We start from the raw sequence: 72,089 nt of genomic DNA, 5'->3' as shown, positions 1-72,089 counted from the left end.
TATTCTGTGTGCTTTTCGTTAAATATGTTTCATATAAATCTTAAAAAAAAAATTACAGATATTAAAATTGGGGTCGCCGAGTGCTGCGTAGTTTATCAGATTACAGACAGTTTATTAAAAATATTACAACGGAACAGCTATGGCCCTTTGCCTATATTCTTAAAGGTTCGAGACTCAAATCGAATCAAAATTACTTTTCACAAAAATATGATTTTAGGTTTGGGTTCGGAACCATCATAGGGATAAAAAAGATCTTCTAGGTCACGGTCTAACTATCTACAACACCCAAAACATTAACATTACATTTCATTGACATCGTATTTGTGCAAAGCAATTTCGGAAAAAAAAAATTGTTTTCCGAACATTTTTCCATATTTTGGTGACACCTACATATGTACACTCAGCAATACAACTTTTTTTTTTAAATAGTTCTACTGGAATAATTAAAGTACTTCCTGGGCCAAAGATTAATAATTTTTAGTGAGCTTTACTTTTCATTAGGGTAGTAAGAACTGAGATTTAGTGGGTGAGTACTAGAACGCGGTATTGGAGGCTAATGAACTTTGAAACAAAAAAAAAAATGTTCGCTCATCGATATATCATAATTTCCGATCCGACGGTAGATGCCGAAAATATGACGAAAAATCTAAAAAAAAAAATGCTTCCAAATTGCCTTGCAAAAATATTTTAGATTCAGGGGTGTGATACTCTAAATACGATTTTTACAAATTCATCGATTTTTACAAATTTATGTCCAACTTTCAAAACGCCACAAATTTTTGTCTAACTTTGAAAAGGCTAAAAGTTTATTTAAATTTCTTTAAAGGCCAAGTTTTAAACATCCAAAATCTATGTCCAACTTTTAAGTTATCAAAAGTGTATGTCCACTTTGTTAAAAACATTAAAAAAATTGCGTTATACTAAACATTTGTTTTCAACTTTTGAAAGAACAAAAATTTATTCCCAATTTTGATAGGACAATACAATTACAATATGAAAAATGTATGATTATCTTTGAAAAGGGCAAAAGTTGGTATCGAATTTTTAAAAGATTAAAACCGAAATTCATAAAAATTAAAGAAGACTTTAACTGTCGTATAAATGGAAAAGTTGTATGGAAATGTCACTTTAAAAAGCTCATTAAATCTGTTTTTATGAATGGGGCCATAAATGTTTGTGTCCTACTTTTTGAAGGCAAAACATATCTGTGCGATTTTTAAAAGGTCAAAAGTTTATATCCAATTTTTATATATACTGAAGTAGACGAAAAATTAACATCAATGGATATAAAGGTTTTGAAAGAACAAAACTGTATGTCTAAGTTTTGAAAGATCAAAAATTTATGTGCATCTTTTCAAACACCAAAAATGAATTCCAATTTTTAAAAGACCAAAAACTTATATCAAATGCCCAAAATTTATGTCCAACTTTTTATAGACCAAAAATGTATGTCTAAGTTTTGAAAAAATGTATGTGCACTCTATAAAAGCCCAAAAATTTATTTCCAACTTTTGAAAGATCCAAAATTAAAGTCTAACCTTTAAAAGACCAGAAATCGATGTCCAACTCTTAAAATTTTTGTTACTTCTTTAATTATGTCTAACTTTTAGGTCAAAAATGTATACCCTACTTTTAAAAGCCCAAAAATTTATGTACATCTTTGAAAATACCAAAACTTTATGTCCAAAAATATTTGTCTAATTTGTAAAAGACCACAAATTCATATAAATTTGCAGGGTCCAGAAATCATTTTCAAACTTTTAAAAGTTTAATCATTTATACTCAACTTTTGAAAAGCCCAAAAATGTGTACCCAACTTTTAGATGGCTCTTAAAAAGATAAAAATTCATATCATAATCAAAAGTGTATACTAAATTTTTAAAATATCGAATATTAATAGCCGACTTTAAATGGCTAAAATTTATGTCCAACTTTAAAAAGACCTAAAATTGATCTCAGTTTTTTTAAATGCCAAGAATTTAAATTATACTTGAAAACCCCCAAATATTTATGTCTACTTTTCTAAAACCAAAAACTGAACTTTAACTTTCAGAAGGCACAAATATATGTCTAGCATTCAAAACACCAAAACTTTATGTACAGCGACAAAAGGGCCAACAATTTACGTCGAGCTTTCTAAAGACCAGAATTCATATCTAGCTTTTAAAAGTCTACGATTCTAAGATTCTTTTTGCATTTAATTCAATCAATGGAGTTTCAGGAATAAGTAGGGATAAATCGATACCATTAAGGTATTACTCAAATCAGTACTTGTACTTGTATCAAACAATGTATCGATACCTACTCAGTATCGGAAAGGTATCGAGGCCCATCGCCCAATTGCAAAAACCGCCTATCTTACGGCACTCAAATTTAGATTTAACAATTGGATAAATTTCGATGCCTGGATTTCAGAAATAGGCGGTTTTGCAACTGGTCGATGGTCGGCGATATAGTTTTTTCATATAAAATAAGTTTAAGGAAAGAATTCCTTTTTTGTTATATTTCGCAAAAACATTAACTCTTCCAAGTGTTTTCCTAAAAAGCGGTTTCGAGATTTTGATATAGTTATACATGTTCTTGAGAAAAGCCTTTACACAAGGGACAGACGACCCAACAACCGTTATGTATAGACGGACTGGCTTATATAGCTGCAGAAATGTAGTGCGCATATCTTCCCACTCCTCTAATGGGTTGCTTTTCAAAGAAGATAGTGAAGCATAATAACTTAGGGTCTACACCGGACAATACTGTCATGACAATAGCAATACATCCCTGCAGTACGGGGGCGCAACCACAGAACTGATGAATCGGTAGCTACCTGATAAACTCCGTTAATTACCGACCGACTACTTGCTGTGTATTTCGGCGATTACTTTTACAAGGCAATGTCCTAGGCGGTAGTCACCATCGCCTCTCTCTGCGCTACTTGCGTGATTTATGGGCGCCCCCTGTCGTATCTAGTTTTTCACTATTCTGCTTCCGACTGGTTCGACTCTGCACTACCATGTGCACTACCACGGGTTGAAATAGAGTAGCGACTTACCTAGGAGTCGGTGCAGTAGCGGTTCAAAAGTAGAGATTGACTCCAGCAGTACTGGAGGGATGCACACTTTTTCACTAATACATGCATACATTTCCATACATTGCGTTTCTGACAACTAATACGTATTTCTTTATTGTCTTGACAGCATTGTCCAATGTAAACGCGCTGTAAATTTTGTGCTTCCGATACAAGTACTTTTTCTTCGCTACTTATTTGGATCGCAGTAAAAAGTATCGAGTACAGAAATACTTGGTAAATTGAGAAAAGTATCGAGTGGATTTACTTGTATCGTTTCATCCCTAGAAAAAAGTACAATAAAAAAATAAATCAAGTATTTGAACAATTTTAGCCTTAAAACATTTATTTAGGCAAATAATACTGAAATTACTAATTTTTTCAGAAAAATCATAATTGTTTTTTTTTTAATAACTTTGGGAAGTTTTCAAATAGAATGTTCTTATTACAGGCAATGAAAGCTCGCATCAAATACAGCACATCTGTTAAGTTTCAAGAGTGTGCTACTAAATTAAAAAAATAAATTAAACATGCAGAATATCTGTCGCAGCTATTTCGTAATTTTTGAAATTTACAGATTTTCTCAATTTAAGATACTTCAAAATGTCAACATTAAACGGTGAAAATGTTCTTCTTGTTAAAACGAACTAATCTAGAGTACTAAAACTAGTGTGCCACCAAATGAAAAAAATTACATTGATTATAAGTTGAAAATGATTTGAGAAACTAAAATTTCAATTTTACAATTTTTACTCCGCCCGAACTTAGAGTTTCTTACTTGTTTACTATATCTTTTTTAAGTTTTAATTTAAATACAATTTCGCGATGGAATCTTTTTCTGTTTGCAAAACTGAAGATATTGCATTGTCTAAGATAAGCGTGCCACCATTTTCGACGAAAAACACGTGAGATTTGCTAACATACAGCTTTTACTGTCAAGCGCTCAAATAGCTTGAGTGGGTTTTCTGGACAAAATACAGATGACACAGCGTCACTTCAATTTCCCTCACACATAGTTGAAATATTGTTATTGTTCCTCCTTCAGCAAAATGTATTGTTTGATGCCGTATTTTGCATTTCATTTGCAGCTGGTAAAATTTAATATTTTTATCGACTCCTTAGGTTGTTTCAAGGCCTTAGCTCCTTGAACAATTTCTTATTTTGGTACGACGAAATGTGAAAAGCGATTTCGATTCCTTTTTAATTTATTCTACGAACAGCCGTGCGCTCATATTCCTGCTTTGGCTATAAAATTTTTTTCTCCCTGCTACATACCCAGGTACATATGTATATGTTTGTATACTCAGCGCGCAGACCAGCCACACTCAGTTGCATTTTACTTTTGCTTTCCATCTTCATTATCGCTTCACCATTAAATCAATTTGTTTTTCTTCCAACTCTACATACACTCCATATATTCGAGCTGAATACTATTTACAAGTATTTATAACATTTTTCATCTTTTTTTATTTCTTCATTTCCACTTTTCCTTGCTTTACGCTTGCTTTTAATTCCCTCGAAAAAAAAAAAACCACGCCATCCACCCTTCGTTCTGCTGCCCGCTGCACAGCTATTTTAATTCGTTCCACAACAATTGTTTTCCGTTCTTCGTTTATGCAAATTAAGTTTAACACCTCACACACACCACACGGACACCCACCGCTATGCTAAAGTGGCGTTTTACATGCAAACGTACGAGTACATGAACACAAATTTTTATTTGCCTTCGCTTAAGCGTTTTTTACTTTATTTTCACACTCAATTTTCATATTTTTACTTGTTTTTCCCCCCTCTCGACATGTTTTTGCTTTTTGCTGTCTTTTTTTCTCTTTTATACTTTTTTCTTATTTTTTCATTGGCGAGCTGGCAACCCTACTGCGCTTGACCCAGTCGGGTGCACATTAGTTTTACGGGCAATGCGCGCTTTTTCATCGTTATTGTTCTGATTATTATTATTGCTATGCATAAACGTTATTGTTGTTTCAACTTTTTTTTTTTTTACTTACGAACACATACATACATATGCAGAACCATAGATATGCATGTACATACATATGTACATAAATACATACAATCATGTAATTAGTAGAATTTTTGTAACTACACTTTTGTAACGGTATATTGCAATTGTGTTTTTTATGCTATTTCTTCTTTATTACTACTATTTCGTTTGTTAACAAGTTGCTGCGATTTGTTTTCATTTGGCGCACTTTTAAATTTCTTTACAGATTTCAAATGATTCTCTGTTATATGGACTTTTCATTTTTTCATTTTCTCACAAACGCAATTTGGTAAATTGTTTTCGTACGCTTACTATGTAGCATTTCCCTTATAGTACTATTTTTTGCATTTATGTGAAAAGTTAAAAAAAATAACGCTCGAATTAGATTTGAAGCATGAAATATGCTCGAGATATACGACTAATGGTCGTTTGAGAAAATCACAATTTTTAGTAATTTACAGCGGAAATTATATTTTTTGCCGTTACGTTTTGTAAAGTGTAATATTTACCCGTACTCGTATTTCATAGTTGTAATTGAGCAACGGAATTGGTTATCTTGTTGTTAGTGAAGAGAAAAGAAATTAATTGAAGAAATTTATTTCCTAAAAGAAACGTTGTTACTTTAACCGGAGGGTGCATGCGGAAAAATTTGGGCCAATGGCGTGGTGCCTCCCAGATATACAGAAACTTTTACCTATTTTTTGTATGCACATACATATGTATATATAATTCTTCTGTACATGTGTTTCTGAGTGAACTCATACTACTATGGATGTCAGCGATTAATCATTTTGGCCAATTTATGATTTAGTTTTATCGAAGTTTGTTGTTTCATTAATCGATTAATTGTAAAATAATCGTCAAAATATTTTCAATCATCAATTGCATCAAATTTACTTGACCCGAGGTTCAAAAAAATTAATTTCAAAAATTCGTTACCATTGGTCTCAGTAATGAAGTTCTTGCGGAATATATATATATATTTTTGCCCTCTTGGCAGTTTTAACAATTTATTGTTAACTATGAAATTATCATACGCTTTATCGCAATCAAAATTTAAATTAATATAAATAAAAAGTTAATTTTTAAAATACACTGCTTTTTTGTTTGAAAATTGGTAGGGTCATTTTTGGTATATACAATATGTAGTTTGTTCGCCACTTTTGCACAGAATTAATCGTAAGATTTGAATTTGCTATACACTTTCTTCGAAAATTTTTCTCCGAACAAATTACGCCGCCCTAATGTATACTTATATAGCGTTTTTACTTTCTCTTGTAAATAAAATACTATATGTATATATTTGAAATGAACCTACTATATTTTTTCAGATTGTTTTGAAAGAGTACTATAAATATTTTGGAAAATGTTGGCAATCCTAGTGCCTTTTTTCAAAAACTGGTGCTACAGTCACCGAGAAACGCAACTGCTTAACAACACAACGCTTATCAAAACTTTTGTGTTTGCAAACTTGGTTAAATAATAAATAATTATCGCCGCTAAAAATACTCGTTTTATTTTATTTAAGGCTAATTAACAAGAGAATTCGAAATTTTTTAAGGAAAAATGTTTTCGTGAATACTCACTGTAAAAAAAAAGCCTTAAAAAATTAATTTATCGATTTTTTCTCAATAATTGCAATTAATTTTTTTATGCAGTGATTAATCATATGATTATTTAGTTAATCGATTATTTAATTTTTCTATCCATCCCTACCTACTACCGATTTTAACGAAATTTTTTGTATGTACTTGAGTTGGTCTCTGGATAGTTTACGTTTGACCCGCCTTATTTATGATCCGATTTGGCTTATATTCGAAATATGTATTGGTATCGGAAAGATAAATATTTCTGCAAAAAAAATTTGCCCGCCAAGTGGCGCTGGATTCGAGTTTTTACTAAAAATCTTATTTATGATCCGAATTTACTCATATTCGGAATATGTATTGGTAACGGTAAGGGCAATACTATTGCAAAAAAACAGGCGCCAGCTGGTGGAGATATTACTAAAAATCATCAAGTGCGAAAAAGTGTCGTAAATGTCTGTTTACAGCGGCGTATTAGACCACTGAATATGTATGCATTGCGCTCCATAAAAAGACATTTGAGGTACATTGTCTGAAATAAGACTATGTATGTATATTGGATTTCAGTAGAACAACGATACTCACCCGCCACCGTACTATAAAGTTTCTAGGACAGATTCACCAACTACCGGATTATTGTTGCCGCCAGCGAGTGAAGAGGAAACATTTCTTCACATTTATTTCGCTGTGCGATTAGCCGAGCTGTGAAATGCCAGATCATTGAAGAAATTCAAGAACTTCTTCACGGACATAAAAGTTTCGTTATGCTATTTAAGACGGCAATAGAAATATGGCTTCTGACGTCCACCAAGCCATAGTCTTAGGAGATAAATGTTCCACTAAGAATCGTGAACCTGAATTGTTTGTGAATATGTTGGACCAAAATGTTTCACTTCTAAAAATTAATTTTTCGTAGGCCGAAATTCGCCGGGTCTGCTAGTATTATAAAGATTTGCAAATATTGGATTGAAATATTTACGATTTGAGTGACTTTCTCTATTCGAAGAGCAAGTCTCTTCACGTAAACTTTTTTTTAATTATTACATTTTTGATCTGAGGGCATCGATAACTAGATCTCAGACTCTCTTTCACGTGAGACCGTTGCCAAAATTTGCATTGTTTATTACTTTTCCCAATAGAGATACTATGACAACAAACATGGAAGGGCATTTATTGAGAAGTTTATGGAAAAATTTTTCATTACAAAACTAACAAAAATTACTACATTTTGCCAGCAAAAACGTCTTTAGTTAAGAATTCTGTTTAATAGTAATATTAAAAAATCCGTGCGCGGGAATCCACTGAATTCAAAATTGGTGCATTTTCCACAGCTGTCAGCTGGCCAGGGATTGGAAGTGTTGCCTACTAAGCAACAGAGTTCCTGGGCTCGCTCTCAGATAAAAATTAGAGAGTCTCAGATCTAGTTATGCATGCTTTGTATAAAATTGATCAATTCATAAAGAAACTAGTATCTATTGTTAAGCTCGTAAAATTTTAACTTGGTTAACCACGTAAACTTTTTTTTAATAACAGCCAATTTCACGAAAGCAATTTAAGTGAAAAATGATTTTAATTTTTTTTAATTTTATATGGAAATTGACAGAAAAAAATCATTTTCCATTTAAATTGCCGGTGAAGCCGGTTGTAAGTGTCTCTGGATAGACATCTGGCATATTTTTTACGTATTTTTATTGACAATTTTTGAATAAAAAACAACCTTGATGCCAAAAAAGTATTTATTGTGTATTGAGTCACGTATTCACCAATTTTTTAATGCATAAATGCTATTGTCGAAAATACTATTGTTCAAATTTTTTATATAAATATTAAGAATTTCGAAGGCGCGTAAATTTTTCGGGGTTACTGATAAAATTGCATGCGAAAAAAATGCCGGAAAAATTAGACAAAGTCCTAAATTTATTATTCCATTTACATTTCATTTCATAAAATATTTCAGTCAGCAAGGTGTGCGAGAAAGATAGAGAAAAACATTTCATTTCAGAAAGATTTCTTTTTTTTATTGTGGCATTTCTCAAGGAACGTTTTTCGAAAGGTATTTCTAAAGAACTTTTAGACAATGACACACCATAGGCTCTACACAAAATGCCATAAGCAACTTTTAAATTTATTAAAAGCCACATGTTGTAGCCCACATACTAAAACTAAGATCCCTCTAAAACTTTCAACACACAATTTATAAACTAACAAAAAAGCAATATTTTGTATTATGAAGTCCCGCCTCTTGCGGTCCTTTTGGTCCTATAAGAGTTTTGTGGACTATTTTACAGATCAAAACAAAAGAGTATTGTTTCCTCAATTTTGCATAAGTAAACCACTATAAAACTCTTACTTTACTTTTTGCTTTATCCGAGTATTTTCAGACCGTCTGAATTCGGCTTTTTATTGACCGGAAAAGGTAGGAAGTAGAATTTGACCTCAGCAGTTTCAAATCGAAAAAAATTCTATATTACTTCGTCCAACACTCACACAACTTTTGTTGGAATCTTTTTTCTCGGAGGTGCCTTTTTCAACCTCGTCGAATTTTAACTCGCCATCAGATCTGCACCGCTCGTTCGATTTTCAAAATTAAAGGTTTAAAATTAAAGGCTCTGGCCTGTAGATGTGCTATAAGCTTTAATTTTTACATATATAAAATACTTAAATAAGGACGTGAAACGAAAGACTGCTTAGAGATCTTTGAATAATTAAAATAATTTTGAGGTGTTTGAAGAGGGTTGCCACCTAAAAAATAAATTGAAGTTATTAATAATCAATCAAAGAGGGATTGAAAAGGCTTTATTTCCAAGCCATTTGAAAGAGGGTTAGCAATGGTATGAAAAGTCTAACTCAAATAAATTCATCAGTTAATTGAAATAGATATAGAAAAATACTTTACGATAGAGCTTTAAGAAAATGTTTTAGCTTGAAAATCTTTTTGACTAAGGTTGCCGCTTATTCGAAAAGTCATATCTGTGCTACTAAATCAAAAATAAAAAATAGTATTTGATGAAGGGGGTGGATCCATCCCCCAATCCCACATCCTTCCCCCACCATGGCTACGCCACTGGTGAGCAGGAATTGAGGAGTGTACTGAGTCGCCCGTTCCGTCTAGGTAGCCAATATGAACTCTGACCTCTCACGCGCAAAGTATTTAAATTGTTTCTTACTTTTCAATTACATGACATATTGGTAGCACTGCAAATAATATATTTTTAATAAATGTCACTACCACTTGGTATAATAGTTAATGGTAAAGTTACATAAAGCATCCGTGTATAACGACAAACACCATAGGGTCTTTCGAAGAAAAAATATGTAATCAACAAAACATCAGGGCACACAAACGCATCCTACATATGTACATATATCACTAAAAGTCAAACAAATAAATACCTACAACTGTACACAGCAGATATAAAAGTAAACATGACCTATCCACAAGATGAGTGGTTGAAAGCAAAGCACAACGGCAACGCTAAGTGCCACAACAGGATGCAAGGAAAGTCGAGATGTCTGCTGGCGTACGCTACACAGAAGAACTGCGCAAAGCAAAATAAATAAATGCAAATAAAAAAAAGTGTGTTAGGAAAACATGCCGCAATAAAGAAGCAAAAAATCGTGCGCGCAGAATGAGCTGGGGGCGGGGGAAAACAAAAACTTTGGCACATCAATCAGTAAAACGCAGCAGTAAGTGCGATAGCAGCAACAGCAGCAGTTGCGAAAAAATGACAACTTCAATAAAAATGTTGATGCTGATGATGGCAGAGGTAGAAAATGAGCAAAAGAGATATATAAACAGAAAACGGATGCGCAGTGTGGTGATAAAACACGCAACATTGTAGCAGGATATGACTATAAGGATATACAAAAGTGTGTGAATAAAGCTATGTATATTCAACAAAAAAAACAAAAAAACACGCCGCGGATTCAAGTGATAATTAAGAGAAAAACTTTTGGGAAGCACAAATAAATCAATTTGGCATGAAAAATGTCAAACTGAGCACCTGTTTGCTGATGGACTCCACGCGAGTGCAGCAACATTAATGGTTAAAGCGCGAGCATGCAATTTCGCGCACAACTTAATACTGTTTTCTTCTTTTTTTTTAATTTTTATAGAACAAAAAAAAATCCAACAACTTTGCCGAATGCTTAAACACATTCTTAACCCACATAGCGCTCGGGCGACAACAGCAACAACAGCATCCGTAGGAAGTCAAACAACTGCAAACTAAAACACTGAATACACTCAATCAAACATAAATATGCGCTCTCAGTTTGCAAATAACGTGCAGCTTGCAAGCAAATAACAGAGAACATATAAGAACGAGAAGGTACAAACTACTCAGTGGATATCGTGTAGTATGGAATTTAACATTTTTGTAATGTCATAGTATGGAATTTAACAGAGGCATTTGGAACGCAAATAATTCTGTTAAATTCCGTGGTAGAAATAGAAAAAATAATGTTTAGCAACAGAAAATATGTGTTTTGCCGGCAACTTCTTGCAACATGTGTGTATGAAGAAGTTGCATGCTTATAAAAACCAAAAACCTGCCAAACCTTCGTTTCAAAATGACTTTTTTTATGTTTAATTTATTTTTATATGATTATATTAATAAATGACTAAAATTATAAATAAATGTATTGCCTTGTACAAAGTTGATATTCTGGTGATTTTTTGTTTGTTTTATGTTAGATGTGCGTTATCTTAATTCACAAAGGCCCTAATCAGAAAATTGTATTATTTAAGGGAGAAGTAAAAAACTTTATACAAAAAAAATCAAAAACTGCAAATACCTAGGTACATACCTATGTACGTTTTTTAAAAAAGTAGCATACCTAACTCCGCTGTTTTTGGTACTAACACGTGCAAATTGTTAGTGCAAGTGTATTTTAATATACATATCTTATCAAAATCTGTAAAGAAAAAACACAGTTTCGAAAAAAATTGTGGATTAGGGGCCTTTGTGAATTAAGGTATCGACCCTGCAAACTAAAGTTCCCGAAATCTTAACGAAAGCTTTAGCAGTATCTCATTTCTGTAATGATTTTTTTTACGAATCTTCAAAGAAATTGATATAAAGTGGTTGACACGAACTCGTAAAGAAATTTCTGTACGAAAAATAGAGAAAATTTTGAAAAAATTCTGCAAGAAATTNCAAATAACAGTAAAAAGTTTTTTTCATGCATTTTGAGTAAATATAAAAATTTCCCTACACAAGGGAAATTTCTCAACTTGCAGTAATTTAAACGCTATTGAGCGTAAACGAGAGCTGTTGTTCTCTCAAACTGTTGTGTGCTCTAAAACGTAGAATTTCCCATATTTAGTTTTCTGCAAAAGCGCTGCAAATTTAAATTTCCCGACTTTTCTGCACTATGTGATTTGTTCATGCCATAGAAGCCAGTTTATATTGTAAATTCATTTACCGGTGCATTTTTTGATTCGAATTGAGCAATGCTTAAGCTTTTCTTCGACGAGTGATTTTTTTTTTTACAAAAAATGCCACCGAAAGGAGCAAATTTTTTCTTTAATTTTTTTGCTCACACCATGTAAATATAAAAACATTTATTTTTTCAAATAGTCTAATTATTGTGCACAGGAAGCAGACGCAAGCTTAAAAAATGCCGAAAAATCAATATCAAACGGCGGNTTTTTTTGCTCACACCATGTAAATATAAAAACATTTATTTTTTCAAATAGTCTAATTATTGTGCACAAGAAGCAGACGCAAGCTTAAAAAATGCCGAAAAATCAATATCAAACGGCGGCAGAAGTCTTTAAGTTTTTTTTTTTTTTTATTAGCAACAAGCGGTCTATTTTGATTTGACCTTTTTATTGGCCTTCACACTGGCAAGTGCATGCCAATTTTAGTTGACAAAAGATTATTGCTTGAAAACCTATTTCAGCACGATAGAATAGACAAAAGTTTGGCAAAACACCCCTGGGTCTAAAATCCTTTTCCAAGGTACTTAAAATTTTTTTTTTTTGCCAAACGTCGCTTTTTTAAGTCGGATCTTAAAGTGTGCTATGTATATCGATGTTTTTTTATAGTAAAAACATTTTTTTATTCCTAACTTCATTGCCCTCAAGTACCCCGTTATAGTACTTACTCACCAGAGCTTAGTTCTTATCTCCTCAACTCGCCATCCTAATATTAGTAAATTAACATGGCAATTCTGGCCGCTGTCTTTTAACTTCGCAAGGCAACTTTCAATTCTGGGAACTATCTTGGATGCTCTTTACTGTCTTTCGAAACACTAATTGAATGATCTGGAGGAGTTCTTAGCATTATGCTGTTGGCCTTCAGCAATACATTTTTTTTTAATTAAAATTATTTAAAAAANTAACGAGGAGTTCTGTTGGCCTTCAGCAATACATTTTTTTTTAATTAAAATTATTTAAAAAATAGATAGATATATCTCTTTAAAACAACAAAATATGCAAATTGAAAGAAAATTGGAAAAGGCGAAAATTAAATCGAAATGAAAAGATATTATCTACTTAAAGTTTGAATGAAAAAGAAAAAATTAATTTATTTAAAAAAGTCTAAAATTTAAATATCTTCTTGTATGATTTTTCTTTTTAAAATAATAGTATCTAAAAATTTAAAGAAAATTAAAGTGGAAAAGGTAGCAAATTAAATTTAAAAAAATAGACTACTTAAAATTTAAATGAAAATAAAAAAACAAATANAAATTTATTTAAAAAAGTCTAACATTTAAATGAAATACAACATGAAGATTTCTCTTTTTAAAATAATAGTATCTAAAAATTTAAAGAAAATTAAAGTGGAAAAGGTAGCAAATTAAATTTAAAAAAATAGACTACTTAAAATTTAAATGAAAATAAAAAAACAAATAATTGTATTAAAAAAATATAAAAATTAAATGAAAAAAGAAAAAAATTAATTTTAAATAAATACAATTAGACCCAAAGAATTATTTTAAATGAAAAATACATATTTTTCTTTTTTAAACAATAAAATCTAAAACCAAAAAGAAAATTAAATTTTAAATATATAAAATATTTAATTAAAAAATTTAAAAATAAAAAAATAAAAAAGTACATTTCTAAAAATAAATAAAATTAAAACATATATTTTTCTTTTTTAAACAATAATATCTTAAAAAATTAATAAAACCAGTACTTTGCTCACTCGGCCATTGCGATTGTTCCAGCGATGCGAGCTAAATGATTTACAAGTGCTTTCTCTCGCAATAGCTTTTCACCAAAAGCGGTGAATGAGAGTGCCTTTTTCTAAGACTTGCTTGTGCTAGAATAACAAAAGTCTTTCGAAGTATCTCGCCATCTGTCTTTCATTTGCCTTATTATCTTAGCCAGAATTGCCTTGTAAAGCTCTTCAAAACATTATACTTTTGCTAAGATTTTTTATTATTCCAGTTGAACTATTTTAAAATACTTTTTTATTGAAGAAGGTGCGACTGAAAAATGTAAAAAGGCAACGCCTAGGTTCGGTCAAAGAAGAAATTTTAAATTGCCTTGCAAAAATACTTTAGACTCAGGGGTATAAGGCGAACTGTTTTTTTGTTTGCTTGTAAAAGGGTGCGGTAGAGGTTACGTATACCACCTGTAGTCTTTGCTGTAAAAACTATGTACAACATTTTCAGTTGTTTTTTTTTTTGGGGAATTGATGAAACCAAGTTTTTCTGAATGTGTGAATTGTATATAGAAAAATAATTTCTCAGTTTTCCCAGGTTAGCGATTTTAAGCGTTTTTTTTTGCAATTTGAAAATTTAAAACAATTAAAAGTGATTTAAATGTAAATATTTATACACTCAAAAGGCCTGTCTGGGGGTTTCGGGTTCCCAGAAATCTGAATTTGCACTTTATTTTTACCAAAAATGGCCGCTAGGGTGCGCTTTGAAGCAAAAAATATGCAGGAAAAGTGAAAAGTGTTTCTCAACAAAGTTGCTAAACAATGTTTCTTCATGTTTTCTTGCATCAAGGCGCATCCAAGATATCAGAATCTATAAGCGATTAGATGAAATACATACCGAAAAAAGCTTAAGGGAAGGAAATCAAATAATCAAGTAAACAATCCACCAGAATCCCGGGTACATAGAGCCGTTAAGGTGATTGTCGGTCGGAATAATACTCTCAAGGCTCAAATATTTTTTACTTTATTTGATTTAGTATTTAGGTAGTAAAAAACAATGTTACACTGCACTACTTTAAATTTATTCTACCCTTTAACTTCTCAAGTGGTCTTCTTTAACAGCTCTAGCCTTTAATTTTTCTATGCATGTGACAACTTGATATCAAGTTTCTTAATTTAATACTTTGAAAAGTTTAAATCACTTTCATGTGTAGTTAGCTTAACAACGTGTAACTAAAACCTTTAAAATATTTAATAAGATACACTCAACCATTCCTTATCACCTCTTTAGTATACTTGTGACCAACTTTCCTATTTGTCTAGGCTGCAATGGAAAATTAAATTCATTTCACTTTCACAAAGTACCAATTTAGCAAAACTTTTGTACTTTGTATAAAACTTAAGCATGTGAAATTAAAATAGTTAAGCCACAATGTGATCGGTGTAAGAATGCATTCAAAAAGGCAAAATAAAAGAATAAAGGGTGCCTCAAAAAGTTAACATATTTGATAGATTTCTACATGCTATGAAACTTGGAAATGAAAATGAAAACATCAAATTTAGTGAAAATTTTAGTTTTTTACTTTACCATTCCTTTTATTATTTTAACCCCTTCAGTACGAAAAATCAACCGTTGAGGCTAAAAATCTGAAAATTTGTATGCCAGCTATTTTTGGGTCGTTTATATCAAAACTACAATAAAAAAATTTTATAAAACTGTTAGTTTTACCGTCATGTTATTCAGTGTCTTTTATATTGGGCTGTGGTATCCCAGGTTTGTAAAATGGAAAGTGATTTCATTTTTTTCTTTTGCGAAATATATTTCAAAACTAATAATCATACTCAAGCAGTAGAGCAGCTGATTTGATTTTTTCAAATTATTTGGTCTCTGAAATGTCAAATCCTTCTAATTTCTTTTTACAAAAATTCTAATTTCCCAAAACCTGGTTGCATGTCAAACCTTTGTTCATACAAAAGAAGCGATTGAAAATCAGGTTTTGGTACGTTCGCCTAATTGAGGAGCCCAAACGCTGATTACTAGTCCTAAATCGGTGCCTAAGGAAGTAAAAAAATTTACCGAAAATGAAAGCTGCAGCAATTTTAATTTTTTTTTAATTTAAAATTGTCTATTTTAATTTTTTTGTTAGTATTTCACATGGCACACTTTGATGTTTAAAAAAAAAATAACGAAAATACGTTTTTGCCACTTTAGAGACCAGAAGCAAATCTGACTAGAGATATTGCACTGTTCGCTATGGACTTTTGTGACACTTTTCACTTTTGTAACGCGGTAAACTGCATCCAGAAAATACAATTGAAGAACAAGTGTACTTTGTTTTACGAAAAAAAGAGCTTTGAGCACAAAAAAAATTGTGTCAATATAATTTATATTTTATTTTATTTTTTTTTCATTAGAGACTAACAGAATTAGGAAATGCTTCGTGATTGGTCCACCTCACTTTTTGTGAGTTATTCGGAATTTTTCGTGTTTTATTTTTCGCAATTATTTTTGGGAACTTTGCGAATTTTTTCGGGACTTTTTCTTTATTTTATAGAAATCTCGTGATTCTTTGTGTTATATTTTTCGGTATTTTTGCGGACAATTTCGGGATTTTCGGGACTATTTCGGGAATACTCGGAAAATATTCGCATAAAATATTGCTTTACATACATTCTCACGAAACACCCTTTCGGAAATTGTTGTCAGAGCGATGCAACAATGCATTGTTATATTGCAGTATTGTAAATAAGAAGAAAACTTGAAAACAGCAAAAACTTTTGCAAATTACAGGCGCATGAAGACCGGGACAAAATGACACACACACACACTCTTACTTGCATACATACACTGCACGGAAAGCTATTAGTTGTGAACTAAAATGCAACCAGTTTGCGTTTCAGCCCAACTATTTCACGTTCTATACATTTTCAATGTTAGCGACTGGTATTGAGATGCCAATTGTCAGGCTATGCATCAGCTTCTACCAGTAGAATACTAGTAGCAACAAACCAGTTGATGAGAAAGTCCGCCAATTCATCCCCCGTAAAAAGCATGAGCATGCCCCTTTGCTCGCAGTGCTCCAACAGTCGCAATGACCGACAGAGCAAAGCACTGGCGTGGTATTTCAGAGGTCCAAGGTTCAAGTCCTGCCGCAAGGAGATTTTTTATTATTTTTTAAATTTATTTTAATTCTGTGTATATATTTTTTTTATTAAATTTACAACAAAAACCTAAATAAAACATATAAATTTAAAAAAAATAAAATTAAAAAAAATTTTCCTGCGCCTGACATGAACTATGTTTTTGGACAAGCATTTATTTCCACATGTATGTTTTCTCTGCAATGAAATTAGATTTTCAAATTTGTAATTTATATTTTTAAATTGAAAAAATTATATTAACTTATTTATTTTTGGCTTTGGCAATTCAAAGGCAGATGTCGCTGAACGCTTAAGTTCTCCGAAATTGTCGAACTGGTAGGCCGTCGCTTAAGCACATACTAGTTAATGAAATTAGATTTTCAAATTTGTAATTTATATTTAAATTGAAGTCAGAGACCCAGAATAATAACTATTACATGGTGGAGTTTTAAAAAAGTCATCAAAATTCTCGTAAGAATTATAAGTCTTTTGATAATAATGTTTGAAACAAATTTTTTAAGTTGTCATGACTTGTATAATAAAAGTCTTGTGATAATAATTATCATTGAGATGAATATTTTTAAGTCTTTAAAGACTTTTATTTTGAGACTTTTATTATAAAAGTCTTTTCATAATAATTATGAGTGCGAAAATTTTTTTTCAGTCTTAAAGGACGGGGCTTGTGCAGGACAATTTCGGGATTAGTTCGGGACCATTTTGGAATTAGATCGGTCTAGTTGGGGGCCAGTTTGGGACTAGTTGGACATCAGATCGGAAACAGTTTGAAACTAAGCGTAGTTTGGGACCAGCCGGGGACTAGATTGGAACTATATTATATATATAGTCTCGGGCTGGACCCAAACTACTCCCCAAATAGTCCCGAACTGGTCGCCAACTAATCTCAAAATGGTCCTGAACAAGCCCCGTCTTTTACGACTTAAAAATTTTTTCGCACTCATAATTATTATGAAACGACTTTTATAATATAAGTCTCAAAATAAAAGTCTTTGAAGACTTAAAAATATTTATTTTGTCTGATAATTATTATTAAAGGACTTGTATAATATAAGTCCTTGAATAATAATTATAGATGACGTGAAAAATTTTTATCTCAATATAATAATTGTTTATTGACTTTTATTTTTGTCTCTTAAAATAGTTATATCTCTGATTGAAATAATTATATTAACATACATTAATTTAATTTGAATAATCTTAACCACCTCTAAGCATACTCGAATCCGCGATCTCAGCACCAGAACCGGTATTCACACGACGCCACAGCCGACATTCGTGAGAAAAGAAATCAATTGCGTTTTATTTTGACTTTGGCACTTCAAAGGCAGATGCCGCGGAAGTTCTTCGAAATTGCCGAACCAGTTAATGAACTAGTATTTTTACTGACTGGTTTGGCTTTTCACTGCAGGGTTATTTTAACTTTTCTATGTAGCAGTGCATACATTCATATATAAGTACATAGTCTTATGTAAAGTTGCACTATTCACGATTTCTTGTAAGAACAAAATACAAGCAAATAAAAAATACATAAACGAAGCCGTTGAACTTCAAGAAAAACTTTTGTTGTATTAGTAGCCATGCTGCATGTACGAACACATGCATAGATACATATCGATGGTCCTCTGGAATAACGACACAACTCAAAACTGAAAAAAAAAAATCTCTTACTACTGTAAAGAGCCTCATGTCTATAATCCTTGTCTAACCCATGTCTAATCCTTACTAGTTACTTTAGTAATCCTTACTTCATACTTTAGTAATCCTTAATACTTACTTTAGAAATCCTTACTACCTACCTTAGTACGGATTAGACAAGGCTTAGAGACATGGGACACTACGTAGTAAGGGTTTTTTCACGAGTTTCGAGTTGTGTCGTTATCGCAGATGACATGAAAACATTAAAGCACAGTCACACATACTTTTATATATAAAGTTGCGTCTGAGTCAATACGTCTTTGAACTTCTGACTTTGCCAATAATATAACAATTGCCAGACATTAGTTTCATTGCGGTATCCAAATACAGGCATCAAGGCATAGAGCAATAGACTCATGCCGATGCCGTCTGCTCCTGCAGCTATGTTGTTTACAACGGCAAAATTACTATTCATGCCTCGCCATTGTCGGGTGGCAGTACCTCTACCCCGCCGTTTTCGACTAGGTGATCAGGTTCATCTTCCCTACTAGTGTCATATTCAGTAGAGTGGGTGGACATCGGTTACTATGTTGCCGGGCTTAGGTTACGTTAGGTTGAAGTGATTTCCGGTGGGCACACTAGCACACTTAGTTTCTTAATCGGGCCAGTTGTGATGACCCCAAGGCATCTCATTACCCCCCTCAACTATAAAAACTAGTATCTACAGTTGACAAATTTGCCCAATCACCTTATCTTACTTCCCAAAGGTCCAAGAACCTCAGCCTACTCCTTCCTAATGCGTGACATTCGCAAAGCAAGTGCCTTATTGATTCAGTCTCCTTCTCGACTCCACAGCTCATACAGATGTCATTGAACGGAACTCCAAGTCTCTCCGTCTGTGTGTTGTGGTGACTGATAATTTGGTTAAAATAGGCCACCAATACTCGTAAAAGTATTGGCCTGACTAAAACAGCAAGGCACTGTAATGGGGAGACAAGCCTCATTTACATCCAATTGCACCTTTCCAAGTGTATATTGCTGCTGTAGCTTCCCGCACACTCCCAGACGTGTTCTATGCTCAGTTTAGTCTCTTATCCCGTATGGGTCCCAGATACTTATATGTCGCCGTGTTTGTTCTTGCATGAAGTTGCGCTGATCTTGAAACCATCCGTAAGTCATCTGACTCTCTTAACTTAACTCTTCGCACTTACTGGTTTTGACCACTATCTTACTGTTGAAGACACGTCTCGCTTTGCTCTTCAGCTCCCTAAATTGATCCCATAGAGCTCGCCATGCGTACGAACGCAGCATGGTCGTGATATTCATCGTCACACCAGTGGAAACTTGTCTTCCGTCTATTACAACATGGACGATTCAGTATCTCGTTTTTCGATTCATAGCTAATCATATAACCTGATGAATATCCTTTTATTTGCTAGCTAGTGCTGCATATTACCATATTCCGGACCCTCCGAAGCCTATCAGTCTGTTATCAGACGTTTCATCACATGGCATTTTCTTCACAGGATGGCAGCTGTACTGGACATCGCAAAGGCCTCATGCTTTGTCTACCTTGCTTCGTCCATGGGCGGTGCGGTCATCCTTAGTATTGCTGAGCTCATAGGGTCCCACTTTTTTAAATCCCCTATGTGGTGAAATGGTCACGTGGTTTAAACGAAGCGTTAAAGGTCAGAGGTGCCGAGAGATCCCAAGTCATTTAAACACTGAACGAATGGTTTGTTTAAGATTTGAAGTAGTAATTCTGTCTAGGCGGAACAGTCTGCCACCTCGACAGAAGTAATCCAGAATACCCTCCGCCATACTAACTAAAAGGAGAGAGTGAAGGGAGGCAGAAATCTTAAATCTTTACATGACAAATGTGGCACACCCGCATTCCCACATTCCCAGAGCCAAATTGGTTCATCCTTAGCTCGTCTGCTGCATAGTTCTCAGCCCTCTCAGTCTCTATACCCGGTACCACAGGTCATCTCGTCATTCTATAAAATATTACTACCTTTGAAGAAGTATTTTTGCACTTTAAAGCTCGGATTGCAACTTTGCTGACACAATAGATTGTGATAGACCGTGGCGAGTCTTATTGAGAGGGATAACGCGCCTTATTGGTTTTGGCTCAGCTTGAAAAACACTGCAATGGGCAGTAAGATGGAAGCGTTGATTCGATGAGACCTCTGTTGAGTTCATAACACTGCCTACTTTGTTTTCACCTCTGAACCACTAATAAAACTAGCAGAAAACCTTGAATCTAGGCCCCCGTGGTTTTCCATTCACTCCTGTAAGATATGCTTGAACGCAGAATATTTAAGTGTCCAAATCTGGGGTCTCAATCTGGTTGCGTCGCAGCTAACCTGCAGCTTGACTTATAGAAAGACGATTCAGTAGAATTTCATCAGTTATAATAGGTCAGGAGGTTTTAGCGCCCGTTATTAGCCGATATTTACATCCAATATGCTATACTCGGTTTCAAGCCCATATCTTTTTCCACGACTGCCTTAGAGGCATATAGGGCGCTTATAACTTTCTTGGTATGGTCGTCAATGTTCCGGTTTAAGTCCAGCCTTCTAACAAAATATTTTACCTTTGCAAAGAATAGTTGGATGAAAAGATGGTACCTTGTATTTCCTAGTGGGCAGTGCTATTTTGGTCTTAGTGGAATTTACGCTGAGTTTACATTCCTGAAGCTTATTCGGAAGACAAAGGCAAAAGCTCGCCTAAAGCCTGGATATGTTTTCTCAGCATTTCAAGGGTCATTTTACGGATATGACGGCAAGGCTGGTAGAAGACTCCTTGACACACTGAAGATGATTTTTTAAGTGCAAATAATAAAAAGAAAAACTTTTTGTATACTAATTCTAGCCTCACGCAGTGCATGCGTTTGATACCTAGAGTTTCATACAAGAGAAGTGATGCTGAACGGAAAACGGAAGAATATATATTTGCCTTTGTTTTATGTCTGAAGCGGTCATTCAATCAGAAATTTTCGCAATACATTGCAAATTGATGGAATGGGATGTGACATTAAAACACACAGCGTAGCCTTAGATATCTGCCTAAAAAATTTGCACAGTAAATATATGTACATAAGTTGATGTAAGCATTTTTGTCAATAAATTATACCGACACCCACAACGCTTATACATAAATTCTATGTATGTAATTGAATTCAATTGTGAGCCCACGCTGCTCGACCGCCAACATTTCCCTACAGTCATTCGACCAACATCAATCTCACTTTAAAACCAATAAAGCTGTGCAATCGGTTCTCTGAATAGGTTTTGATATGCGAAGTGAAAAACATAAAACCCTTATCAAACTGACTGGCTGTCAATTTAACTGTCAAAATGTTTAAATTTCCACAATAACAACAATTCTTGTAAATCCTCAAATGAGAAGAGACTAATGAAAAGATTTGAAACACACGAAAATTCGCACAAATATCCTCAACTCTTCCAAGCAAAAAAAAAGGCAAAGAGTGCCAAAAATTTACGACCATTGCAGGCCATCTATCCTAGCCTTACGCATTCATCTTGCTTTAACTCATTGAACAATATCGAATAATGTGCCATTTTTATTACATACACATGTCAGTATGTTTGATTTTTTTTTTCCGAATTTCGTCTGTCATCTTTTGCGTCCACTTTTTACTGCCATCTGTGTGTCTGCCGAGTGTCTGTTTACTTGTTAGTCATTTGTTTTAGCTGAAATTAATCGTGTGCACTGCAGTCTCAGTTGACACTTAGTTGGTGAGTTGGTAGAGTTTAGCAAAGGCAAATGAAAAAATGTTTATTTGTAAAAAAAGAAAATCCATCGAATCGAAATTCGATTGCACTTTACTCCACACAAACTAATAGCAGCCGCGGACAACTTCAACTACGCGCGTAAAATCCGCAGGCAAAAGCATCAACTGGCCAACCAACGCTTATGCCAGCTGAAGTTACCTCGGGTTGCAGTTGGCTAGCGTTGATTCTGATTGAGGCGCAGCGGAGTTGTATGTCGAATGTTGAGCGTAGAGAGCTTTGCGGTACACCGTCATTAGTGGTCCCATGTGTCACTTCAATGCCCCCCCCCCCGCACTTTTTTTTATTATCCTCGATTTCCTTTTTTGTGTTCCTCAAATGAAAATGTGTTGAGTTTTGTGTCGTGTCGCGTTACGTGCGTCTTTCGTAGGAAATTTGAAACTGTGAGCTCTGCAATCAAGTTCGCAATTTTTTCCTACGCTGATATTTGATCCGTGTAAATCGTTAATTTTTTTGTTCGCTTGGGGCTTTTGTGATTGAATAAAATCACTCGAAGTAATCTATGACTTTGGAAGTTTTGGTAAAAGCTTTTGCAAATTTTTTTTTTTCGAAGCGTGCATGGCAAAGTGATTTTCTTATGGAACAAGAATGCAGCAGTCAAGAGGCAAGGAGAAGTGTGTTCTTTTCTAGCTTGGGCATGTTGTAGAATTTCTACATTTGACACAAAGTCTTTGAACATAATAAGGCCGAAATATTTTTATTGAGTAACTCTACCAAGACCAGATAAGAATCGTTGTCAGTAGTCTCAACGAACTGCAGATGAAATATGATGGTTTCATTTAAACATGTTGTAAGTCTCTAGGTCATCGGGAAGTTGGTTAAATATTTAATGCAAAATTTGCCCCTAACAAACATACTTACATACATAAAAGTAGAGCAAGTTAAATAAATGCTTGTAAAAATACCTCATAATTCTAAACAACGTATAAAGTAGTAGTGTAAAGTAGCAAATTAAAATGAGCTTTCGGTTTTAATTTAATAAGTTATATAAATATTTTCCATTAAAAATTAGGTGGCAAACTTATCTATGTAGATAACCTTAAAATGCAAAACATTATATGAACACAAAATTTCATTAGACTCGTTAGAGCCGATCCCGAGAAACCTATGGATATATATAAAGGGTTCAAGGCACCTGGAGCAGATGGCATTTTCAGAGAGGATCTACTATCCACGCTCTTCAGAATCTAACAAGGTAAATTGAGAAGTCTTTGGAGGACAAAGAGCTGGCTGTGGGTTGTTTCTTGGATATGGAGGGCGATTTCGACAACATGGAACACTCTCTAATAGACAATTGCGTCCGGCGCAAAGGAGTTGATCAAACCACATGTCGTTGGATAGCAAACGTCCTTAAATCCAGAACCATTACATCCAATCAAGGAGAGGAAAGGGTCAGATTCTTAACTACGAAAGATTGCCCGCAGAGGGGAGTGATCTCTCCTGTGTTATGGTCGATCGTAGTAGATAAACTACTCTGCCCTCTTAGCGAAAAAGGGAATCGACGTTCAGGGCTATGCGGCTGACATTGTCATCCTAATCAGAGGTAGGCTCGAAGATACCCTCTAACCGCCTACAGAATGCTCTGGACATAGTCGCCAATTGGTTTAGAAATAATGGGTTCAATGTTAACCCGAAGAAGACTAGCATAGACATTTTCTCCTGGAAATGTAAAAGGCACAAATCAGTAGAACCATTCCTGCAAGGTTAAAAATTACATTTCTCCAAAGAAGTCAAATATCTAGGAGTTATCCTTGATGACAAGTTCTCATGGCATCCGCATCTAGATAAAACTATTCGAAAGGCCAGGGCCTTTATCTGGACCTATCGGAAACTTATGAGACGGAGCTGGGGTATCAGACCTAAACTTGCTAAGTAGGTGGATGTATGATGCCATCTCCAAACCCATTCTCACCTATGCTGTACCCGTCTGGTGGAAGAAGGCAGATTTGAAATCCACGCAGGCCAAGCTCAGTAAGCTGCAACGACTATCCTGCGTGGGCATCACTGGCGCGCTGAGAACAACACCAACTGCGGCTCTCGAGGTGCTTCTTGACCGGCCTACCCTACATATTGTAATAAAGAAAGAGGATCCACTGTTTACAGCAAGGCTCATCTCAGGGAACAGTATAGAGGTCAAGAAGAATGTACACCCTTCCATCCTCAGGGTTATAGAACAAGATGGGCTGCGCATAAGCTTTGTGGGCCGGTGTCTTCCGGTGTCACCAAACTTCAAGGTCTTTTTCCCCCGACAGTAATAACTGGGGCAACGAATGACCTAAACCCCGGAAGGACAGCCACATCTGGTATATTGACGGCTCAAAAACTGACCACGACGTCGGCGCAGGAGGCTACGGCATACAACCCAAACTGCTCCTTTTCGTCAGCATTGGGCCAGGTAACTCTGATTTCAGGCCGATGTTCACGCCATTGAACTTTGTCTGAGGCAGTATGTAGAAAGTGGGGAAACCAAAAAACACATTTACATACACTCGGACAGCAAAACGGCGCTCCTCGCTCTTAAAGCTCACGAGGTCACCTCATAGGTGTGGGACTGTCTTCAAATTTTATTACTGATCGCCTCCAGGAACCGGGTATACATCATATGGGTAGCGGGTTCCGGGCAATGAATTGACAGATATTCCCGCCAGAAAGGGGGCTACACAGTGATTCATAGGCCCAGGACCCTCTACCGATCTGCCATGGAACTCCGTTAGGCGAAACTGCTATATCTGGATGAAGAACGAAGCACAACGTTACTGGAAAAATACGGAAGATAACCGACAGGCCAAGTCTTTCATTCCAGATATATAAACAAGGAGAATAGAAGAACACCTTCATCTCAGTAGGCATGAAGTAAGAATTGTTACAGGCTTTCTTTCTGGCCACTGAAGGCTAATGAAACACTTGTCAAACATAGGAGTTGACAACTCTGACTAGTGTAGATTAAGTAACGAAGAACAGGAAACAGCAGAGCACATTATGTGCCACTGTGAAGCTCTTACCAGGACCAGACTTCGCTTCGTACTTAGAAGCACACGACCTAGAAGCACAGGACCTCGCGAGTTTTCTTAGCAGTATGTGCGTGGACATGGAGGAAAATGCTTTTCATTGGAAAACGCAAAAATATGACTTACCAAATCGTGCATCCTTTGGTCGTATAACCGGCTACCGCCTTCGACCGGGAATGGGTTAAACTGACCGGAAGTCCATTTTTTTAAGGGACACACATATGTACATGCTTTTACCACAGATTCGGATTCTGCGCACAAAAATACATACCTTTTGTTTGAAACTTGACTCAATCGTTTCAGAATTAAAAACCAAGCAGAACACTAAAACATGGTAAAATGTACATTAGGGAGCACAGCGGGATCGCATTGCTAAAAATTTTGTTAAAACGGCAATTTTTTGCTTTTATCCTTACATTAAGCAGATCCAATGCATGTATTCTCATTCCCAAATATTTTTTAAATAACAATTTTTTCCATACACTTATTTCGGCGAGTCAATTTCTTTTCCTAGTTGTTTTTTGCTCAGTATCACGGTGATCGATAAAATAATGGCGCTTATTTGAACCGATGTTTGAAATTCTTTTAACTCAGTTGCGACCTCTAATGCATCAATGCATTTCAAAAACGAAGAAGATTATTTCTCTAATGATTCTTGTAGCAATATCCGCCGCTTTTGATGTGTTAAAAAAAATCATACACTGCTCTTAATGTGCCGAACACATTACCATCGCAAGTTCTTGATATATGTACATACATAGCTAAATTTAAGGAATGTGTAGCATAAAGCACATACATACATATGTAGCCAACGGAAATTTTTGCTATGAGTGAGCTTGTGTTCCTTGCAAGTAGCCACTAATGCTTGCTGTACAACTTTTATTTTGCTCATATGTGAAAAGGGTAATAGGGGCCGGGGGTTAACAACCAAATCCCCTCTTCGTTACGCCCCTGATGAGAAATCATCTTAATCTTAACTCTGGCCTTAATCTTATCTTTAACCTTAAGATCAAACCTAATCTTAACCTTAATTTTAATCTTTGCCTCTGCCTTTGGTTACATGGCATACGCAAGTAAATGAGGAAATTTAATTAAGTACCAATTAATAGATTAATTGAAAAGCTACAACAAAACTATCACACTTCACATAGTTTTGGGATTACAAAAAATGGAGCAAAGGTTGTGGTTTGAAATATTTTGAACAGGATTTGCCACCTGTTTACGGACTTAAATTCAGTGTATACAATAGGTTAAATAAATTACTAAAATTTGGATATGAATCCAAATGACTTTGAAACACACTGTATTTCTAAACTGCATGTAGAAGGGATGCCACCTGTTTTAGGAACGAAATTCAACTTGTAATTAAGAGAATTAGTTAATTGGAATATGTATGAAATAACACTGTACAGCACTCGGCTGGGTATTGGACCGAACCAATTTTTTTAAGAGATTGAGTCATAAGTAAAAAAAAAGTCAGTTCCCCGTTTTTCGAAGTTAGCCTCCGAAATCGAGATATGGGCCTTCGAAGTTCGAAATTGGACCTTTGGTAAAAAATTATTTTTAATTATTACATGCAAAAAGCAAAAAAAGTAAAAATACAGACGTGGTCCGCCTTTTTCTCTTATTTATATTGTATATAACTTTTTTTGTGAAAACTTATATTACAGGTGCTATAACGGGTCAAAAGTCAGATCTTCGAAAAATTAAAAACCTAATATTTCAGAAAAGTTTGAACTGATTTTTAAAAGATTCATATCGTTGTAAAGGTGATTTAATTTTTTTTTCTTGTGATATGCATATTTGTATACCTCTTGAATACAAATTTTAGAAAAAACACATTTAAAGGGAAAAATACCTTCTTTTGTATAAACAAAATATTTTAAACAAAAAAACTACAAATCGATTTTTTTTTTAAATTGGTATCGTTGTAAAGGCGATTAATCCCTCTTCTTCTTCGTTTGTGTATAAAAATTGGAGAAAATAACACGTAAAAGGAAAAAATACAAATTTTTTCATATAAAAAAAAAATTTACAAAAAAATTACTAATTAGTAATACAATTGAATACCGTATTTAAATAAAACAAATGATGTATAGTGTTTTAAGCGTTCATTTGTTCTTGTTCACCCACAGCCCTGTTAAAAATAAAGCAAAAGTATATGTAACAGAAGTCTAAGTCATATAAAAATATAAAAACACCATGGTTTTTCAATTTTTACATAACAGGTTATATATAAAAATTAAAGATAATTTTCTGTTTTACTTAAATAAAGTATTCAATAATATCACGAATTAGTAATTTTTTGTTTAAAATATTTTGTATAAGAAAAAATTGGTATTTTTCCTTTTAAGTGTTTTTCTCAAATCCTTATATACGAAGTATACAAACATGCATATTAGAAGAAAGGGGATTTAATCGCCTTTACAACGGTGTTTCAAAATCGGTTATTAATTTTTTTGTATAAATATTTTTTTATAAAAAAAAGGTATTTTTTCATTTAAATGTGTTTTTTTCAAAAATTTTTATATACAAAGTATACAAATATGCATATCAGAAGAAAGAGGATTTAATCGTCTTTACAGCAATCCCAATCTTTTAAAAATCGGTGAGTAATTTTATTGTTTAAAATATTTTTTTTTTTTTATAAAAAGATATTTTTCTTTTAAATGTGTTTTTTCTAAAAATTTTATATACTAGGTATACAAATATTCATATCGAAAAAGTAAACCACCTTTTCAACGATATACATTTTTTAAAAATCAGTTCAAAATTGTTTGAAATATTAAGTTTTTAATTTTTCGAAGATCTGACCTTTGACCCGTTATAGCACAAAAAAAGTTATATACTATATAAATAAGAGAAAAAGGCGAACCACATCGGTATTTTTTACTTTTTTTTAACTATTAAAGGAATTATTTAAAGATGGGTATCCAATGGCACGAGTTTAAAAAGGTTTTATTTCTGAAACTATATTAAGGAGGGTGGCCACGTATTTAAAAAATCTTATTCAAATTGATTCATCAGGTAATTGAAATTTGTGTCACAAGGTTAGACAAAAGATATTTACTTATTTCTTAACTACATATATTAAGGACGTTTGAAAAGTCGAAATTAGTTAGCTTATATACAAGTCCAAATACGAAGGCAATGCGAAGATAAGCACGAACACGGAGACGAATAGTAATGTTAGAAGTAATACAAATTTCTATAGTACGAAACGAAATAAAAATTAATTAATTATTCATACTCGTCATGGCATATATTTATTAGCTGATGGCACGTATGTTTGAATTTATGGTGGGGTTATTCATTTAATTAAATTCAATACAATAAAAAATCCCCACAGCCCGCAGGTCAAGACGAAGGCGCTTTGTATTTAATCATGTGCTTATTATTCAATTTACCCGTACTTACAAGTACATACTATAATATACACGCACTTGCATACCTGCATAATTTTGTCTACATACTTAACAATTTAGTCCATGCAAGTATTTCAGTTTCATTTGCCCTTCAGTGAAATTAAAAGCAAAAATGTCTCGAATCCTTACTATGTCCTTGTCATCATGTCAGCATGCTTCCACAGCATACAGGCATAGCATAAAAATACTTTGACGGTAGAGACATTAAATACCTTTGTAAGTTGAAGGACGCCAAACCAAACCCATACAGAATTTCTCACAGAATTCTTGGCAAAATAAAACATTAGCGTATTTTTAAAAGTATATGAAAATATGAACATAACTGCATTTATTTAAGAAAAATCATTTGATAATTTTCTTAGCTAATTTGAATTTCATAGGTATCTAGGAATTAATTAGACCTGAGCCAAAATACTGGATCTAACAATACAAATAGGATATCAGGGGCCTCAGCGAACGTAAGTAGATATCCCTTTCTTCTTGGAATGTGCCGTAAGCAGCCACTACAACCTGGCCAAAGCCTATCGACCAGGCCATCAATCGTTGGCGTCTAGCTCAACCAACGGGAGACCCAGGAAGTATGCTACTGCGCAGGGTTAGTCCATTGGGATAGGGATGCTAGTTGGGTGGGGTTTATGGGGAATGCGAAGAAGTGTCGCGCTCAAGTAGGAATTTATCCTGCTGCAATAGTCAGACCGAAGTGCTAGCTATGGTGGTGCGAGTCTCCCGAGGCAGACGAAGCTCTGTTTCGTCCACGCCAGGTCGTTGTGTTTAGTTTTCACAGATCGCGAGTCGGTGTAAATCTAGACCGGCTCTCTGTGAACGTCGTTATATATCGGGTCTAGACGTGGATTTATGAATCTCTAGACTTCGTCTGTCAGTTCGTATAGATGCCTTTTGACATGCTTAGGCGAGGGCCCTGCTGCAAGCAAGTGTCTTGTCGGGTGCCCGCGTTTGTGTTACCGTACTAAGAACTGCTCTTAGAGCATCACATTACGCTGCTTAACTGGGAGCATTTGTGCCTCGTCGTGAAAGTGGTACTGCGACGACATCAGAAGACATCGGGTTGCGGTCCGGAGTGCCGTGTTCTGGCATGTCTGTAGCTTCGTCCACTGCATCCTGCTAGTCCCCAGCTACCACACGGGCACTGAATAGTTTAGGACCGGCCTGTTAATTGCCTTTTATGTTGCCAACAAAGTTTCTCTGCTTTGCCCCAGGTGCTGTCGGCTAGCGACTTGAGGACCTTCTTGCCGTTCTGCACTTTATTTACAAATGCGGTTGTATGTGCCAAGAATTGTTGGGTTATTCACCGTTGGAATTGATTCGCCATCGACGTATATTTCCAGCTTTAGTCAGACTCCTTCGGCCAGGCAGTTTAATTTTCCTGGGTTTGCTGGTTTTGCCTCTGAAAATTACTGACGAATGTCGCCCACTCAGATAATTCGCCGACAACCGTTTGAGCCCTTGTGGGAGAGAGGAAGCCTCAATATCTTCTTGTAGTGTGGAGTAGTTGACGTTGTCAAACGCCGTTGGCAAATCCAGCGCTACTGGGATTTTTCTCTCAAAGAGGGGTCTCGGTTAAGGCCAAGAGTTATGTGGATATTTATAGCGTTAGGTGCTGTTACTGTGCTTTAAACTTTACGGAACGCATGCTGATGCGTCGATGGTGTCGGGTGGTACGTATAGTTCGGGAGTAGCAAGGCCTCAAGTGTCTTCGGTACCGGGAAAAGGAGTGTTATCGTGTAATGAGACTCTCCATTTTTGCCGGTTTCCAGATATCTGAAATGATGAGACTGGCCATGAATTTTTTTCCAGCATCTGCATGCGTCTGTTCCAACGGCTTTGGAGGCTTTCGTCTTCCCGAAGGCTACCTGAACCTCACCGCTGGTAAAAGCAGGAGACCCACTTGGTATTGACAGTTTGCGCAGCCTTCTGGTCACTCGACGTTTGGCTTTGTCCACCGGAGGATCCGACGAAGCATGGTCAACGAAAAATATTTCCACTCTGTCGTCGCGCTTCGTCGGGTTGGACAGTGTCCTCATGGTCGACTAAAGGTTACTTACACCAGAGGTGAAGTTAGAAGTCCTCAGATGCTCCTCTCACTTCTTACGCTTTTGTACGCCTGCGGAACTTACGTTCACCTACATGAAAGTCGGTTGTTGTGGGAGGGGCAGAGAAGGTGCTATCAGTAACTTCCGCGAAGTGTGGTGTTGTCTACCGGCCATTTGTTGTGTGTGCTCCTGTTGGGGGCTGCCTTGTGGTGGTAGTGGGCGGCGTCGGAAAAGCGGTTGTTACGGTATATTCTGGACCGACACACCGAGCAGACTGTTGGAGGAACTAGGGGCTGTTGGCGGCTGCGTGTAGGTGATGGTGTGGTTGTGTTTGATCTGTGCAATGTCTTTCTATAGCTGTGTTGTTTTGGCGGGTGGTGCAGTAAATTTTATGTTGCTCAGTTTGACTCTAGTCTGCCGTGGAGGCGGTTCGGTTTGTGCAGCATGGGGCCACGAATGACGCGGGCCACTGCCGGTGAATCCGGACACCTGAGCATATTCTGAGATGGTTCCACCCGTTGCAAGTATTGCGCCTGCAGGTATTGCACCTGACTGAGGTGGACTTTGGTTGTAATCGTTTCTAGAATATGCAGCAGATATATGTTTCTGGTCCAAGGTTTGACTCGATGCCAACCCTGAGCAGAAGAATGCGGAGGAGATGTCGCCCCATGTAATAACAACGTTTGAGAGATTTCGCCGACCTAAACTGGGCTAGATCGCCGAAACAACAGCCCCTGGGCTAGAACAACCTGGGTCATTCTGGTACGTAGAGCCGGCTGTCGTGTGAATGGTCCTGACACGTCATTTATTACAGGTGGTGAAGGCGTGTGCTAAGAAGGAAAAGTAAAAAATGGCTACAAGGTGCTTGACCGTCGGTGTATTGGCGCCATAGACGCCGGGTAAAAAGTCTAGACTTTGACGTCCACAGCATTTTTACCACACCTTAATAAAGAATATTTTTGGAAAAAATTAAAGTTTTATTAATTTTTTAAATAAATTCAAAAAAAGTTTTTTCAGAAATTTCAAAGTTTAAAGGTAATTTGATTATAACAATAAAATTTTAAATTTTTTGAATGATCAATTAGCTAAAAAAAAAATTAAATACTTTAAATTTCTATTTTAACATCTGATATCATCTTTGATTTTAATTTACGTCACAGTTTTAACACAGTTGTAATCAGCACAAAAAGTTGGATCGAGCCTCATTTTTATATATCAATACTCATTTTTATATATTTATATATCAGTAGCTAAACGGTCAATATTCTTTACTTAGGGCCTGTGCGAATCAGTAGAAAAGTTCTATGGTGAAAAAACTTTTTTACTATGGTGAAAAAATTCTACATTTCTGCTGTACCAATTCGTAACTTGTTACTGGTGGAAATTTTTGACAGTTGCTTTGGTGCAAAAGAAGTTGAGGAATTAAAATGCAGCAATTATATAAAAAAAATATCTGCCTTTACTGACTTTAATTCTTCTAGAACTGAAAGCCTTACACATATTAGACGTCTTAGCAATAACATTAGAACAAAAAGTGTCAAATTTTTCACTAGCCCTGCCGGCTCGGAAATTTTCATTCACCTCATAGCTGTCAAAAATTTATAATCAGAAGTAGTTCTCCATCAATTAACACAGGTCCTAAGCCTAAAGGCGAAATTAGTCAACGACGTAGCGTAAACGTAAGTAGCAAAATGTCAAATTTATGGTTGATAGAGAGCGAGAGAAGCAATGGCAACGTCACCGTCATGCGATGGTGAGTTTTCGTTAACACGCAAATCCCATAAGGTTGATCCTGTCAGCGTCAACGTACGTTTACGCAATGTCGTTGACTAGTTTCGCATTAAAAGTAAAGCACATCCGAGTGCAACTCTGTGCTTTTAATGAGAGAATTAGCCAATCTCAGCTGTAGCCAAATGTCATGAACCCATTAGAACAGACCTGACCGGTTGAGAAGCACCCATTTGTAATAGCAATTAGGTTCATTCCTTATCTTTTTGGACTAAAATCTGAAAAGTGTCAAAATGCCAGAGCGTAAGCAAAATGCGCTCACTAAAAGAGAGTAACAGGAAAAGTAAAGGAACGCAAAAAACCAAATTTTTAGTCCAAAGAATGGCAACAACAAAACTAACGTCAAATAAGAACAGAAATGTATGTACAAAACACATTCACACAAGCACAAGCACAATAAACACTTGCTATATCAATTATTTTTTGCCTCCTTCCAATTTCAATTCATTTCTTTTACTTTTTAGATTATTCTCACTTTTTGCGTATTCTTTAATTTCCGTTAATTTAAATTCAGTTGAGTTTGACACTTTTCAGGATTTTGCCAGAAAAAATTCTTCTGACTAAATCTGACTACTTCGGACTGATGAGAGTCGCTCTCACTGACTGTTGCTCTCTCATTTTTGCTGTCATTTCCGAGTTAAGGAACGCTTTTTGGACTAAATCTGACTACTTCGGACTTTTTCTGACTATTTCTGGGAGATAAGGAACGCGCATATTGAGAAAAAAGTGTGTGACGTTTGATATTTCTGTTTTGCTTCTTTCTTTATGTGTATTTTGTCGGTGGTTTATTTCAGTGATTTTTAAGCGATTTTCAATTCATGTGCAAATGTAATTAAAATGAAGTGCCCGGTGATTGGTTGCAAAAACATTTACAAAAATAATAAATTGGTTAGCACAAATATGTGCTACAAAATTGCTTGCATTTTTTTCTTTATGCTTCGTCTTCATATTCTTTGTTTACTTTTCAAAGAAAATAACATGGCGCCGAAATTATAAACGTCATCATGCTAGCGCCGAGACAATGGAATTTGTAATTTTGACAGGGCGTTACGGGTTGAAGTTGCATGCAGAGGACGAAAAGGAAGAGGGAGGACAAAAATGTGAAAGAGGGAACGAGAGGAAATGAGAAAACGTCAAAAATTACGCTGCGTTGATTTGGGGATAACGCGCTGACACTCGTTGACAACCCTGCAAAATCGCGACTACTCCATGCATGCATGTAAAGAGTACTCCCGAAGTACCAAGGAGTACTCCAAAATTAACCACACTTCATATAAAAAATATGGTCCAATTAACATTCCGATGTCCTAGGGCAGGACCATATACTCCATCCCTGCATTACATCAGAGTAGCACAAAACTACTCCAACATATTAACAATGGCATTGTTGTTATATTTTTTCGTTTGTACACGCTTTTGTACTTCACTTCTCAAATGCTTTTTTGAAATTAATAAAAACCAAGACAAAAATTAAAAATTACATGTTGCCTCTGACGGCATTCGAACCCGAACATGCTGGGAGCTAACAACTAATAGCTAGCATCTCTACACGTTCAGCTACAGCCAGACATGCAAATGTACTTTCAAATGCTTAACTTCAATCACATTTCGTAAAAACACGAGCAGTGATCGGGTAACAATAAGCTGGTCCAGAGACACGAGTTGGCCCGCTACAGCATGACAGAGAAGCACTTACTCCAATATACCACAAATAGACTACGTGGTACAACGATTTTTGCAGGGATAGACTACATGGTTCCACGATTTTTGCAAGGTATGTCAGATCAACATTAAATCAGTCGAATTACACTCGCTGACATTCGCTAACATTAGTTTTGAAATGATTTAAGTTTGCACACCATTCCGTTGGCAGTCTCCCACAAAAAACGTATTGCAAACGAAAAATATTTCCATAAAAAGTTGGTTATGGTCAAAGTTAACTCGTCATGTTTATTTTATTGTGTTCCATGATATAATATGTATACACTGAGTTCGTTTAAATCTCTTTGCTCCTTTTTCGGGAAAATATTGGTAGATTTTTAGACTTTGTTGGTAGAAATGGTAGAATATAAAAAACAGCTACAAAGTTGGTAGATCTACCAATAAAGTGGTTAAGTCCGTGCACTGGTTATCATATACTTTTCTAGTAAACATTTGCAGGTTCCAGTTAAAATTAGTACTGACTATTGGTTACTATACAAACCTAATATATAACGCAACGCCTTGCGCTCCAATTTCGGAACGGCAGTTAAACGTTTGACAGCCACTGTGCGAATCATGACTGCAATTGCGCAGCAACACTAGCTTTGTCTCCTTTGCACTACAACATTCAGCGATTCGCCAACGCTAATAAAGTAATGTCAGCAGCAACGAAGTTGCGGTCGAAGAATTTTTCCCTGCTGTCAGATTTTCCAATTGACAAGCGCGGTGCCGACCGATTTCTGCCCAAGTTTTTGTGTATTCTCTCTGCTAGAAAATTGTGTTTTTATAAGAATTTCCTTAATAAATCTGCGAAAAAGTTTAACCAATGCCAGATTAACATGGCATACGTGTAAAAATGTAAGTTTATATCTGCAATGCATTAAATATTTGGCTATCACGACCGGAAAAAGGAGCATCAGCAGCGCAGGCGGCAGACGGTTAACCAACCGTCTTTGGTGACAGATCGAAAATCGATTTTTTCATGCAAAGTTCATAGAAATTTTTCGGTACTCTACTGCTCGTCGTTTATAAAAGTGGTTTGTAGCATAATTAAATATTCGATGAAATTTCTTGTTAAAATAATTTTTCAAGTTAAGTTGCATTATTTGCCATTATTTTTCTGCGTACTATTGTTAACGCCCTTTCCATTACAGCACAACGTGAAGAATTGTATCGGCACCCGGCTTATAATTTAGGAAATAGCGTTAAGTAAATAGTTCACAAAAACAATTAGCGAATAAAGCAAACAATCAGGCCAACAAGAATACGCGTTCCCCAACACGTCCAAAAGCGATATCATTGTTTCACAGCAGCTAGTTACGTACGCTAGCAGCATTGGCGGCTAAATCAATAACACATCATCTCAACACCCGAGCCACGCATAACAACAAATCAAGTCATAGGGCAGTCAGTCAGTCGTTGCAATTGTAAATTTTTTTACAAAAGCAGATAATTTGTATTACAAAGGTAAGCACATACATACACTGCTTAATAAGGTCATATGGGGAGAATGCAGCAAAAGGATATGCCGCATTGTCCTCAATGTAACAAAAAAGAAAGAAGTTTGTCGGTTTATCCACACAATACATACAGCGGCTGCGGCGAGTACGAAATCGAAATAGTCGTGCAGGCATACGACGAGCCGGCGCCGAGCTAAGGCGGTGGGTTTTCCCCCCAACTTAAATTTTTTGGCTAACGTAAAACAGCACAATCAATGAAAGTAACAAAAGGCCGTGATGGCTTTAGTGAAGCTGCTGCGCAGACAGTGGTTAAACAAAAGCAAAGTCCTCTGTATCAAAAGGGCTAACCAACGATTTGTCTAATATGTACACACAAACATACATATGTACATAAATGCATTGATGGCTACTATTAGATAAGCAGATAAGAGTGGTGATAAAAGCGATTATAGACATTACATATAATCGTCAATGGATAATGAAAAATTGTTATAAAGTGCTGTGGCAGAAATGGCCCACTGTTGAAAGTATAACAGGAAAGATCATTTAAAACCCACTTTGAAAAGATTTTATAATATAATTTTTGCAGTCATAAATCTTTTGGTATAACTTAAAATTTCGAATATCCATCATTTGTCTTAAAGCTTCACCGGAGTTAATAGAAGGAATTGGTAGAAGCAAAATGGCACTGAAGATGGCACTATGCCGAAACCGGTTTGTCTCCAAACCAAATTTGACAAGGGATGACGGAAACTCGTTTCAAAATATATCAATACATTATCGTTTATTCTCGATTTATTCTTATTTAGTTTGTATTCTAATTTTTGTTTATTAAATCCGTTCCAAACTTTTGACTGAACTTCTTAATCTCTTCCACAGCAACTCCCGACTTTTAAATTGTATCACAAATCAATGAACCATCACTAATTTGCAACGAAAAATGAACGTGTGAATCAACTTCAAACCTATTAAAATTCAAACAACCGAAAGCAAAACCAAACCAAAACGCAATGAGTACCCGGCATTACACCATTGAGGTGGGTGATACGAATTTTACAATCCTCAATCGGTATACAAATTTGAAACCGATCGGTTCGGGTGCACAAGGCATTGTATGTGCTGCCTACGATACTGTGACCGAGCAAAATGTTGCCATTAAAAAATTATCAAGACCATTCCAAAATGTTACACATGCTAAACGGGCTTATAGAGAGTTTAAGTTAATGAAATTAGTAAACCATAAGAATATTATTGGTTTACTCAATGCATTTACACCTCAACGTAGCTTGGAGGAGTTTCAAGATGTTTATCTTGTTATGGAGCTCATGGATGCAAACCTATGTCAAGTCATACAAATGGATTTGGATCATGATCGTATGTCGTATTTGCTATATCAGATGTTGTGCGGCATAAAGCACTTACACCTAGCCGGCATAATACATAGAGATTTAAAGCCATCAAATATTGTGGTTAAAGCCGATTGCACACTTAAGATATTAGATTTTGGTTTGGCACGCACAGCTGGTACGACATTCATGATGACACCATATGTGGTCACACGTTATTATCGTGCACCTGAAGTTATTTTGGGCATGGGCTATACAGAAAATGTGGATATTTGGTCTGTGGGCTGCATAATGGGTGAAATGATAAGGGGTGGTGTTCTATTCCCTGGCACTGATCATATTGATCAATGGAATAAGATTATCGAGCAATTGGGTACTCCGTCTACATCATTTATGCAGCGTTTGCAGCCAACTGTACGTAATTATGTTGAAAATCGGCCACGTTATTCCGGTTATTCATTCGATCGACTTTTCCCAGACGTACTCTTTCCAAATGATAATAATGAGCAAAGTCGACGAAAGGCATCCGAAGCACGTGATTTACTTAGCCGTATGTTGGTGATTGATCCCGAGCAACGTATTTCGGTGGAGCAAGCACTATTACATAGTTATATAAATGTTTGGTATGATGCCGAAGAGGTAAATGCACCAGCACCTGAACCATATGACCATAGCGTCGATGAAAGGGAACATACCGTCGAACAATGGAAGCGACTTATATACGAAGAAGTTATGGATTATGAGGCACACAATACCAATGCGCCCGTAAATACTACGCGGTAGACCCTGAATTAATTAGACATGGCATACTAATGCTTCTGAGCAACTCTTAATGTATATAAAATATAAGAACAATAAAAGCATTAATACTTTCAAATGATAAAGTAAAATAAAGTAAACAAAAAATTATTAGAGATCAGCTTGTTTCGCCTCTCAAACAAAAAAGGGATCAAAATGTATGTTCTTATTTGCAGCAGTGCTATTTTTTAGGAATATTTACAATGCAAGCAATATAGTATGCAGTAATGGAGTATGCTATGGAAGAATACAGTACAACAAATATTTGATATATGAGAAAAACGCAGAAAGTGTAACACATTCAGTAAAAAATAAAAATAAAATATCGCTATCTTAAACTCAGCATTTTTCACAGAGTCTTGAAAGCGCAACCATAGAAGGGTATAATGGCATTATACAGCTTTGTTAATGTTTTTTTTATAGGAAATGAATTGAATTTTAACATTTATGATTAAAATATAATTTTAAACTAAAAATTAAACCTTAAGTGAGTTTTAAATTACCTATTTATAAAATTTAAAAGCAATTATTACTATATCGGCAAAAGGCTGCACTGAAAGAAGTAAATTCATAGAAAAGCTTATGCAAAAACGAAAATTATCTAGTTCCCGTGTATTAAATTAAATTGCATATGGGCTAATAAGGTTCACACTAGCCTAAAACAAGTTTCACTATTTATCTCTTTGCTGAGTAGTTACAAATGCAAACTCAAAATCAATGTGTTTGTTGTTTAGATTATCAAATTAGTTTTAGTAGCATAAAATTTGGTCGCAATCCTCGTGGTTGAGTTTATGCATACATACATGTGTGCATTTGTTAAGATGTAAGAGTGGATTATAAATATTTTCTAACTTGCTATTTTTAGATCAAAGCGCAGACGTTGGGGGGATGTGTTAAATTAACATTTGTTATGAAATTGCCCAGAGAAGAGCAGTCTGACAACTTTCTAATGTACATATTTATGCATGGGTGTAAAATGCAGTGAAGTGAAAGAGAATTTTTGTGAAGAGTTGTTGGAGGGTGGATTTTGTAGTTAGAAGTACATGTGCACATACATACATATGTGTGTATGGATGTGTTTATTAATTAAAATTTTTTGTAACATTTTAAGCCACGCAAATTGATTAGACCGCCAAAAATGTAAATCAGTGTTTTTGGTATTCGTAGCTAAACTTTGAAATCAAGACAAAAATGTATGTATTATATTTAAATACAATAAATTAGTATTGTAAGCTTGTTGTGCCAGCATTGACCGAATAATTGGCTTATGACACCACCTCTTGAATGTCCATCGAAATGACGATGCTCGCTAGTGCTTGGTCAATGACTGCAACTTTGGCTGAATATTATCTTCGTATTGCGTTGAAACAGTCGGGAATCTACGCAAAGGGAACGACTGCCAAAGTATTTCAGAGAATTTGTATGCTGTTACTGGATGCAGATTACCGACAGGCCCATAACTTATGGATTCAAAAGAAATTACATATGTTCGAATGTATTACTTTAGAAGACGGAGCGTAATCATTATAAGTAAATTTAAATCAGCATTCAATCATTTTGTGTTTTTTTTCGCTTAAAAATAATTACAGAGTTTTATATTTTAGCTCAACGGAAATAATTTTTTCGTTGAGAGATATTGGGTTTTATTTTTCCAATTAAAAATAATTAAAGTTAAAATGCCACATAGACGCAAACTGAAATCTTGACCTGAAATTTTTGAGGCTCTCCTTTTATTAGGGTGTCGCTACCTTTGAAAAAGACACGTTGGAAATGACGCCAGTATAGCTTTTGATTTTTTTTTACCCGATCATTGTTCTTAAGCGAAAAAATCCTAAAATAATCATTACTTTTGATCGAAAAAATAAAAATTAAGTAATAATAATTTCATTCGAGCGAAAATGTAAATATTAAAATAACATAGATTACACTAGGACGTACGAATACAAAGATCTGAAATTTATTAAAATTGTTTTGTTGATTTTTTGGTAAAAATTAGGGACATGCGATTAATCGCTTAAATAATTTTTTAATTTGTCACAATCCCGATTAATCAGATTCTAATTAATCAGTCCTGAGTAATTACTGTTTACTCATAAAAAACTAATTGCACTCTAAAGCGAACTTGTTTGTTTCAAAGCAAATAAAGATTTTTTTATAATATGCAATATTTTTATTATTAATATGTATTTTACATATGTATGTATGTATAATGCCAAGCGAACATGTTACAGGGTTGCTCCTGGAAATGAAAAACTACATATTTGTATATATCGGGGAAAATGCTACTCCCTGGGAGTTAATTTATTAAAGGGTTTCTTTCTCGGGAGAAACAAATTTTTGGAAAACAAACTCCCCGGGAGTATTCAGAATAGCTTCTCCTATAAAATATAAAATTTGGTGGTTAGGTCCTTTGTGAATTAAAGGTAACGATATGTATGCATATGTATATAAATTTTTTTTTTTTACGGGTTGCTCGTTTACGACGGTTAAGATTCGAGCCCAGGCTATGACTACTCAGTTTTCTGATTAATAAAATTAATTAGTGTCCGATTAATAAAAAATGTATCAAAATAGAGAAATGAATCACTTTGAAGAATAAAAAAATTATTATTCTTTGATTAATTAATGAATCAGGTTTCGCTTATTCAGCTTAATCGCGAATCCCTAGTAAAAATTACAAAAATTATGATTATTTTCCGTCCCTAGCTTAGAAAGGTTTCTTAAAAATATAGTCGCATAAATAGAAATGTATATAAAACGTTTCATGTTTAACCGGCTAGATGCAGTTTAAGGCAGTTTAAATTTTAAAGCATAGTTTTATATGTAGGTACATCTTTTTGAAAACCACTTACATCTCTCAACTGCTGCACTTTATACATAGTTTCATTTATGCTTGTAACTGCTTCGGCGATTTTTCTCTCTCTTTTTAAATAAAAACTTTGAAAACGCATCCATTGCATTTATTTTAAACACTAATTGCATTGTATGAAACACTCTTCACTTCTTAATCGCATCAGAATTGTCTTAAAACCAATTGGCGCACATTGCTTTCACCGCCATTTTTCACTAGTTTATTTTTCTACTACACACGCTCTCCACACTTCACTATTAACACTGGCTCTTCCTATTTACAAATTTATACACCATTTGCATTCACTTTAATTGCAATTTGCATAAAATAGTTAAAGAAAACTTCGATTTTTTACAACTCCCTAAAATTTTCACTTGCCGATTACAAACAACGCAGGGTGGGTAACTGTTCCACTAAAAGCGGATGTGCCAACTGATCATGATTTAGGGTTGCCATGTTGGCTAGGAAAACCATTTATTCAGGGAAACGGAAATATTTCCGCAAATATATAAATGTTTGAATTAACGTACATGAACACCTTGCCCGCGTGCGTTCCCACGACAGTCGGGTCTACGTAACCGGAACGACCCAAATTCATATCTGGTAAGGACTGTCACTCCAAAATCATTTCCCGAAAACTCTTTGGGGAATTTTGTATACTACTACAATAACAACAATAACACCTTGGTAGTTTGTGGGAAATTTGGGGTACGGTTTAGTACGTTGCCGATCTATTTCGAGGTATTGCGGCCAAAGGGGTGACCCGATCCAAAACAAATTTGCACACACTAGTAGCGAAGGGTCTACACATTATTTTAGCACCCACTTTTGTAATTTTTGGTCACTAATTTATTTATAATTTGGGTTAGAAATATGCCCTTTTTTGTAAAATTCGGAAATTAGCGTACATTTATCACTCCTATTCTCCTTAAAGTAGCCACTTCACCAATATTTTTTTATATTCTCCCTGACTTTACACTTTACTCGATGAGTCATAACTTTCTTTATGACTTTAATATTAACCAATTAAGCACAATTTATTAAATAAAACACCTTCTAAATCATGCGTCTGACTTTGGTTGCATATGCAAATTAAATGGCGCAGTTCAGCTGTCAAACTTCAAAATATGCAAAAGAATGAGAGACAAAAGGAAATAGGATATAACCCAGCAAGCATTAAAAATATACAAAGGTGTTCCCTGCAAAAGGTGTTCAGCTCCTTTTCTTCGCAAAACAGAAAGGAGAATTCTACTGCCTGAGGGTTATAATTCCTAAGTGCGGCCGAAGGCCGCCTACGCAGAAAGGTGTTCTCTGCGAAAGGTGTTCAGCCCCCCTTCTTTCGCCTGATAACCACCTTGGGATAACTTCTTTTATTTAAAAACACCACTGATTCTGTTAGTTGGGTTATATTCCACTTCAACCCCCCGCTCTCTCGCTGATCTAAAAGCTTTCTCGATAGCGAGCATGATTCAATAATATAAGGTTAGATAATTATTGACAGCTGCGGTTTGACACTCCCTTACAAAAGGTTGCATTCACGAAGGACGGAGAAAGGGGAAGAATGAAATATCTTGGTGCGCAAATGGTAGTAGAACAGTACGCAAAGTAGGCAATTAGTAGTGAAACTCCTTTTGTAAATTCTAATGTATTTGCAGGAAATCTGGTATTTTAAACGAAATGTTGAACGTAATATNTAGCCACTTCACCAATATTTTTTTATATTCTCCCTGACTTTACACTTTACTCGATGAGTCATAACTTTCTTTATGACTTTAATATTAACCAATTAAGCACAATTTATTAAATAAAACACCTTCTAAATCATGCGTCTGACTTTGGTTGCATATGCAAATTAAATGGCGCAGTTCAGCTGTCAAACTTCAAAATATGCAAAAGAATGAGAGACAAAAGGAAATAGGATATAACCCAGCAAGCATTAAAAATATACAAAGGTGTTCCCTGCAAAAGGTGTTCAGCTCCTTTTCTTCGCAAAACAGAAAGGAGAATTCTACTGCCTGAGGGTTATAATTCCTAAGTGCGGCCGAAGGCCGCCTACGCAGAAAGGTGTTCTCTGCGAAAGGTGTTCAGCCCCCCTTCTTTCGCCTGATAACCACCTTGGGATAACTTCTTTTATTTAAAAACACCACTGATTCTGTTAGTTGGGTTATATTCCACTTCAACCCCCCGCTCTCTCGCTGATCTAAAAGCTTTCTCGATAGCGAGCATGATTCAATAATATAAGGTTAGATAATTATTGACAGCTGCGGTTTGACACTCCCTNGAGTGGTCTTTGACGTAGTATAATTTTGGCAAACCACATACATGGGGCCAATGGTAACACACGCAGGCGGGATGTAATTTCAAACTTACGGCACTTCTCATTTGACGATGTTCATCACGTTCCCTGTGTCAGTCGTTACTGAACGCCACTGGGCTGCGTGTCCATTTTATTTTTCCTGAGTTCGACCAGCACGAATCGCCAATCGGAAGTGTGTAAGCCAATGTTTAATATTCTGACGGCGGCATAATCTCCCCAGAACACTAAAAGTGCAACATCAAAGACTTCAAATTACCCCATATCCGAAGCAATCGAGCCAAAACCGCGAAAGAAACGTAAGCTCTGTAATGTTATTTGTCATTTTTTTTTTTNGAATCATGGATAGCGAGATTAATTTTTTGAACGCGACAGTGACATTGTGAATTTGTATGAGTTTGACATAAAAGAAGGGAAGAACCTTATCTGTAGCTAGAAAAATAGAAATAGATCTAATCTGGAAGCAACCACAGCTATGGCGTAGCTCTGTCGCCGCCTCTTTAAGGCAAAACTATGGGCGTTTGAGCGAAAGTGCGAAAATGTGAAATATTCCACAGTTTTTTTTACAACAAACCTATGGCAACGTTACGCACCCGGTTTCTACCTAATGCTGGATTTAGATGAAGCGATTTTCTAGACGGTTCAACATTGCTCTGGAAAAATCGCTCTTGTAAATGGTGATTCAAAAATCGCTTGCCTAAAAGTAGACAGCAACTTTTGCATGCGATTATCGCCTGTCAAAAAATCGCCTCATGTAAGGGCAGCTTAACGCACAGCTAAAACCAGTGTAGCCGGTTGAGATAGCAAAGTGTTAGCCGTTTTGCAAATTTTTTTAGTTTCCGTTTTATTTCAACATATTTTGAAAATAAAATATTTCACACAAGCAACAAATAATATAATCGATAATCGCATGAGGCTATTGCCTGAAAATTTTAAAATGCGCTTAGTGGCATTGTGCTGCTATGATAGCACGGCCGAGCAATCATAGGCAACTTATGTACAGTAGTCGAACAAATTATAGCCGCACCAAATTTGCACCAGTTTTTAAATATTATTTTTGCTGTTATTTAATTTTGGTTAGTTTTTATAGTTCATTCTTTAAAAACATCCGTATAAATACAAGTTTAAAGGCAGTGTCACACGATTGGGTATCTGCCAAAATTTGGGGCAAATCGTATCCCAATTGTGTGAACACTAGGGATGTTAATTTTTTCGCTTTTTACGATCCCGTGATTTTCGGGATGTCGTTATCACAATTACGGGAAGGAGGTGAGACGAATGTACTCTTCCCCTCTCTTCTCACCTCCTTCGCCTACGAACCGAGCAGACTTGAAAGCAAGACTTGACGTGTCTGAGAGTGGTCTTTGACGTAGTATAATTTTGGCAAACCACATACATGGGGCCAATGGTAACACACGCAGGCGGGATGTAATTTCAAACTTACGGCACTTCTCATTTGACGATGTTCATCACGTTCCCTGTGTCAGTCGTTACTGAACGCCACTGGGCTGCGTGTCCATTTTATTTTTCCTGAGTTCGACCAGCACGAATCGCCAATCGGAAGTGTGTAAGCCAATGTTTAATATTCTGACGGCGGCATAATCTCCCCAGAACACTAAAAGTGCAACATCAAAGACTTCAAATTACCCCATATCCGAAGCAATCGAGCCAAAACCGCGAAAGAAACGTAAGCTCTGTAATGTTATTTGTCATTTTTTTTTTTATCAAACTTCCATAACTTTTTCACAAACAAATAGCTTCGTAATATCCATCAACTGTAAATAGTACCGCAAAAAATGTACAAGGCAAACAAACACACCAAAAAAATATAGCTCAAAGTGGACCATCCATTCTCGAGTTATGTGACGTCTGACGTACGCAACTTTGGTACATATATGCATATAAAATTTATTTTTACTAACAATCAGGGGTTATATTCGATATAATAAGCTTGTTTAAATTAAATAATTAAACCACTATTATCCCCCCTTTTTGTGAAATTTAGCTACCATTTTAGGAAGTGTGATTGAATTCTTCCCCTATTTCTCCTGCTTCCAAAAACCATCCCTGTGGGAGGGAGTGCAAATTTTTTGAAAAAAGCTACTTTCAAAACCTTTCATTATTGAATCATGGAAGGCCGTAGCGGGGATTTTCTCCATAAAAAGTTTTTTATGAATGTCTTAAATTTAAAAGCTTTAACAGTCAACGACGTAGCGTAGACGTAGGTTGACGCAGACACGATCTACCTTATGGGATTCGCGTGTTGACGAAAACTCACCACCGCATGGCGGTGACGTTGCCGTTGCTTCTCTTACTCTCTATCAACGGTAAATTTGATATGGTGTTACGTACGCCAACCTACGTTTACGCTACGTCGTTGACTAACTGCGCTTTAAGTGTGACATTTTATTCGCAAACTTAGAAAATAACAAATTAGTTGAGTTCGCCAACACAAAAATTTGAAATAGCTTTTCCAAATTTTTACTGGGTGGCGTTCGATAACGACAAAAAATTATCCAACACACAAAAATTGAGAGAGCAAGCGTTCATTTTGATGCAAGAGAAGCGTTCATTTTGTACTGGCAAAATTTTAGCCAGCAAAGATTATCCATCACGACACTGTCTTGAACTAGTCTTTCTACCTGTGATTTATTTAAATAAAATATGTGAAATTTAGTTGAAACAGTTTAGCCGTTTTTAGCCGGTTTTTTCGCCAATTTAGCCGATTGGTCCAAAAAGTTCTGGCAGCACTGGCTAAAACCCTGACTGAAATACAAAGAGCGAGAAAACTGTGTTGTACTGTGCTGTTCGTACATCGTTCGGAAGTTATGGTCTGATTATGGCAACTTAACGTAACTTACGACTCTCTCATACAAATTCTGTTAAATGGGTGTTGCTCATAATTGAACAGCCGAAACTTAACGTAACTTAATGCCACGTCGAAATCTGTTTCATTTTGTTTCTCTAAGTTCTACGTTCCGTTAAGTTAAGTTAAGTTGCCATAATCAGACTTTTAAAGCGACAGCACAAACGAAGCGCAACGAATATTTGAGAGCGCGCTGTGACTGGACTGTTTGAAATTTTGCAGCCAAAGCAACTACACTGTTCACGATTTTATGCTCAATTTTGCCTTGCGCATTTTCGCATCAAAGAGTGAACTCTAGTAATGTGTTTCAAGCAGTAATTCGAAATCACCTCTTTATCGGATTTGTTTTTGAAAATCGATCCCTTTTTAAAGCTAATTTTTACAATTTGACTGTTTTGTTTTGGATTAAATCTATTAATCCAAGAATCTTAAGAGATGCATTGGGCACAAAAAAGCTTTATTAAACTGCACCTGACATATAAAATTAAAAAAATTTCGTATTGAAAAAATCAACTCGCAAATCCTTTGCTTTGAATATTAATCTTACCGTATGGCTACGCTGAATGTACTTGGAACCGCAGTTAAACTCAAGTAACGGAAGACCCAAGAAGTGTGCAGCTTCGACAGGTCGCTGTCCGGAGTGCCGCATTTTGGCAGGCCGTAGCTTCATCCACTGCTGACTAGTAGGAGTCCCCGGCGACCACACAGGCACTGCATAGTTCAGAACAGGCCGGCCAATTGTCTTGTATGTTGCCAACAACGTTTCTTTGCCTTTGCCCCTGGTGCTGCCGGCTAGCAACTTGAGGACCTTGTTGCGACTCGGCACTTTATTGACAATTTCGGTTGTATGCGCCGAGAAAGAGAACAGACTGCCGAAGGTTACTCGGAGGGTTTCGGGTTTGAGGTCCTGTGTGAAAGAGGAGGCCTCTCTGCTTTCTAGTAGCATGGAGTGACTGACGGTGTTAAACACCTTTGACCGGTCCAATTGGCTTGAGGCTGTTGCAATGAAAGCATAAAATGTCTTGTTATGAAGAAAATTATAAGGGAAATGACTTATTTTAAAGTTAAGAGGAATTATTAGATAAAAATTACAGGGAATTTTGTGGGGAAACATTTTTAAACGCGTAGGGAAAAGAGGGGATTTTATTTTTGCTGAGTGGAAATTTTCCAAAAAAGTATGTACCATTACTGGTGTAGCCCAGCTTTGCTCCTATCCTCATCGCGAAAGCCTTTGCGTAAAATATGCTGCAATTGTCAGGCAACCTTACTGCCTGCCTGACGTTCAGTTCCCGGCAGTAAATTGCGGCAACCACTCCCGTTGCAATGTTAGAGTCGTCCGTGAAAATGTTTAGTGATATATAGCTAGGTTACATTCTCTTGCGCCATCCCTCCTGCTAAATCGTTGTACGAAATCTTCGGTCCCACTTAAATCTAGGTGCCTTGTCCCTGCTGCCTGCGCTTCCCGCCCCAATTGAATGAGCCCAAAGTTTCTGAAACTGGATTCCCCTATGGCCGTCAATCTACCTGCATATTCAGCAACACGGTTTCTGCAAATAAGTCAATGGGCGGTAAAAAAAATTTCAAGAGCAGCCTTTGAAGTGGACCTCAGCGCTCCCGGGATGCACAGTGCCGCGAGGCGGTTAAACTTCTGCTATGGCCCGACGTATGAGGACCTTTTTTGGGCGTTGCTGACCTTCTTCGCCCTTTCTGCAACATTGCGCTTCCACAGCAGCTTACTGTCCAAGACTATTCCGACATACTTTGTGCGGTCTTTAATTGACTGCTCGATGCTACCTAGCCTCGGGGGTCTCTACACTGGAACCATGATAAAAAAAAATAGGAAGGTAGAACCGCTGAGAGGAATTTTTCAAATTCTTGACGTTTGCAAACAATTTAATTTTAAAATTCTACACACAAACTCACATACACATTCTCATTTTCAATCTCAAACAACAACAACTTTGAACAATTCCTTTTTTTTACTCTCAATTTTATATGATTTTAAAATGTTGGAAAATTTCAAAAAAAAAAATCATGGCCGACGAATTGAGAGAACGGTTTTACCTTACTATGTTTTTATCATGACTGAAACCCTATATCTTCTGTGACTAAATGTTGTGCCGGTGCAAAATGTAAAACTATAGGACGAGAAGCCTGTTTAAAATGTGAGGTGGGTTTATATTTGAAATATATTTTGCTACTTTTCATACCAAAAATTAACTCGTACACCCGCTTTGAACGTAGAATTTGCATATATTATCAATAAATTTATTAAAACTTTTAAACAATGTTTTTATTATTTTATATTTTAACTAAATACTGCCCTCTAGAAATCCATTTGGAATACGCCGCGTGTTGCCATAAGGCAACGGCCGATATCGGAACAACTATACTACTATCAAATGTTTTAGCAATCTTTTTTCCTTTACTTTGAAGCTACTTTTACCCTGTATATAGAAGGAAGCGAAAAATCAAAAAAAAAAATTAATCTGGGACAATTTGGGTTAAAGTACGATATATCGATGTTCTTGCCTCGAGGAGAAATTTTTTTTGTGTTCCAAAGCTCATTCAAGTAGCTCGTGCTAGTACTTACGCACCACATCTCAGTTCTTATCACCCCAATCTCAATAAATTAAAGCTCACCCTAAATTATTAAACTTTTGCTAAGGAAGTACATATTTTGATTATTTCAGTAAAACTAATTAAAATTTTTTATTTTTTTGCCGAATGTTTGTAGAGGTTACCCAATAATGTGAAAAGGCGGCCCCTAGGTTCGGCCAAAAATAATAAAATAATGAAATTTTTTTCGAAATTGCCTTGCAAAAATACTTAAGTCTCAGAGGTATACCGCTGTTTTTTTTTTTTTTTGTTTTGCTTATAAGGTACGGTCTATGTACATATCTGTATATACATAAGTATTATATAAATTGAACGAAAACAGGTGTTCTGACCAAAATACATTGTTTGTATATGTTTGTATGTAGGTACATATGATTTATTTGTTACTACCTGATACGTATGTATGTATGTACATAAAAAACAATGCATGTTTTTTACATAATTATTTAAAAATTTTACTATATAAAATCTGAGGCTGTCGTTTTTGCATCAATAGTCGAATTTCAGTACCCAGAAGATTCAGTATGGTAGCACTCAATATAAAATTTTTAATTTTTTCAATCCTGCTAATTGTATTAAATCATAAAGCATATGCACTGCGTTGTCTACCGCTCGGTAAGTGTATTCACACCAGACAGAAGGTTCACATAATATTCTCCCAAAATAATTATACAAAACCTACTTATTTAAATAAATATTTAAGTGGCTTAACTACATAATTTTTAATGAGAACTTATGTTAAAACAAATATTTTTCAATATCATTTGAATAATTGAGTACTTAAATGTTATACTAATGGTGTTTTCGTTTCTACCAGAAAATGTCCCCTTTTGATTTGCGTTTTCTCTTTTCGTGTTCGATTCTAAATTAAAAGGCACACCGGCCATAAAATTCTGTGTTCGTTTCCTAAAATGTTGCACTCCAGTTAGGCAAAAAAAAAGTACATTCTCTGCCCTTTGAAACGTTGTCAGGGCAGATAGTTGCCCTGCAAATCTATTAGTTGCTTAAAACGACAACACTAAGTATGAGTGTAACATCACCAGGGACGGGCAACATTTTTCGGAATAAACAAAAACACCATAAGTATTTTATAACTTTTGTCATTTTTATCATTTAACTCTTATCGAATAGCTAATCCAACATGCACGGAGCCATTTTGCGCAGGTAGTACTGGTCCAGGTTGTGTTCGAGGCACTCGTTGGTCCTATAACCCGAGCTTGTTGCGTTGCGTAGCTTTCACATATCAGGGTTGTGCTGGAAACACGAATCGATACTGTTCACGTGCTGCATGTTTACGAAATTGTCGGCCGCCTATACCACGAGTAGTTGTTGGATAAATATGTACTTATATTTAAATGAAAATTAAAGAACGTTTTAAATCTGTGTAATAAGACTTTGTTTGTACTTGTGGCTTTTGTTTGTGTCCATTATCGTAGTAATTTAGTCCATCACGGCCTTTAGTTGGCTTTAAAATTGATTTTTAAAAACTTTGCCATTTGAAACTCTTCGTACATCTATCTTTCGCTTCTGTTCAAGAAAAATTTCGCCACAATGTTACCTCAAAATCGAAGAGCCACCAAAGAGGCGTGCAAAATAATTTTAGCCGCGATGGTAGCGGATTTTTTATATTAAATGGAGGAGTTGAGCTGTCAAAAAAGTATCAAACAGCTCTTACGAAGTTTGAATTTTCTCCTTCCAAATTTTCGGGGAAAATGCTACATCCTGGGAGTTAATTATTGGAGGATTTCTTTCTCGGGAGAAACAAATTCCNGTATTTTCAAAAGTTATCGATATCGCTAAGGAGTTTTGACATTGTCCTTCCTCAGAGAGCGAATAGACAAAAGTTTCGCGCTAATTATCGTGCGTCTAACGCTGAAGGTTATTATCGAAAGGCAATATTTATACCGCTATTGGATAATAGTTTGCTCGATCTCCGAGAAAGATTGCCGAAAGAGACATTAAACAATTTTTATTTGAACTTATTACCTCCATCTAAAATTGGGGAATATAATACGCCTAACGAAAAAAATAATACTATCGAACGCGTNTACATATATTTTTCACCTTACCGAAAGCTACCGCTACATGGTAAGCCGGGGCGTATCAATTTTGAGTAAATTACAGTCCTTAGATTTCGAAATTTTTAAGTTTCAAGCAGTTCTGAAATTTACCGTTATATGTAAAGCGGCCTCAATTTTAGTCCGCTTTCAATAATTTTCAACCTTTTGCTTTTACGTGGCAAGCACAATAACTACGCCGAGTTTGGTACAAATTGGTAGAACGGTTACCGAGATACATATACGTGATAATAAGTGGACGGTGCCACGCCCATTTTCCAAAATTTTATCATAAACGTATTTCTTGGTAAAGAGTTGTTCCAAGCATCAATTTTGAACAAATTAGCTTTAATATTTACTGGTTTATCGAAGATTTTGTATATCTCTAAATTACCGTTATATGGGAAGTAGGCGTGGTTACAGTCCGATTTCGCCCATTTTCAATACCAACCTACCTTGGATAAATGGAAACCTACATACCAAATTTCGTTGAAAAATCTTAATTTTTACTCGAGTTATCGTGTACACGGACGGACGGACAGACGGGCAGACAGACATGGCTTAATCGATTTCTCTTTTCATTCTGATCATTTATGTATACATTTTTCTATATCTATCTCGATTCGTTTTGGCTGTTACACACAACCGTTATGTGAACAAAATTAATATACCCATGTGCACAAGTGCGCTCGGGTATAAAAATAAAAAATTAAAAGTTTACTTCTCCAAGCGCCCTCGCTTGACTTGAGTCGCGCTAGCGAAGCAGTCAATGGCATTGTGAATATTCTTCGAAATTATAGAGAAAATGCTGACACACATTTTTCTGATATATGTATTTTCAAAAGTTATCGATATCGCTAAGGAGTTTTGACATTGTCCTTCCTCAGAGAGCGAATAGACAAAAGTTTCGCGCTAATTATCGTGCGTCTAACGCTGAAGATTATTATCGAAAGGCAATATTTATACCGCTATTGGATAATAATTTGCTCGATCTCCGAGAAAGATGGCCGAAAGAGGCATTAAACATTTTTGATTTGAACTTATTACTTCCATCTAGAATTGGGGAATATAATACGCCTGACGAAAATAATAATGCTATCCAACGCGTAAAATCGCTTGGAAAACGATACGAACTTTTCTTAGAAAATGACGGTATCACTTTGGAAGGCGAGTGTAAAGTGTGGCTGGAACGATGGACCAATAAGGAAAGCGAAAAGCCATTCCCAAAATCAGCAGCAGAAGTTCTTGATAAATGCGACGAATAAGCTTTTCCATTGATTAACAACCTTCTCCGCATTCTGGTCACACTTCCAGCTAGTAACGCTACTTCCGAAAGAAGTTTTTCAACCCTTCGCCGGTTAAAAACATGGTTGCGTAGTACCATGAATGAAGAAAGACTGATAGGTCTATCGCTTTTACGCGTACAATTATTTAGATATTGAAATTGACACTGAAAGGAAAATAGAAAGATTCGCAAAAGGAAAGCGCAAAATTTAATTTGCAATTTAAATTATTAAATAAATTAGGGTGAGATGCCTGTAGTTTAACGTTATTTGACAAGTTGATCCCAATCGCCGACTTTGAAATCAAAAAATATCTAAGCGCTCAAAGTTTTCCATGTACATATTTTATATTCGGAAAACCGCTTTTCGTAGAAATGGTATGGAATTCTTGAAAATCAATATTTTTCGATCGGAAAACTCTGGTTTCCTTCAGGGGACTTCCAATAACAATATCCAATTGTTTATTTAACCATTTTTAAATACTAAAGATTTTTTATTTATCACTCCCATTGCATTTTCTGGGGCTTTGGCGCACCTATAAAATATAGTTGCTATGATAAAATGGTTCAATAAATGGTTCGATATTATTATTGGGGATCTCCTGAAGATAAACAGAGTTCTCCGATCGAAAAATATTGATTTTCAAGAATGCTATACCATTTCTACGAAAAGTGTTTTTTTCCTTTGAGCGCTTTCAGCGACATCTAAATATTTTTTTTAAATAAAAAAAACTCAGTGCGTGTAGTCCCTACGCGCGGAAGAAGTGAAACTTAATAGAGGAAATTCCAGAAAGAAAGAAATGTGCGACAAACATAACGGAGCTATAATAATAAGATTTGCTTCAATAATTTGAGTTTAACTTTTTAAACAGGTGGCCACCCTCTTCAGGCACCTCAAAAATATTTTAATTGTGTTTCTGTAAGCTCTTTCTGTACTGTATAGTATTTTAAGCGTAAGACTTTTGTATAATTTAACTAAATTTTACTTTTGAAACAGGTGGCAACCCTCCTACATTTAGCTAGAAAATACAACTTATTCAAAACCATTTCTTTTGATACCCATATTGGGATAATTCGTTTAACTTAATAAATAATTTGAATTTGATTTTCGTATATATGGCAACCCTTTAAAAGACTAAAACCATACTGCACATCTGCAGGTCAAGCCCTTTCATGTGACACCTCATTTTTAAAAATCGAACGAACGATACAGAGTTTATGGCTTGGGGCTAAATATTTAACGCAACCAATATAACTTGATAACATTAAGTTTCACTTCAAAAATTATTTTTTCAGTATAGAACAGTCCTAGGGGGGTGAGAGCATAAAAATTCCGACCATACTTTTCCCCCCACATGCATTTTTGTACCACCCTAATACATACATATGGTGTCCTATATTTGCAAAACACAAGTGCATTTTCTTGTTTCACAATTTAAAATAACTATCTACATACGTACATACTTTATAGTGACTGGAACAAGCGTTCACATGGTGATTTTGTTTACATTCATATGTATGCACATACATATGTACATATTCACGATATTTTTCAAGTTAACATTTATTTGTTAATTCTTTATAAAATACGCATTTTAGTCAAACCGCTTAGTTTTCAAGCAAGACTTTTTTTGTGTTGTAAAATACAGTGACTCACAAAAGTGTTTTGCCATATTTTTTTACGGTATTCAAAAAATGTTTTCCATGCCCAATTTTTTTTTGGTAATTTTTTATCTACAATAAATAACATCTACATCAAAATTTCAGCAAATTTTCATCAAAATTTCAACTCTTTTAAACCGATTTTTTACAAAAAAAAATCCCAGTGTGTAGTTTTATAGGCTATAAATTATAGCCCATTCAAAGTGAGAGTTTTAAGTTGCTAATAAACTCAGTTGAATTTCGATTTTTTTTCTATCGGTTTTGAGCATTTTCTTCCGTATAACTATACTAGTTATCATTCATTAAAAATTAGCCTGCTATGATCTTCATAGAAATTTTTAAAAATATTTAAAATTGTGACTGGTGGGACAGGCCCATATGACTGCTGTATAGTATTTAATTATATATGAATTAAAAGTTTCCATAGATAAAAATTACAGCTTCTTTTATTTTTTTTGTAGTAGTAGTAGTAATGTGGTAATTTAGTAAGGTCTCCACTAAAATGGGAATAATTAAGGCATTTAAAATTTTTTGTCGTTTTCCTCTTTTACATGAAATAACCCATAACCAAAACCATATACATATGTAAATAAAACTTTATACAAAACTTTGAAACACTCCACAAATTCTCATACAAATTTCCAACTATTTAATCTGATTTTTTAGAGGAATTTTAGGTACGTAGTTTTATAGCCCATATAGTTTTAGTACGATAAAATGCAAAAAAAAAATATAACTTGATAACATTGTGAATTTTTAAAATAAATCAGCATGTGAATGATTGTTTGAGTCACTGTATGTACTATGTTTGTAAGTAGATAAAGAACAAAGCCACATTTTTTATATTTTTTATATATAATACTTTTACAATTTTATTATATAAAGTCACAGGCTGTCCATATCGCATTAATAGTCGAATTTCGCTACTTACAAAATTCAATATGGCAGCAATCAATATTCAATTTTTGATATTTTCATTTCTCCTAATTGTGTTAAATCATAAGGCGTATGCACAGAGTTGTATACTGCCCGGTAAGTGCTGTATTTTCAGCAGAATGTAGGTCCGAATAGTATTCTCTCAAAAGAGATCTCCAACAACGAACTGTTAAAATATCGGCATAGAAGTGGCTGCATAAATGCATATATTTTTTTATGAATATAAAATGTTTCTCATATTTTAAACTTTTTATTATTTACATCATTTTACTATTATTTAATAGCTTATCCATCATGCATTGAGCAACTTGACGAAGGTAGAACTGGTCCAGGCTGTGTTCCAGGCTCTCAATGGTACTATAATACCATTTTGAGGCGGTGCCTATTCTTTTCTTATCGGGGTTGTGGTGGAAATGCGAATCGCTACTGTTCACTTGCTCTATGTGAACGATTTTGTCGGCCGCGACCGCCACGAGTAGTTGTTGGATAAATATGTATATTTAAATTATATTAAAGACCGTTTTAATTCTATGTAATACGATTTTGTTTGTACTTGCGACTTTTGCTGTGAATGATGGGCATTATCATAGTTGACTTTATATCCTTTATGGCCTCTTATACTCGCGGTTCTTCTGTACTTGGTGCTGTTATTGTGTTTACGCTGCATTAGTATTTATTTATCAACTAGCTTACACCCGCGGGTTTCACCCCGCGCTTTTATACAAATATGAAAAGTAATTTAATGATGTTAGATTTTATTTCTGTGCCCATTTCGTTATAGCTCGTTACTTTTTAAGCGAGTTAAGGTATTTAGGCCGTTAAAAACTATGAAATTATAAAATCTCGTCTGCGCGCTAGGCATACGAAAGATATCAATCCCTCTAAGTTTATCTTAAAATGGTTCCATGTATACGACGCGTAAACGTGTAACCTTCTTGGAGGTGCCACGGCGGGTTCTAATATTTCCAACTCAAATTTAGTAACCTGGCCTTGATAAAATACCACTTCTCATCACTGTAGCAAATGCCTCAAGAGAGCTTTAGATTATAAGGCCGAACCCGGCTCTCCCTTTTCCATTTAATGAAATTTATTCTGTCAGTACGGCACTTATAAAATAAATCTTCATAACAAATTTAAAATACTTCGAGAGATTTTCTATCCTTCCAGAGATATGTATTAAGAAGTTTTTAGTATGTATGGGAGGCGACATGCCTCCTTTTTTAATAACTCACATTTTTCCCATGAGCAATTGATATATTTTGTATACACAACTCCATACCAAGTTCCAGTAATCTTCCACAAACACTTCCAGGGATATGTGGCAAGAAAAAGTAAATTTGTACTGGAAGTGCCACGCCCCTTTTTCTTATAACCCTAATCTTCTTCCATGAATTTAGAATTGATTTTACATACCCCAGTACCAAGTCCCAGTACTCTACCATGAACACCTCTAGAGATAAGCAGTATAAAACAGTAAATTTGTACGGCAGGAACCATGTCCCCTTTTCGAATAACGCAAATTCTTCTCCATGAGTATGGAATTAATTTTGTATACACATCTCGGTGCCAAGTTCCAGTCCTCTGCAATAAACACCTCCAGAGATATGCAGCATAGAAAAATCAATTTGCATGGGAGTTGCCACACCACCTTTTCCAATAACTCTCATTTTTCTCCATGAGTATGGTATTAGTTTCACATACATACATACATATGTATTTCCATACCAAGCTTGAGTGCTTTACCCCAAACATTTGAAGAGATATGCAATATGAAACTTTCAGTCAGTATGGGAGGTGCTACGCCTCTTTTCCAAAAACGTCCATTTTTCTCCGTGAATATGAACATGATTTCACACAGTGTTGGCAAACTGTTAATCTGATTAACGATTAAAAATTAACGATTAAAATGTTAATCGCGTTTGACGATTAAAATTAATTAGTCGTAATCAACTGTACGATTAATGATAACATTTTTTTAATCGTTAATCGCTGGCTGCGATTACGTTTAATTAATTTAAAACATTAATCGTTAATCCAATTAAAAATAAAATCTGATTAATTTGTCTAGTTTGTCCGAGTTTGAAACCAAACACCAGTTATAGTAATTATTTTGTGTTTTACGCTTATAAAAAGCACATAATATAAAAAAATTATAATTATTGTTATTAGTAATACATAAACTGGGAACTTTACAAACCTAGTTTGTAAAACGTTTGTTGGTATATATCTTAATGAGAATGCACACCAAATTGCTTAGATTGATGAGGAAACCCGCCTTAGCCATACCGGATTAACTTGCTTTGTGTGCACAGGGAAATTCCAGCATAACTTAATTAATCACCAAACCTACTTGATCAAATTAAGAGTTAATGATTAAAAATTAATTTTTTAATCGCGGTTACGATTAACTGTTTAGTCAGATTAAAATTATTCATGATTAACTGTAATCAGATTGAATTTAATCAAATCAGCTAACAGTTCTCCCCCACAAATACTTCCAGAGATATGTATGTAATATGAAAATTCCAATTTGTATGGGAGGGGCCTTGTGTACCGGACCTACTTTCAGTCTAAGACCATCCTTCCGAAATCCGTAGTAAGTGTACTAAATACCGTTCTGATCGGAAAACCGGTTAAGGAAGTAGGCTATTTTTCAATCCAGGTCATAAACCATCTTTGAGCAAAATTTCATTTTCAAACAGTTGGCAATTCTTAAAAAAGTAGCCTATTTTCCAGTCTAGGTCATAAGCTATCTGTGTGCATACTTTCATGCAAATCAGTTCAGTTATTTCCACGTATTAATTTAATTAAACTTTCCTAATATGTGATAACTCTTAAAATAGTAGCCTATTTTCCAACATAGGTCATAAGCTATCTCTGTGCGAAATGTCATACAAATCTGTTCAGTCGTTTCCGCGCATTAATTAAATTAAAACTTTTTTAACAGGTGGCAACTCTTCCAAAAAATTAGCCTATCTTCCACAGACTTTTCCGCGTATTAATTTAATTAAATTTTTTAGCAGGTGGTAACTCTTAAAAAAAGTAGCCTATTTTTCAACCTAGCTCATAAGCTATCTGTGTGAAAACTTCCATGCAAATCAGTTTACTCATTTCCGCGTATTAATTAAATTAAACATTTCTAACAGGTGGCAACTCTTAAAAAAGTAGCTTACTTTCCAACCTAGGTTATAAGCTATCTGTGTGCAAAATTTTATGCAAATCCGTTTAGTCGTTTCCGCGTATTAATTTAATTAAACTTTTTTACAAAAAATTAACCTATTTCCCACTGTGGGTCATAAGCAGAGATGGGCACTACCACAAACAAGCGTGAGCTAAAAGTGAGAATGTATTAGTGTGTCTGATTCATTTTGCATGGTCGCGTTCTCATCGTTACGCTCTCGTTTCTACACGTATACGCGATACTTACGCTCTTTTGGCACCTGCTAAGTCTCTGCCCATGCCTGGTCATAAGCTATGCAGTCCTTTCCGCATATTAAATAAATTAAACTTTTTTAACAGATGGCAACTCTTCCCATCTGGTCCATAAGCAATCTGCGTACAAAATTTCATGCAAATCCGTTCAGTCGTTTCCGCGTGATGATTTCCCAAACATCCAAACATACAAACTTTCACATTTATAATATTAGTAAGATTAAGTGGAATATATATTTTTTTTTATGTATGAACCACGTGAACCGATTTCGATTATTATTATTTTTGAAGTGAAACTTTTTTAGCGGCGGTTGGTTGGTTGGGAGTAATAATGCGGGTCCACATCCTATATATTCACATCGCAATGCTACAGATGTGGAAAATCTATTCCACTTAAGGAATTTCTCCTCTAGTCGGTAGTTTCTAGAAACAGCGCGACAAATTGCATAGTGATTTAAGACTAGGCTGCTAAAACTGCGTTGTTACCAAGGAAGCTACCGATGAAATCTTGCACAAATACATATGTTTCCGCGACCAATTACGTAGTTTTGGGCTTATAATTATTCACTGTAGTCTTCAGACTTTAAAAATCGTGAGACTGTTAATTAAAGAATGTTTAGGAAGGAATTAAATTAAATAAAGATTCAAAACGGTTTATTTCTGCAAATTGACTACATATTTATTCCATTGTGTACATAAGTTTAATATAAAATTCCTATCTAATATGGTAAACATCTTCTCTGACAGGCTGCAAGTGAGCAATAACGGTTCCGATTGCCTCCACAGCCACTATAACGGAAGCTGATGCAAATTCCACTTTCCTCATTGTAATACCACCTTGTTCCAGGTACGCATCCTGGTCCTCCTCTTCCACTATTCCGTGGTCCTATACAGATAGGGTCCCCTGTGAAAATACATATTTACAGGTCCATTCATTACGATTCACTTTTAAATGAAAATGTTTGCATTATTATACTTACGTGGTGCATTCGGGCACTGGGCCTGAGTTTGTTCAAAAAACAAAAAAGCGAGTGTCAATGCCAATAAGTAAACAACGCACTTCATTTTGAATGATTGAAAAACGCCGCTTGATATAGATTCGAAGTAATATCAGTTAGTGATAACTTTTAAGTTGCCTAAGAAGCTTTTATAGCAACAAGATCTTGCACGCAATGCTGGCTTCAGTCGCTATTTTAGTATGATTGTAACCTTTTGTCTATATTGTTTACAGACGACTGACTCTTTAAAGAATTTCCTTTTTTTATGAAGCTCTGTATTTCTACTGCACGTGTTTTATTATTAATTTCTTTTCTTTTGTTTACCATATTTAGTTAAATGATTGTTCTTAATAGCAGTTACAGAGTGACGCTACAAGATAATTTATTAAGGAGTAAGTAGGGGCAGGCACGCCGAGAGAAATTCGGGGGTAAATATGTATGTTCCCGGGCCCACCACAACCCTTTCTGCCACGCCAACAAAATAATTTTCCATTTTCGAACGAATTTCCAACGTTTTCTCTCTATTAGTACCAAGGTACATTGAACAGGTAGTATCAGTAGAGCAGCTGATTTGATTTATTTTCAAATTATTTGGTCTCGAAAATGTCAAATATTTTTAATTTTTTCTCACAAAAATTCTGAATTGTTAAAATCCATTTGCATGTGAAACCTTTTTCCATACAAAACAAGCGATTGAATAGCAGCTTTTGGAACGTTCGCCCAACTCAGCAGCACAACCGCTGATTACTGGGCCTTGCAAAGGATGGATCAATGCTTCGAGAAGCAAACAAATTTACTAGGAAAGAAAGTTGCATCAATTTTTATTTTTTCCAATTTCAATTTTTTATTTTTTATAATTTTTTGTATTTCACATGGCACGCTTTGATTTAGAAGAAAAAATTCAGAACAGTTTTTGACACTTTCGATACCAGAAGCAACAACAAAATACACGCAAATGTTGTTTTTGCTCTACTGATACTACCTTTTAATGTGCCTTGATTAGTACTTACTTGTTCAGTGCTTTTTGAAGTGAAACTTCTTAGGTGGCGGTATCGCAAAAATGGAGAGTGAAATTTTTTAAACTGAAAACGTTACATGAGTGAGAAGGAAGATATTGGTAGTATAGGGAAGAGGAAAAAAGAAATAAAGTGACGCATGACGGGTACGAGTACCTACATATGTATATATGTATTTTTGAATGCACGTATGTATGTATATATGTATACATATATCAAATAAAACACCTCTTTGAGGTAAAATTTTCGAGTGACGAAAGCTGAACTAGAAACACAAAATTTATGATATCAATTTCGTTACGAAAATTATACGCATTTTTTAACTGCCTTGGAAACGTAGAGAAAATCTTTTTTATTTATACGAATCGTTGCAAAAGTTCTGTTTTTTATTTTGTGTTTCTAGCAGTTGACGGAATTTCGCAATGTTCCGAATAAATAAAAAAATATTTTACGTACGTTTCAAAGGCAGCTAAAAAATGCGTATAATTTTCGTAACGAAATTGATATCATGATAAAAACATAGCAAAGCATAACCGTTCTCTCAATTTGTCGGCCATGATTTTTTTTTGAAGTTTGCCAACATTTTAAAATCATATAAAAGTGAAAATAAAAAATTGAAATTGTTCGAAATTGTTGTTGCTTGAGATTGAAAATGAAAATGTGTGTGTGAGTTTGTGAGTAAATTTAAAAATTAAATTGTTTGGAAACGTCAAGAATTTTAAAAGTGACTCTCAGCGGTTCTACCTTACTATATTTTTATCATGATNAATTTGGGGTAGCAAATTTAAATTCGACGCAAATACAAACAATAATCCAAATGTTTTATTTTCTCAAATAAATTGTCAAAAATATTATCTAAATCTAAATTATCTATTCAAATCGATGAGTCCATTGAAACATATAATTTTTCGAATACGGAATAAAGCGAAAAAGAATGATCATATCGTCACTAGACACGAATAAAGGCGCGAACTCAAAAGTTGACGGCGAAAAAAGACGCATAAAAAAACTTTTGCGTCAAAAACTCTTAAGCATCTATAAGCATCTTTTTTTCGCAAAAATTTTTTACGCGCCTTTTTTCGCCGTCAAAACACTATCGCGCCCTTATTCGTGTGTAGTGACGATATCCATTGTATTAAATTTTTATTATATTAAAAAATTAAAAATAAAGAATTATGAGAAATGATAAAAACTTATAAACTTGGTACCAACTTTGGATACAATAAACAATGTATTCGTGTGATTGTCTCGTGGTTTCTTTTTGTTAAGATTTCTACTGGGGGTGGGGCGCACACATGTGCTTTTTTTAAGAAGTTTCACTTCTATCACGTGTACGATGTTACACTCGTGCTATTAAACTAATGCTCTTTTCTCAAGTAGTTTTGCTCAGTGGCAATTTGTACATATGTATGTATGTAAGTAGTAGCGACACATTGGGTGAACTAAATGCATTTATACATACATATTTATGTACAACTGTAGGTAATATTGTACGCGTCTTCCCAGGTAGGTTAAGTGCGGGTGATAAACCCATGTAACTAGCATAGTTAAATATTGTGTACATACCAGCAATTAAAATGGGGAAGAATGTTACAATTTCTAAGATACGCACAAATTGTGGTTTCCAAGGCATGTACGAAGTGATTAGCACAGCTGCATCCTTCAACTTGTCAACTCGCGGGAAATACCCCGATTTGCAGGGAATTTTGGTTTAAGTGGCAATCGGGGAATGGGCGATTTCTTTCGGGGAACTGGGTACGTTATTTTTATATCTTAAAGTAACCAAATTAGACGGATATGTTAATTTTTAACCATTTGACCCTTTTTGGAGCGACATTTTTTCAATNGCGATTTTTTTCGGGTAACTGGGTATGTTATTTTTATATCTTAAAGTAACCAAATTAGACGGATGTGTAAATTTTTAACCATTTGACCCTTTTTGTAGCGACATGTTTTCAATTTGAATAGCAATATCTCCACAACAAGAGCTTTCTCAGATATAAGCTATATACCAGATAAAAGCTAAGGTTTTGGGCTAGACTTTTGGAAACTTAGAATAAAATCGACTAACCAGTTTTTGAGAAAATGCCCGAAATGTATATTTTCAGCAGCCCGATTTTTAGTTTTCAGGCGATAACGTTATGGCGTATTTATATTTTAGAAACACAAAAGATAGCGTTAGATAGCTTGTTTGAAGACCCTTCTACTGATATTGACATCAATGACATGGAGTGAGTAGTGCGGCCTCAGTGGTAGTTAAAAAAATTGCCTTTTTTTCGAATTTCAGGCAGCAGCCACGCCCTCAAAGGCATGCGAATCAAGGCATGCTGGAACAAAAGCTTCTTAGTTTTTTGTGTACTTTAATTTCTGAAAGTTTGAAAAAAATGAAATGATGGTACGTACAGACGCCACATACATACCAAAGCTTCCCCGTAGTGGAGACACGAACCAAAACACATTTACCTCTATATCTTTCCAACTAGTGGCCGGAATATATGAAAATATTATGGGTGTGCCCACATGCCCCCTTAAACCGGCAAAAGCAAAAAAACATTTTTTGTTTCGCAACACTTTAGCCTAATTTTTAAGAATCCGGTTATGGTTTACGAAGCTTGAATATATTTTCTGGACACACTCTGCAAGACCTTTCCAACGATATATCAAACATGTCGATTGGAGGTCTGGATAAAAACTTCCAAATCTCGTGTATATATAAGCGAGTCTCTAGTGAGTTCCACCAGACAAGGGCTGCTTGAAACAATACAGGCTTAAATCTGGTTCCCTAGAGCTAATGATTTAATTTTAATTTTACCAATAGCTCCCCTGCAGCAGTACAAGGCAACCGACACCTTTGCTCTACCCTTTCCTCAATGTTAGGCTTCCACGACAGCCGCCGTTGATCGCCCACCTAGTTACCTGGTTCAGGTAATCTTAAGCCAGCCAGATCGAAAAGGGTGTATAGAAATCGTCCCTTAACCAAAAGTTCCACATCATCTACATAGACGATCACCCGACAGCCCACTTTTTCCAGTTACCCTAGAAGGTCATTTACAACCACAGTCCAGAGCTCCTATTGACTCTGCACTGTGTGCAGACGCTCACCCACTCCGCCGCGACAGTTTTGTCACGAAGTAAGCTGTATATAAGCCTTATTAGGTTTGTTTAAATCCCTATATTATGAGTATACTTGACTATTGTCTTTGGAGTGACATTATTGAATGCCCCTTCACCGACCTTTTCTTGCAATAGGCATATTAAGCTCTTGAAAAACAGTCACGAAGAATCGCGTTTCTTATGTACAGGTCTATCAGTCCCTATAGCGCTTTTAGCAAAAGCGTTTGTAGCAAAAACGAAGAGACTGATAGGCCTAAAATCCATAGGCGAAACATTAGAGCCTTTTCCGGCCAAGTGGCGATCACCCAGAAGATCGGAGTAGTATAGGACCTGGGGGGGGGGGGAGATTCTGTAACCAGTTAGCGACAATTTTCGAATCGCTTTCACACTTTTGACGCGAAAACATTTATATCATGCGTCAAAAAGTGCGATAGCGTTCTGAAAATTGTCGCTCACTAGTTACAGAATCTCGCTCCTGAAGTACAAAATATCGCAAAGAAGTACATTTGGCTGTACTTCGAAGTACGAAGTACAAGAGCGAAAAAAGAAGTACTGTATTTCCGAAAGAAGTACGGTTGGTGACATTAGGCATTCATGAGAAGTGCTAGATCTAGGTTCCATCCAAAGTTATAAGTAGGTTTGAAGACTAAAGATAGAGTGGAAAACTGGTAAAGGATATCAATGCTGCAAGCGGTATAATAGTCGGCGAATAATGCAGATCCACATCCTATATTTCACATCACGATGCTACAGTTGTACAACACCTATTCAACTTAAGGGTAATATCTGGGATTTAGAAAAGGTGCTACAAACTTCAATAGTGACTTAAGACTAGGCTGCTAAAATATCTGCGTAGTTACCAAGACAGCTACTTTTTGCTCAGCCATCAATTGGTCGAAACCGATTGAATCTTACCCAAATATTTTCGGCAAAGATTAGGCGTTTGGTGCTTATGATTTTTCACTGTTGTCTTCAGTCAGTAAATAGTCAGGAGGCTAATTGTTAACAAGCAGTTTAGGAAAGTATTAAATTAAATAAAGATTCAAACGGGTTTATTTCTGCAAACTGATTATATCATTCACTATTCTGGTGTATATAAACAAGAACATGTATTTATCTATATATGCGAATATACTTGTAAAAACAAGTTCAATATATAACTCGCCACTAATATCCTATGGACGTGGTACACATCTTTCTTGACAGGCTGCAAGTGAACAGTAACGGTTCGCATTGCCACCACAGCCAATATAACGGAAGCTGATGCAACTTCTACTTTGCCGATTGTAGTACCACCTTACACCAGGTATGCATCCTGGACCTCCACTACCGCTATCCACTGCACCTCTACAGCTACGGATCCCTATAAAAAAAAAAAAAATTATTACAATTATACTCATTACGAAACAATTTTCAATGAAAATATTTGCATTATACTTACGTGGTGCATTCGGGCACTGGGCCAGAGTTTGTTCAAAAAACAGAAAAGCGAGTGTCAGTGCTAATAAGTAAACAACGCACTTCATTTTGAATGATTGAAAAACGCCGCTTGGTATAGAATCGAAGTAATTTCAGTTACTGATAACTTTTCAGTCGGCAAAGAAGCTTTTATAGCCATAAGATCTTGCACGCCATGCTGGCTTCATTTGCTATTCTACTTGTATATGCTTTTGTCTTCTGCTGTTTGCAGACCTGACTTTGTACTACATGTGTTTTATTATTAATTTCTTTTCTTTTGTTTCACCTATTGAAAGAAATTATCTATACCTATATCTATATATGTGACCTGGTCTACGGAAAGGGGGGGGGTCAAAAAATCAATTTTTTTCAACTTTTTGGTTGATTCGGATGGAAGATGAGATGCTTTTTCACGTGGTGAAAAGCAGAAAATCCTAACTTGCTTAGAAGTGTACTAAAAATGTAGAGAAAGAAGAGTAAAAATACGACAAAATATAATTTATTNGTCCAAATTTGAGTTTTCATGTAGAAACATAAAACGTAATTATATTGCTGATATTTTTAAAGCAAAATATATAAAATCCACAGCAACTTTGACGAGTAAAAAAGCAGTACAAAATTGTTTTCTTTGCGTTCATTGTGGCATACCTTTTGCGTCTGGCGCTTCGCTGGCAAAGTTATAAATGTCACGCAAAGCTACAAAGTTTTATCTGGCATCAGCTTTACTTTTAACAGCTTTTTCACAGAAAACTAGTTTTCGCACGTAAGCTCCCTTTTCGTAGACCAGGTCACATATATAATCTATTTGCATATATAATACGCGAAGGAATATTTTGTGTAGGACAAAAGATCTGTACCGTTCGCCCGATTTTCAGCAACAAGATGTCAAATTAAAGAGCTTGGTCTGTAGATGTGCAAACTGGTTTTAGTTTTTCGAAAAGAGTTGCCACCTGTTGGACAATTCAACTCAAATTATTTAATTATTAAATGAGGTGTAAAACTAAAAGCCTTGGACTGTATGTGCATTAAGATTTGACTTTTTTGAGAAGAGTTGCCACCTTTTAAAAAATTAGATTCAGATCATTAAAATAATTATATTCAAATTACTTAGCAAAATAACACTAAATTATTACAAAATGGGTTTTAATCGAAATGGTTCTGAAAAGCTTTGTTTCTTAGCTGAACTATAGGAGGGTTGCCATCTGTTTAGACAGTCATATTACGAATATATAAGAAAAATACGTACCACCATATGGGTGTCACACGAAAGAGGTTTCAGAAAGTAGTAGTTTGAAAATATTTTAAAGAGGGTTGCCAGCTGCTTGAAATGTCGAATTTAGTGTACTTATTTATACACAAGTTATATAAAATATCAATATATAGATACCAAACGAAGGAGTGTTAAGAAATCTTTAGTTTGAACGCTAAGAATATTTTCCAGGTATTGGAAGAGGGTTGCCACCTGTTTAAAAAGTTAAAATCAAATTATTTAATGAGCTAAATGAATGTTGTGAAATTTTTTTTGCTAAACTGTATTTAGCGGAGTTACCAGCGATCTAGAGTTAACAAGGATTAAGCTGGAAAATACTTTTGAAGAGGGCTGCCATCTTTCAACGGTCTATATTAATTAACTAATAGAAAAAGTGCATATATGAAATATACAAATATCGTTATCAAACGAAAGAATGTTAAGAAATATTGAGTTTGACATTTGGAATATTTGAAGAGTGTTGTTTAAAAAGTTACATTCCAATTATTCAATAACCTTGATGGATTATTAAAAGATGGGTATCAATCGAAATGGGTTTGAAAAGGCTTTATTCCTGATCTTTATTTAGGAGGGTTGCTATTTGTTCGAACAATCAAATTCAAATTAGTTTGTTGAAATTCTTTTGAAAAGGAATTTCAAAAATGAGAGGTCAAATTAAAGACCTTAGCCTGTAGATGTGTGATAAACTTTTATTTTATTTTTTTCAATTAACAACTTTTTTCATCGGTATAGAGTGACTTAAAATTTGACGATTTTAAAAACATGCACTATGCGAGACTGGCACTCGGATCTCTTATAACTATGACTAACATTTGGAATATTTTTTAAGTTTTTGAAATTCAATTTTGGCCATTTTGACGCCATGCGGGTTGACTAGTTGTTTCTAATTGCAGTTTCAGAGTGAGGTCACAGGACATTTTTTTAAGGATACCCGACTTTTTACTTTGAGAACTGTGATACTTTATTGCAGATCGCTGGCTATTGTATTTAGTTAGTTTTAATAGTGTTGGAAAATTATCAGAACGCTAATTACTCGTTTCGGCAATTCACCATGTTGTCGAGTAATTCTTTGAAATATATGTATACTACATTAGATAGAGTGGTCCCAGAAATTCCTAATCGGGAGGCTGTTTGTTAAAAAACAGTTTAGGAAAGGATCAAATTAGATAAAGTTTCAAATAGATTTATTTCTGCAAACTACATCTTCTTATATATAAAAATTAGTGCACGTTTTTGGTGTGACCTCATAACTTGAGAACTGCTTCACCGAATTCAACCAAATTTATGCGGCATATTCGGGCTATCATGCAGATAGTTTATGTGAAGTTTGCTTGAATTCGGAAAATGGGGCGTGTCGCCTCTATTTTATATATAAAAATTAGTGAGTTAGCTTATAACTTGAGAACAGTTTCACAGAATTCAACCAAATTTATACAGCATATTCGCGCCATCATGCAGATATTTTATGTGGAGTTTGGAAAAGGGGGCGTGGCATATGTATCTTATGTATAATAAAAAAAAGTACGCGTTTTTGGTGTGAGCTTATAACTTGAGAACAGCTTCACCGAATTCAACCNTGGGGCGTGTCGCCTCTATTTTATATATAAAAATTAGTGAGTTAGCTTATAACTTGAGAACAGTTTCACAGAATTCAACCAAATTTATACAGCATATTCGCGCCATCATGCAGATATTTTATGTGGAGTTTGGAAAAGGGGGCGTGGCATATGTATCTTATGTATAATAAAAAAAAGTACGCGTTTTTGGTGTGAGCTTATAACTTGAGAACAGCTTCACCGAATTCAACCAAATCTATACGGCATAGTCGGGCTATTATGCAGATGGTTTGTGTTAAGTTTCACCGAATTCGGAAAACGGGGCGTGGCACCACCCAGTTGGCATTCCAAACTATTTATTTATTCATACCCAAGATGGAAAAACAAAAAATGTTGTATATCCAAATGTGTTGGATTAAGATTTAAAATAATCAAAAATTTTTAAATAAAACCAATGATAAATTTTCATATAGAAAAATTCCAGGATTTTTCATCATTCATTTTTCAATATTTGGTGTAGAGAAGCACACCGGGGTACCTACATATATATAGTACATATATATTTATTCTATTACTCTGGTGGATATGAAGAAGACACATGTTCGTACATAAATACATACATAAGTTTAATGTAAAACTCGTCTCTACTATCCTAACCACGTGGTACACATCTTTGTTGACAGGCTGCACGTGAACACCAACGATTGTCGTTGCCACGACAACCATTATAACGGAATCTGTTGCAAGTTCTAGTTGCTGGATTGTAGTACCACCTCGTAGCACGTCGGCATCGTATACCTCTCCTTCCCCTATCCCGTCGCCCACTGCAGCTAGGGTTCCCTGTGAATATATATTTATACATACATATTTTCAAGTCTATTCATTATACGAATCGCTTTTCACTAAAAATGTTTTCATTGCACTTACGTGGTGCACGCCGGCACTGGGCCAAAGTTTGTTCGAAGAACAGAAAACAGAGTACTAGTGCTACTAAGTAAATAGCTAACTTCATTTTGAAGGTTTGTAAAACGCCGCTTGATATAGAATCGTAGTATTATCAGTTACTGAAAATTTTCGAGCTGGCAAAGAGGCCTTTATAGCAGAAAAATCGTACATATAATTACTGCTTTATCCGCTATTTTATATATCTTGAGCCACGAATTTTTTTTAAACAAACTCTGACTTTTAGATAACGTAAATGTGTTTTATTTATTATTAATTTCATTTCTTTTGTTAATCATATTGAAACAAATGACTGATCTCAATAACAGCTTTAGAGTGGGGTCAGCAGATACTTAAAGAAGGAGTAGGTAGGAATTATTTCAGTTGTTTACTTTGAGAAATTTGTTACTTTAGTTGCGTTCTTTATCTCCCAGAAATAGTCAGAAAAAGTCCGAAGTAGTAAGATTTAGTCCAAAAAGCCTTCCAGAACTCCGGGTGCTTAGTCGGATCATGATCAGTCCTTATCAGAGGGTGGCAGTGCATTCGTGTCTCTATCTCCGGATATTGGGCGAGCGCACTGAATTCCTCTGGTTCAGGCTGCTCTTGAATGATGACCAAGAACTACCGAACCCGTTAAGCGTTACCGAACCTGTTAAGCGACACCGTGCCCAGTGGATGGTTTTCAGCTAGGGGGTTTACCAGACCGGCTGTATTATAACGGCGCCTCCCTGGCACAGGGCCGCTTCAGGGAGTAGCGGTGGCCTTGCTGCGGCATGGGCGCGCCGTAGTGGACGGCGAGGCCAGCTCCATCGGCTAGGTCGTATCTAGCGGAGTAGTGCGTGGCGTAACTGCTAATACTAGCAGGGCCCTCTCGCCACAGGCCTCCGGAGCTTCGAGGACCTCCGATAGGATACCTCAGGAAAGGCAAATTCAGACCCTCGCAAGGCCACCAAAATTTTAGAGCGCTACGGCGGTCAGTGTACTGATCAGATAACTGAGCAGCATGCTCGAACGATTGAGTGGCCTAAAAACGTGCGCAGAGATGCGGAGTCTGCATGGACTGTGGCAGAGAGGACGGCGATATCACTCACGAAGATTGGAAGCGTGTGGCGGCTGCCATGTCGGCGGTATTTATGAGGGTGGTCAGGGAAAACCCAGGGCCACCGCATAGGTGTGAGAGAGCTCACGAGGTGCGCCGACGAAGCGGTCGGCAGCGTTATACAAGGAGGCAGTCTCCCTGGTGGGGGAGGTTTGGAAGTGTTCCAAGCTAGGGGCCGTAGACAAAGCGGATATTCCGATTCGTCCTTTAGCTCGGGTGTGGACACCTACGGAGCTTACCTCTCCAGGGGAGATCGAAAGAATACTCCGGTACTGCCCATCCCTCCCGACGTACAACTGGAGGATTATCTGCAGAGTACCTCGGTGCTCTCAGCGATACCAAGGGGGTCGTATACTATGGCTTCGAGAAGGTGCTCCTACGGATCCTACCGACTGAAGCCGAAGCTGATGATCCCCACCCTCCGGCAGTATCGGAGGAAGGAAGGAAGGGAGACTCGGCTCCATCGGATGCTGAGAGTATTGGCGGCGGCTGCTCTGCCGGGGGCTCCGTCTTCAGTCTCGTGAGGCTGTTCGATGGGGGCGATGCGGCATCCGACAATCTTTTGCTCCACCTTGAGTAAGGTGGGGCTGACGTTGTTCTGATCCATGAGCCATAGCTGAGCAGTAGCGTTATCTCTGGAATTAGAATAAGTTACTAAAAGCTGATAGCGGCGAACAGGTATTGCCTGCATGCTTATCATAGGTGAACTAAAAGCCTTTATTTTGCATAATTTCAGCAATGAAAATATGATGACGATCAGGCTGGAACGAGAGGCTGGAGAACTCTGGCTAATATCCGCCTATATATTGATGAGGAGGTGGAGCCACCTCCAATGCTGCTGAGGAGCGCTCTAGCGGAAGCCAAACGACGGAAAGCTGGCGTGATCTTGGGGTTCGATAAGAATTAGAGGCACTCAGTTTGGGGTAGCTCGGATAAAAACTCGCGAGGTGAGTCACTGTTTGAGTTTATCCTAAATAAGTGAAAGTCCATATATTTGTTTATAACTGCTGCCAAGGAAGGGGTTCTTGCCCTTACACTGGCTTCATCTGAGACATTACCTTTGATCTCGGATTGGAGGGTTCTGAGCGAACACTCCTTTTCGGATCACAGGTGTATTCAATTATCTTTGGACGAAACGCGTCCTCCTAGCAAGCCCTTCAGAAACCTGAACTGGGATCTGTATAGCAGAAATCTTCGCCGAGTGCTTCCTGATGTGCCAGAGCTAAGTCCTGTGCAGTCGGTGGGCTCGCTATAGGAGCTTGTCGAAGTTTTCAGCTCTACGTGCAGAGATGCTCTTGAAAGCGCATGTCCGCTGAGATTCCAGAAAGGCAGAGGGAAACCCCTTTGGTGGACTGTGGAACTCTCTGAGTTAAGGGCGTCGAGCAGACGACTTTTTAATAGGAGGAGTAATTTGTCTTCTGATTGGGAACTATATAACTTTGGACTAGGAATCTACAAGTCCGATATAAGAAAGGCAAAAAATATTTTATGGGTGTCTTTCTACGAAAACTTTGAAAGGTGACATTAATCCTCTAGATTTAGGCTTATTCTCGCTAGGAGTCCCGCTCCGCTGGGTTACTTGAGGTATGAGGCAGGACACTGGACTATGAGTAGCGAAGAGTCACTTAGCTTGCTCCTGGATACTAACTTTCCTTTCAATCCTTCCCCGGAGGAAATCTCCTTAAGGGAAGTGCGCCGTGACGGCGCTGCTCTTTTTGACCTCCTGAATGACTGCCACCTGGCGTGGGCGATTAATTCGTTTAAACCCTTCAAATCTTCAGGACCCGATGGTATCGTACCTGCGCAGCTGCAAAAGGCTGTGGAGATCTCGTGCCGTTGGTTGGCCCAACTCTGCGCGAGCTGCGTTAGATACGGGTACATTCCCAGGAGTCGGAAGGTCGTCAAGGTGGTGATCATTCCGAAGGCTGGAAGGAGCTCTGATGTTGCCCCCGAAGACTTCAGGACGACCAGTCTCGCCATGTTTCTGCTGAAGACGTTGGAGAGGTTGGTAGACATGCACATAAGGAGTATGGTTCCTCGAGATCGTCTGTCTAGAGCTCATCATGCTTTTTGTAAAGCAAAGTCGGTAGATACTGCTCTACATACAATTGTGAGATGGATAGAGGAAGCCTTAGGAAGGAATAGGAGCCTTCCTCGATATCGAGAGGGCTTTTTAATAATGTTATGCCAGACGCAATAGTAAAGTTGCAAAATAAGCTTGGAGTTGAGGTCAGTGTCATTAGACTCATCGAAAACTTGCTGCGTGATAGAACTGTCATGGCCGTCTGGGGCATGTTCAGTTGGAGGTCTTCGCTTACAGCTGTCTTACAGGGTCAAATACTTTGGATTGCTCCTAGTCAGGAAGTTGTCGTGGAGGCCAAATATCGAGGAATGGGCAAGGAAGGCATTAGTGGCTTTATATTGCAGTAAGGGAGCTATAGGCAAGAGATGGGGTATCTCGCCTAAAGTTGTCTATTGCCTCTACAAGACCGTAGTCAAGCCAATTATGTTTTATGGCACCATAGCCTGGCGGAACTCACTGGAATAGGCTACACTAGCAGGCAGCTGGAGCGCGTACAACGGGCTGCATTAATTGGTATTAGTGGGACACCGCGGACCACCCCCTCATTAGCACTGAACGTAATGCTGAACGTGGTGCCTGTC

General features: G+C 36.0%; 4 protein-coding genes across 6 annotated transcripts; 3 read left to right on the top strand and 1 right to left on the bottom strand.

The window, feature by feature from the left end:
- The first annotated feature begins 35,034 nt into the window (after positions 1–35,034).
- Positions 35,035–38,291, top strand: bsk (mitogen-activated protein kinase dJNK). Of its 3 annotated transcripts, none has more exons than XM_017623361.1 (3): positions 35,035–35,386; positions 35,504–35,816; positions 36,689–38,291. In XM_017623361.1, the coding sequence occupies exon 3, from the start codon at positions 36,820–36,822 to the stop codon at positions 37,936–37,938; it is 1,119 nt and encodes a 372-aa protein (XP_017478850.1). In that variant the 5' UTR covers positions 35,035–35,386; positions 35,504–35,816; positions 36,689–36,819; the 3' UTR covers positions 37,939–38,291. The 3 variants fall into 3 exon arrangements, with proteins under 3 accessions (XP_017478850.1, XP_017478863.1, XP_017478856.1); XM_017623374.1 differs by having other exon boundaries at positions 35,036–35,207; XM_017623367.1 differs by having other exon boundaries at positions 35,036–35,440.
- Positions 38,292–49,111: 10,820 nt separating this feature from the next.
- Positions 49,112–49,980, top strand: LOC108368709 (male accessory gland serine protease inhibitor-like). The gene is made up of 2 exons (XM_017623614.1): positions 49,112–49,218; positions 49,735–49,980. The coding sequence occupies exons 1-2, from the start codon at positions 49,128–49,130 to the stop codon at positions 49,938–49,940; spliced, it is 297 nt and encodes a 98-aa protein (XP_017479103.1). The 5' UTR covers positions 49,112–49,127; the 3' UTR covers positions 49,941–49,980.
- A 4,559-nt stretch (positions 49,981–54,539) lies between these two features.
- LOC108368488 (kunitz-type serine protease inhibitor long epsilon-dendrotoxin Arg55-like) lies at positions 54,540–55,030 on the top strand. Its single transcript, XM_017623337.1, has 2 exons — positions 54,540–54,636; positions 54,825–55,030. The coding sequence occupies exons 1-2, from the start codon at positions 54,546–54,548 to the stop codon at positions 55,028–55,030; spliced, it is 297 nt and encodes a 98-aa protein (XP_017478826.1). The 5' UTR covers positions 54,540–54,545.
- Positions 55,031–64,130: 9,100 nt separating this feature from the next.
- On the bottom strand, positions 64,131–64,702 carry LOC108368702 (kunitz-type serine protease inhibitor-like). Its single transcript, XM_017623602.1, has 2 exons — positions 64,542–64,702; positions 64,131–64,463 (listed from the first exon to the last, which is right to left on the bottom strand). Exons 1-2 carry the CDS (start codon positions 64,624–64,626, stop codon positions 64,276–64,278), a joined length of 273 nt encoding a protein of 90 aa, XP_017479091.1. The 5' UTR covers positions 64,627–64,702; the 3' UTR covers positions 64,131–64,275.
- Positions 64,703–72,089: the final 7,387 nt, after the last annotated feature.

This window comes from Rhagoletis zephyria, unplaced genomic scaffold (assembly GCF_001687245.7).
Source record: "Rhagoletis zephyria isolate East Lansing unplaced genomic scaffold, Rhagoletis_zephyria_1.1 Rzeph_scaffold_00052, whole genome shotgun sequence".
NCBI lineage: Eukaryota > Metazoa > Arthropoda > Insecta > Diptera > Tephritidae > Rhagoletis > Rhagoletis zephyria.
Note: the sequence above shows the minus strand (reverse complement) of the source record. Positions and strands in the feature narration are given on the sequence as shown.

Excerpts from the sequence above, each read along its gene's own strand:
- LOC108368709 (XM_017623614.1), top strand. The coding sequence starts at position 49,128 with ATGGTAGCACTCAATATAAAATTTTTAATTTTTTCAATCCTGCTAATT. Across the intron at positions 49,219-49,734 it reads ACTGCGTTGTCTACCGCTCG|CTAATCCAACATGCACGGAG; the intron begins GTAAGTGTATTC and ends CTTATCGAATAG.
- LOC108368488 (XM_017623337.1), top strand. The coding sequence starts at position 54,546 with ATGGCAGCAATCAATATTCAATTTTTGATATTTTCATTTCTCCTAATT. Across the intron at positions 54,637-54,824 it reads ACAGAGTTGTATACTGCCCG|CTTATCCATCATGCATTGAG; the intron begins GTAAGTGCTGTA and ends ATTATTTAATAG.
- LOC108368702 (XM_017623602.1), bottom strand. The coding sequence starts at position 64,626 with ATGAAGTGCGTTGTTTACTTATTAGCACTGACACTCGCTTTTCTGTTT. Across the intron at positions 64,464-64,541 it reads CCAGTGCCCGAATGCACCAC|GGATCCGTAGCTGTAGAGGT; the intron begins GTAAGTATAATG and ends TTTTTTTTATAG.
- bsk (XM_017623361.1), top strand. The coding sequence starts at position 36,820 with ATGAGTACCCGGCATTACACCATTGAGGTGGGTGATACGAATTTTACA.